Source organism: Schistocerca cancellata, chromosome 8 (genome assembly GCF_023864275.1).
Source record: "Schistocerca cancellata isolate TAMUIC-IGC-003103 chromosome 8, iqSchCanc2.1, whole genome shotgun sequence".
In the NCBI taxonomy this organism is placed as follows: domain Eukaryota; kingdom Metazoa; phylum Arthropoda; class Insecta; order Orthoptera; family Acrididae; genus Schistocerca; species Schistocerca cancellata.
Window position 1 is genome coordinate 568,845,040 of NC_064633.1, and position 72,089 is coordinate 568,917,128.

A 72,089-nucleotide genomic window follows, 5' to 3' on the forward strand; every position below is an offset into this window, starting at 1 on the left:
GCAATTCTCTCTCGCATGTTGTGTGTAACCAGGCAATTGCCCCTGCGTGACGACACATTCCGGTACATGCTCAATCCTCTTACCTCTTGGCTAACCTACTGCATCTGGCTCTCGACGTAGGCAATGAAACTTTGACAATATTCCACGTTTCCAACTCTTTACTATTCCGCGACTCTACAATACTCGTATTTGGTTGCTCCAAATCCCATCAAAATGTGTTTATGCTATTCGAGACACAGACTCTTGTAATCACACCACTTTATCTGATTCTGTATTATTTAGCCTCAGTTATGTCCACAGTGTTTAACAATGATACAATCTCTTTCTTCTTTCTTAACTTATGAAACACTCTTTGATTAATGGACATGAACGTCTAGCAACAACGTTTGGAAGAAACAGTATAAAAATTTCTAGCACGCATTTCATTTCGAACACAGCAATGGATTAAAACACTTACGTTTGTGACACGTTTACATAACACGAATCTCTAGTAGCCATAAAGAAAAGATCATAAAGCAGTAATAGTGTCATAAAGTGAGTCGTTGAAGTTGTTCACAATTCTTAATTGTCAATGTCAAAGACTTATAAGGCAAAGCGAAAACGCAATAGAAAAGACGATCAAGCATAAAATCCGTTGGTTTAAATAAGGGATACAGGTGGAATATCCCAGAATCGCTGCATAGTCTCTTGCTTCCTTCTTTTTTTTTGCGCATGAAGAGCAAGACGATTCTATGAAAACTAGAGAGCGAAGTTGCAGATACAGAAATGCAGGAAATTCCAAGTATAGCGAAATCACGTCGCATGCGCGCCACTTGGGAAATAAGATTGCTGGAGCACCTGAGTAATTCATTTCAACGTCCCTCTGCCTGCAGGAATTATATGGCATATCAGTGCCGCACCGCTGTGCAATGGACAAGATAGAAACAAACGAATGGCACGGTAAATAATTATTTCCAATTTTGCTCGTGCTCAACACGCAGTGATAGTAACTGTTCAGATCTATCACGTATTAAATACCAACCAGCTTGGTTCAAACGACATAAAACCACATTCTAATTTTTCACAGCACCCAATAATCCCACCACAAATTCTTTAAAGAATCGAACCCCCTAGTATGAAACAGACTCAAAATTTTGATTACTTTACAGGTGAGTTAACCCTTAACTCACGAGGTGACTCTTCTGAAACATATACTACGAGGTTGGGTCTCTGGGACCCTTGAGTTTAGCCCGAATTTTGAGGTGCAAATCATTTGAAATTTTTAATTTTTAGTTATGTTATAATTATTTTCACAATTATTTGAGTGTTCATTAAATTATCTTTGTTAATTTAATTGCATTTAATAATTCCTGCAGATTTTACTTTTATCACACAAAATTAAAAATTTTTGTGCGGTTTTTTTTAAATAGTTCGTATAAACGATCTGTAAGACAACTGACTTTAGCCCTCTGAAAAATTGTAGCATATCTGTAGCAAGTAAATGTTGACAGAAAACTAAATTCCACGGTTTAAATTGCACATAAAAATTATACTCTATGGGTATAAAAAGAAATCGCAAAACTGGCGTTCAGTGCTGTGATCTGTATTTTTCTTCATCGTCACTCAGGACACATTTGATTTTAATTAACACTTTAACTACTTTATTGAAGAAACAGAAAGATCCCCATCACAGTTGTTCTTAAGTTCTTCCTCTGAGGGAACGTCTTGTTCGCTATGAACTGTGATCACTGGCTCCCTTAAAATATTCGCCTTTTTCGTCTGTTTATTATACTATTGACATCTCCCTCCATCCACCGAATAACATATCATCAAAATTAGGAATGTTAAAACTGACACATACTGAAGAAACCAGGTACACAGTTCATGAGGTATGGTCTAAGAGACCCGTCACGTGTGAACAACACGTATAAACAACAAACAAAGAAAGCAATAATGCAACCGACAACAAAACATTACAGGATTGGTGGTTTAAGGAGGCTAGGGGAGGCTTAGAAGCATTCTGCTAGAAATGAACTTGCAGAGGGAGATCGAAAACTTTCGCGCGGTTTGAGAGACCACACCTCGTGAGTTAAGGGTTAATGCTTTAAATAGCTAACGTTACTCATGTAAGATGTTTATAGTTGAAGACGCAGAATCCTAATTCTGTCGGTTTTATTAGTTTCAGATCAATAAATCACGGAATAAAAAAAAAGATTTAGAAAAGCTTAAAATTATGTTTAAAGTTTGTTGGAAGCCGCTAAGTGCTCTCACTATGAAATACTGTTTGAGTATAGTCTGAGCTATTTGCGCTGCTCTTTAAGTAACGCTAGTTCTCTCCACAAATCTCAATGTATATTCCATCATATATTCCGAACCGTATGTCGTAGAATGATATAATTCTGCAGGTAAAATCTGTGGTATATGTCGGCACTGTCTATAAAATGTTTTGCTAATGCAGTTAGAAGTAAGGAAGTAGTAAATTAAAACGTCGTACCAGATGCTTTTTCCCTTTCATTTATTTTTTTTTTTGAGGGGTGGGGGGGGGGGGGGAGGGGGGCAGCTTGAAGAAGTTCCGAAACGGTTTCAAATTACGTGTAAAATAGGGCAGAAGTCGCCAAGTGCTCTCATTCTAAAATACTGGATGAATTCAAAGTGGGTAATTTGCGCGGCGTGACTTACGCTGGCTTAAGACGTATAGACGATTTCTAACATAAATACTCGACTTACACGGCTTAACCTTTATTGCGAAATTATACCTCTCAACGGGCAGGTATGACAGGATTTTTAAGTTTTTAAATTCGGTCCATTATTAAACGAAACACTGAAAACCAATTTTTCCCCCATGGAAGCCGTTATATAGGCAACCAACAACTCGTAAATTGCAACGGTTTAGCTGTAGCGTAATATACATCCCATGTCGTTACTGGCTCGTTTAGTAGTCACAGATGCTCATGAAATTTTATAGACGCAACACGATTGACCGAGGCACTACGAAACGTTTTCCTGTAAAAATTTTAAAAGGATGCGTTCCATTCCAGCTTGTTCTTAGTTACCTTCATCCTGCACCACGGTTGATGTAGTTGATGTGGTTGATGGGTTTGTGGGCGCTAAACTACGAGGTTATCAGCGCCCATACGAAAATAGCAGAAACGTAGGAAGTATGTCAGAAGAAATAAAAATCTATCTGACATAGAATTGCACTCACTTTTCCTGACTGCACCCATGATCCCACAATCACACTAACACGCAAGAATGGCCGAGCGGTTAAAGGCGCTGCAGTCTGGAACCGCACGACCGCTACGGTCGCAGGTTCGAATCCTGCCTCGGGCATGGGTGTGTGTGATGTCCTTAGGTTAGTTAGGTTTAAGTAGTTCTAAGTTCTAGGGGACGTATGACCACAGCAGTTGAGTCCCATAGTGCTCAGAGCCATTTGAACCATTTGAACCACACACAAGATGGTGTTTAAATGATCAGATGTTCCAAAACGTCCAATTCCAACAAAAGTAAGACAACAAGAAAAGATAATATTAATAATTACATTCCATTCTTTATGAATAACTTTATAATGAATGTTCTTTTATGAGTTTTTCTTATGAATAAATTAAGTAATTTTCCGACTCTTATTTGTCGTGTGGCTAGAGTTGGTGGCGTCCCAATCTTTTACGTTGACTTAAATGTCAGATAGTATTTTCTTACTCCAAGTGCGGTTCACGCTCATTACACATAGCGACCCTTTACGCTACTTACAGTATAATGACCACAGTCCCAAAACGATATGTTTTATTAAGCAACGAATTCTACAGAAAATTAAAGGGACGAGACGGGAAATTACAATGAAATATTTTTGGGTGAAAAAAGAAGAAAATTGTGTTGGTTTCGGCAGAATCCATTTAGAATGACAGAAAATCTAGAACAGAATATAGCTTAAGGATAAAATAGCACAAAGGCGAATTTTATAAAGATTAGTAGAAAAGAATAGAAAAATCAAATTTATGAACGACACAGTAGGAAGAGGAGCTGTATAAAATCAATATTACTATAATGGTAAGAACAACAAAGTATAAGAAGTATTCTCGCACAGGTGAAAAAAACATTATTCCACAAAAGAGCTCTACTGATATCAGATGCTGGTACAGAAAGGAGGATGAAGATCCTGAAAGTGTACATGAGGAGTTTAGCTTTGTGTTGAAATCCAGAAGAGAAAGAAGTGGAAGCAACTGAAATGTTATCACGAATGTTTAAAAACTAAGTTGACACGCGGTGGCAGAGCGGTTCTAGGTGCTTCAGTCCGGAACCGCGCGACTGCTACGGTCCCAGGTTCGAATCCTGCCTTGGGCATAGGTGTGTGTGATGTCCTTAGGTTAGTTAGGCTTAAGTAGTTCTAAGTTGTAGGGGACTGATGACCTCAGATGGTAAGTACCATAGTGCTCAGAGCCATTTTCAGATAAGTTGACAGTCGAAGTTTGGAATGAGAAAGCAACAACACGAGTAGGTTAGGGTAGAAGTCTATGGAAGGCACTTACGAGATAAAGGAGCAAGTTAATATAACTTACGGTGTGGCATACATGAATATTTAAGATCCCTCTGGAAGTAGCAGTGGAAGAAAAGAGTATGAGAAAATTCTGATACTATGTTAAGTAGATTATATAAAATGAAGGATTTAGAAGTTACGTAGAGCTGAAAACATTGCCACACTGTAGCACGATACGGAAAAGAGCATCAAAGCAATCGGGAAAATATTTCACTTAAGAGAAGACTGTTAGAGGCGCCACCAGTCTTTTGTATTCCATTTCACCGAAATTGAAGTTTACATGAGATCCACATAACAGCTTCTCTCGCCTCGTATTCCGAACATCAGCTCTTTGAGGGATTATTGCGGTCTTAGTGAGGACGTAACTGCCTACTTGTGTTCATTACCGACTTGAATCCAGTCTAATATTTTGGAGTTAGCAGGTTCCCATCTTATGTGTGGATTGCCACACGGTAATCGTCTTGTTGCTCAACGTTTGTATCGGAAGAAATTGCGACTGAATGGACCCCGACAGGAGGACGTTTGTAGCAACGGATCGTGGTCTCAGGGACTCTTAAAACTTACTGCTTGAACAGAGGTAATTCTACATACAAGTGATTCTACATGCAACTGACAAACGTAGAGTCAACGTAAGACAAGTAGCTACAACGAATAACACGATTGTCAGGCAAGTGTTTCGTGATAACCCGCTGTTCTTATCACGACTGAAATTGTGGATGGCACGTATCCCAGCACTATCAGGGTGGCCAGCTAGCGGTTCTTCTCCGTCTGGTTCAGGTCTGTGAAGCTTAATAGACTTCATGTGACCTCCCTCATCAGCATGAAGCTGGGGCATGGGTGTTATCCCGCTCACCTACACCGGATGAAAATCGTCGCTTCTCGCCACTGTGATTAGGACGCGACGGCGGCGGCGCATCTGAACCATATCATACTGGCATGTACCATGTACTCTGCCACAAGGGGGTGTTGTGCAAGAAATATGTTGCGAGGGAGTACCCCCCATCCCTACAAGTGTGAGTGCTTTACTCCACCGGTTTGATATATATAGCTATTATTTGCTCGCGAGCTATTTAAAAGACTTCGGTATCCAGCTTTGACCGATGAGTTGTGTGGACCTTGTCCTCCCATTGACTCAGTGCGGTTCGAAAACAGGGACGTCTGTTTGTGTTTTTATCTTTGTACACGACGTCGATGTCCAGCCTTTAATTATAATTAACTTTCTATACCTGGGATCCACAGTCATGTAGAACTTTATAAAAGACATCATATTTATGCCAGTGACTGTAACAGTTACTGTTACAGTCAGTGGCGTAAATATGATGTCTTTTAACATCAAGTTTCGCAGGACCAAATTGAGGAGCAAATCTCCGACGTCATGGAACATGTCAGTACGTGAAATTACAACAGAAAAGTAATAAAAGATAAAAATAAAATATTTATGAACCCAAAAAGTGAAGCCATAAGTTTCAGTAAACACAGTCAACTATATGACTTAAGAATCAGCTTAATTTTTATTTATTTATTTATTTATTGTTCCGTGGGATCACATTAAGGAGAAGTCTCCATGGTCATGGAACGAGTCAATACATAAAATTATAACACGATAGTGGAAACAGATAAAATGAAACATAAGAAACATATCAGGCAACAATTCGTAAGTTTAAATGAAGAAAATCAACAATGTAACACTGGAATTTGCTTAATTTTTCAGCTCTTCCAAAAGCTCCTCGACAGAATAGAAGGAGTGAGCCATGAGGAAACGCTTCAGTTTAGACTTAAAAGTGTATGGGCTACTGCTAAGATTTTTGAGTTCTTGTGGTACCTTATTGAAAATGGATGCAGCAGAATACTGCACTCCTTTCTGCACAAGAGCAAGGAAGTGCATTCCACATGCAGATTTGATTTATGCCTAGTATTAGCTGAGTGAAAGCTGCTAACTCTTGGGAATAAGCTAATATTGCTAACAACAAACGACATTAAAGAGAATATATACTGTGAGGGCAATGTCAGAATTCCCGGACTATTGAATAGGGGTCGACAAGAGTTTCTCGAACTTACACCACACATAGCTCCAACAGCCCGTTTTTAAGCCAAAAATACCCTTTTTGAATCAGAAGAATTGCCCCAAAAAATAATACCATATGACATAAGCGTATGAAAATATGCGAAGTAGACTACTTTTCGTGTTGAACTGTCACTTATTTCAGATACTGGTCTAATGGTAAATAAAGCAGCATTTAGTTTCTGAACAAGATCCTGAACATGGGCTTTCCATAACAGCTTACTATATATCCGAACGCCTAGGAACTTGAACTGATCCGTCTCGCTTATAATATGCCCATTCTGTCTGATCAAAATATCGGTTCTTGTTTAACTGTGAGTTAGAAACTGTAAAAACTGAGTCTTACTGTGATTTATCATCAAATTATTTTCCACAAGCCACGAACTTATTTCATGAACTACATTATTTGATACTGTTTCAATATTACACACAAGATCCTTCACTACCAAGCTGGTGTCATCAGCAAACTGAAATATTTTTGAATCACCTGTAATACTAGAAGGCATATCATTTATATAAATAAGAAACAGCAGTGGCCCCAGCACCGACCCTTGGGGAACGTCCCACTTAACAGTGCCCCATTGGGACTGAACATCACTACCACTCTCAATATTCCGGAGAATTACCTTCTGCTTTCTGTTATTAAAGTAAGAGGGAACCAATTGTAAGCTACTCCCCTTACTCCATAATGGTCCAACTTCTGCAGTAATATTTTGTGGTCAACACAGTCAAAAGCCTTCGTTAAATCAAAGAAAACACCTAACGTTCGCAGCCTTTTATTTAATCCGTCCAAAACCTCACAGAGAAAAGAGAATATAGCATTTTCAGTTGTTAAGCCATTTCTAAAACCAAACTGTACATTTGACAGCAAATTATGTGAATTTAAATGCTTCGATAACCTTGCATATACAACCCTCTCGGTAACTTTAGCAAACACCGATGGCATAGAAATAGGTCTATAATTGTCAAAATTATCCCTGTCTCCCTTTTCATAAAGTGGCTTCACTACCGCGTACTTTAATCGGTCAGGAAACCGACCACTCCTAAAGGAAAAGTTACAGATACGGCTAAGCACTGGGCTAACATACATAAAACAATACTTCAGTATTCTGCTATCCATGAGAGTTCTTGGTCTTTAGTGATTTAATTATTAATTCAATCTTGTCAGTATCATGGAGGAGCATTTCAGGTAACAGTCTCGGAACACTTTTTTCTACGAGCGCTATATGATTCCCTGTTGGGATTAGGTTTCTATTTAGTTGACCTGCTATATTCAGAAAGCGATTATTAAATACTGTACATATATGCGACTTATCAATAACACGGACATTCCCACTACGCACTGATTCAATGTCCTCGACCTGTCTCTGCAGACCAGCCACTTCCTTTACGACTGACCATATGGTTTTAATTTTATCCTGAGACTTAGCTATTCTATCTGCATACCACATACTTTTTGCCTTCCTAATAACTTTTTAAGCATCGTATAATACTGTTTGTAATGGGCTGCTGCATTTAGATTGTGACTGTTTCTAACGTTTCGATATAACTGCCACTTTCTTCTACAAGATATTCTTATCCCTTTAGTCAGCCACCCAGGCTGCCTGTTGGTGCTAGTACCCTCTTTTGAACGTTCTAACGGAAAGCAACTTTCAAAGAGCACGAGAAAAGTCTTGAGGAAAGCATTATATTTATCGTCTACTGTATCAGCACTATAAGCATCTTGCTACTCCTGTTCCTTGATAAGGTTTACAAAGGTCTCTACAGCAACTGGATCAGCTTTCCTAAAAAGTTGATAACTATATTTAGCATGTATTGCAGCACAAAAATCTTTTAGAGTTAAAATTTGTGCATCATGGTCTTCATCTTTTCACCTTTTTGCTAACAGAATGCCCTTGTAGTAATGAGGAATGAACAAAAATATTGTCTATGGTTGTTCTACTTTTCCCTTGCACTCTCGTTGGAAAGAATACGGTTTGCATAAGATTACATGAATTAAGAAGGTCTACCAGCATCCTTTTCCTTGCACAATCACTTATACAATTAATATTGAAGTACCACATATAACTGACTTTTGTATTTCCTATAAAGTGAAGCAAGAACTTCCTCTAGCTTTAGCAAAAATGTTGCGAAATCGGAGTCTGGGGATCTATAAATAACAACAGTAAGAAGTTTAGCTCCACTAAATTTAACCACACCTGCACAACATTCAAACACCTTTTCAGTGCAGTAGTTTGAAACATCAATTTACTCAAATGGGATACCGTTTCTCACATACATGGCTACTCCCCCACACCGCAAAGAGCTCCTAGAAAAGCTGCCAGCCAATCTGTAGTCTGGTAAAGGAAGCCTCTGAATTATCTCCTTATTTCAGATATACCAATAATTTCAGAGTCAACATCTATAAGCAGTTCACTAACTTTATCTCTAATAACTTGTATATTTTGATGAAATATACTAATTCCCTCATTAATCGGATACCTAAGCTTTGTCGGAAGTGGTTTCTTTGTTAGAGAGACTTCCCTTAAGCAGGAATGCAAGCCATGAACTTACGTCATGAACTACACTATTTGAAAGCGAGCCCCTCCCGTCGGAGGTTCGAGTCCTCCCTTGGGGATGGATCTGTGTGTTGTTCTTAGCACAAGTTAGTTTAAGTAGTGTGTAAGTCCAGGGACAGATGACCACAGCAGTTTGGTCCCTTAGTCATTCACACACATTTTTTGAAACCGAGCCAATGTTACACACAACAGCCTTACTTACTTGTAATGCTATCTGGCACATCATTTACGTAAATAAGGAACATGAGTGGCCCCAACATTGATCCCTGGGGCGCCCCCCCCCCCCCCCCCATTTGACTATACCCCAATCAGACTCCACATCACAGCCATTCTCAACACTGTGAATAATGACCTTTTCCTGTCTGCTGTTAAAGTAAGAGGTGAACCAATTGTAAGCTACTCCCCTTATTCCGTACTGGTCCAACTTCTGGAGCAATATTTTTTGATCAACACAATCAAACTCCTTAGTTAAATCAAAATATACGCCAGCGTTCGAAACCTTTTATTTAACCCATCAAGTAGCTCACAGAGAAAAGAGAATATACCATTTTCAGTCGTTAAACGACTTCTAAAGCCGAAATATACATTAGACAGCAAATTATGCGATATAAAATGATCAATTATACTTAGATACACAGCCTTTTAAATAGCTTTAGCAAACACTGATGGCACACAAACAGGTCTAAAGTTGTCTACATACCAGTTTCTCCCTTTCTATAAAGCAGCAGTACTACTGAGTACTTTAATCGTTCAGGATACTGACCACTCCTAAAGGGAAAATTATGAATATGGCTAAATACAGGGTTATCATGTGCAGCAGACTACTTTAATATTCTGCTAGGCACTCCATCATATCCACGAGAGTCCTCAGTCTTCTATGATTTCATTATTGACTCAATCTCCCCCTTTTCTGTATTACAGAGGAGTATTTAGACATCAATCTCGGAAAGGCATTTGCCAAGAGAGTTATATGATTCCCTGTAGAAACTAAATTTTGATTTAATTTATCAGAAATGCTCAAAAAATGATTGTTAAATACTGCACATATATCTGATTTATCAGTAACATAAATATTTTTACTACGAACTGACTTTATATCGTCTACCATGTGCTGCTGACCAGACACTTCCTTCTCAACTGACCATATGGATTTTTTCCTGTGAATTAGCTATTCTATTTGCGCACCACATACTCTTTGTCTTCCTAATAACATTTTAAGTACCTTACAATACTGTTTGCGATGGGCAACTGTAGCTTGATTGTGACTACTTCTAACATTTTGAAATAATTCCTGCTCTGTTCTACATGATATCTTTATCCCACCAGTCAGCCACCCAGGCTGCCGTTCACTGCTAGTACCCAGTTTGGAGCGTTCTAATGGAAAACAGCTCTCAAAGGGCATGAGAAATGTGTTAAGGAAAGCATTACATTTGTCATCTATGTTACCGGCACTATAAACGTCCTGCCACTCTTGTTCCTTGGCGAGTCTTAAAGAACTCTCTGTCGCCTTGTATTAACTTTCCTACATAGTTTGTGATCATATACGACATTTGTTTGATTACAGAAGCCTTTTCGTGTTAAAATTTGTGCATCATTGTCTGAAGGGCCATTCACCCTTTTACTAACAGAGCGCCCATCTAGCAATGAAGAACGAATAAAAATATTGTCTATGGCTGTGTTCCTGTACGCCTGCAACGTAGTTGGAAAAAACACAGTCTGCATCAAATCATATGAATTTAGGAGACCTAACAACATCCTTTTTCGTCCACAACCATAAACAAAATTTATATTGAAGTCACCACATGTAACTGATTTCTGGTACTTCCTATAAAGTGAATCAAGAACCCGCTCTAACTCGTGTAGAAATGCTCTGAAGCCAGAATTAAGGGACCTATAAACACCAAAAATTAGTAGTTTAGTTTCATTAAATTCAACTGCCCCTCCACAACATTCAAATATCTATTCATTGCAGTGCCATGATACGTCTATGGACCCAAATGATATGAAACTTCCTGGCAGATTAAAACTGTGTGCCGGACCGAGAGTCGAACTCGGGACCTTTGCCTTTCGCGGGCAAGTGCTCTACCAACTTTTTTTTGCTTTTAATCTCTTTTTGTTCATTATAGTTCGTTTGCAATTGTTCGTGGCGGATGTCCACAGACGCCCTTTGAAACTCGTTATTGATCCATTCACTCAGTTTTTTTTTTTATTACAGAGGGCAGCTAGCCCTCTGACCGAACACGCTGATCTACCGTGACGGCACAAACTGAGCTACCCAAGCACGACTCACGCCCCGTCCTCACAGCTTTACTTCTGCCAGTACCTCTACAGTACATCTATAAGCAGTTTACTAACTTTATATCTAATACCTCTTACATTTTGATGAAATATGCTAATTCCTTCTCTACTTGGAAACATGACGTCCTCTGAAGGTGACTTCGTTTAAGCAGGTATACCTATTAGCTGACTTCAATCTAAAAAAAAAATGCAGCTCTAACACCAACTACTACAGGAATTGTTCCATGAGTGATTGAGTGATTCCCCCCCCCCCCCCTTCTACATTGTCACCTATAAGCTTTGCCAGCCTCTCCTTCCTACACTTATTGAGGTGCAGGCTGTGCCCAGTTAAACCCGACCTCCTGACAGACTCAACTGGCACCACTGCAATGTGATCCATTCCCTTTGCCGTCAGTGCCTTATCCAGCCCCAAGTTAACACGCCTAACAACCGCATTAAGATGAGGCCGATCATGACGCTGAAACAGTTGCAAGAAATGCACATTAGTGCCACCAGTTTGAGTAGCTATCTTTACCAGGTCACCACCTACATCATATTCCCCATCCCTATCAAGACTGTTCCCTGCTCCACCCTCTATCACTACCTGATCCTCCTCCATAAAATTCCTACATAACTCCCCTATGCTGTCAGTCTCCTGAGCCAACCCTGAACTAGGCTTAACAATGCTAGTGACCGGGTACTCACTCCCTAGCACTTCCTACGACTGCTGGCCCACACCTCTACCGTGTGAACTACCTAGCAGCAGAACCTTTTCGTTTCTAGATACTGGCAGAAGTAAAGCTGTGAGTACCGGGCGTGAGGCGTGCTTCGGTAGCTCAGATGGTAGAGCACTTGCCCGCGAAAGGCAAAGGTCCCGAGTTCGAGTCTCGGTCGGGCACACAGTTTTAATCTGCCAGGAAGTTTCCTTTTCGTTTCTGTTAAACTTTGCAACTGACCTAGGCCTCCTAATTTCTGAGGACTGCTGCATGTTTCCTACAGCTACAAGAGGCTTCTCTCCACTCAACTCTGACAGTTGGTCAAATCTATTGGATCTACGCAAAGTATAACTGTCTGAATACCTCCACCTCCTAGTTGCCTTTTGCCAAATGCCAGTTCCCATTCCCCAGCACCCTTCACCCTCCTCAATCTATCTAGATCCTCCTTTGCGTATTGTAACTGCACCTGAAGGGCACAGATCTTACGCTTCTGCTCCTCTATCAACTTATTTCTACTACAGATTCTGAATTCCCAGGAGAGGATCTCACTAGAATGCCAACTAGCTTCCCCACAGCACCCTCCAAAATGAAAATACTTTGTACAAATCCCACACCATAACCTACTACTCACAAACCTACGACAGAGCCCAAGCTTTCAACTCATAGTAAAATTTACAGTTACTGAAAAAAGCTAAACGTCTACGTTACCTAAGTTCAGTTAGACCAACAGAACTATTTATAGAACTAACAACAACGGTCTGTAAATTCTCTCTCTACTAAGAAAGCAACAACTTTACTAAACCACAACTAATACCAATATCAACATAACGTCACAAAATATATTAGCTAAAACCAAAAATTCAAGCAGCCACTGGAATACTCAACTAAGTTAAAACAGTGAATCAAAATTTTACTGAAATGTTTCACTAGAAACAATAAGAAACGTCAGCTGAAAGCTAAAGCACGAATTTTGTAAACGACTTCAATGCGCAGAAAACTCCAGAAAACACCGCGAGCGAACGTTCCCAAAACTGTATTAAATCGTTATTTCACCACAAACAGCAGGAAACACCGTTGAAAACGATTAAATTTAATAACTATATAACAGTGCATGAACAACTTTGTCAGTACTTACCTTCATAATCGCTACAGCTGCAACCGCTCGCCACGAAATGTACAATACTGAGGCGTGAGACTCGAGTGAACGACGTAAGCACACTCCCGAACAACAAACCACTCGAGTCAACAACACAGAAAGAAACACTGATATTAATGAAAATCCACTAACAAGTCACTTTTACAGCAAATATTAACACAAACAAACTTTAAAGTAATTAGCTGAAGACTAAAACTTTATAAAATATTGATGAGCAATATAACAGCAGTCCAGAACGCGTGACATCACACTAAAGATCAAAGTCACTTGTTCCTGGTTAGGAACTCGTAAAAGCCACAAAACCTGTCACTGCCCTGTTGCTACGTTTGTGTCTGACTCGGCCGGCTGCGGCTACGTGACTGTGAGGACGTCACTCTCATGTGGGATCTGCCCGATTCGAAACTTGAGTCGTAGGTTTGTCAATTTAATTTATATTATGAACTTACCTTTGTACTTCAGACTCTTATTACTGTTATACTGTGAAAACTGCACTAATGTTAACTTAGCACTGTTGTAACCGCTGCTGGCTGTATAGTGTTCGTCTTTTAGAGTTTAGGAGCTTACGTTCGTACATCGAACTGTTTCTATTGTTCTACTGTGGAAATTGCAATTACGTTAACATGGCTCCTTTGTAAACACTGTTCTGTATGATTTTGCTGCCCAAAGCCAAAAATCAATAAATAAAAATAAAGAAATGTTCTGTTACCAAAACATTTAGAGCGACTGCAGGCCCTAGCAGCGGCTGATTTATGCGAACAGTGTTGTGACCGCTCTCAAATGCCCCATGTCAGATCTAGTACTATTCGAACACCCTAGCTCACACCTTTGAATAAGAGCGAATAGCGACGGGACGCGCCATCTTATTCCAGAACTATTGAGCGAACCTACTGACCTTGTAATCGAGAGGCAGGTGATTCCTAACCCGGAAATACCTGTGGTTGTTTCCCAAGACGTGCTTGTTCTTTGAGCCGTAGTAATATTTGTAGCCGCGTCCGCCGCTACAGTTCCGTGGTCAGCACGACGGACTGCTCTGCGAAGGAGCACGGGTTCGATTCCCGGATGGGTCGGATATTTTCTCTGCTCAGGGACAGGGTGCCGTGTTGTCCCAGTCATCATTGTCTCATCCCCAGCGATACGCGAGTCGCCGAAGTGGCGTCAACTAAAAAGACTTGCACAAGGCGATTGGTCTACCCGACGGGAGGCCCTACCCACACGACATTTCCATTTTCCAGTAGTAGTAGTAGTTCTATTCGTCTGTAGATCTCTTTTGCAACAATATTAGACAATGTTGTGGTATTACAATGCAAGGCCAACAGAAAAAATACAGACATTTACAGAGTGGGATATTTGTCTAGGATGATAAGGATGAAACCAGTGGTCTGCCGTAGCCTTTTAGTTGGAACCATCCCGGTGCCGCCTGAAGTAATTTAGTGGCACCATGGAAATCCTAAATAAGAATCAGTTGAAACCTAAATGCATAGTGGAGCCTTCACCCTACAGCATGCAAGGACATTCTGTTTCAAACAGCTCTAACCCGTTCATTCGATTTGCCCCCAGCATACAATACTGTTTTACAAATTGGTTGCGTATTAAATAACGGAAAAAGATAATGCTACATTGTTCATTCATTTCTCATTCACATCCTCCGCATACTGTGTACATACGTTGTTGCATAACGCTACACACACTAACAGCTGATTTCAGGATCATTTTGTTTCGAATACGGTGCAGAAATTCCTCTGGGAAGCCCTTACACTTCTTCCACACATTTTTCATCCCTCCCATGCTATTCCCATATTAATGGAACCCTGAAGAAAGGTATTCGTGGTCGTTGGTTTGCTTTTGACGGAATGGTGCACATCAGGGTACAACAAAGGTTTCGTAGACCACCGTAAACATTTTTCAGTGAAGGCATTGACCGTCCTGTCTCACAATCGAGTAAATGTATTAACAGTTACAGCCATTACTTTTGAAACAGTAAAGAGTTTGCTGACTTTTTCTCATCTGTCTAATTTCCATTTTACTGCCCTTTATATTTACATTTTATAACTCACTTTCTACGGATCCTCATAGTACATTAGCTTTGGTAAACACAGGACCAGAACGTACCACTGTGCCACATAAGTTTTCTCAGAGAGCATAAGATGAATGATTGGCCTTAATAGCACACGGGGCCAAGTGGAGATGTTCCCGTATGTGGCGTGAGCCACACCGGGCACTAGGATTCACCTCTTCCATAGGCGAAAGCAAACACTGTAACAACTTGCTGGTGATATCTCTATGCGCAATACTATTTGTAGTTACTATTTCCAATAAACACTGAAGAGTCAAAGAAATTTGTACACCTGTGTAATATCGTGTAGAGCCCCCGCATGCACGCACGCAGGAATTCTGGACATGTGGGGTGCCGCATTGTCCTGCTCGGATTGTCCAAGTCCATCGGAATGCACAATGGACATGAACAGATGCAGGTAACCAGACAGGATACTTACGCACGTGTCACCTATCAGAGTCGTATCTACACATATCAGGAGTCCCATATCATTCCAGCTGCACACGCCGACACCATTACAGAGCCTTCATCAGCTTGAACAGTCCCCTGCTGACATGGAGGGTCCATGGATTTATGAGGTTGTCTCCATACCCGTACACGTCCATCTGCTAGATACAATTTGAAACGAGACTCGTGTGACCAGGCAAGACGTTTGCAGTCATCAACAATCCATTGTCGGTGTTGCCGGGCCCAGGCGGGGCGTAAAGCTTCGTGTCGTGTAATCATCAAGAGTACAGAAGTGGGCCTTCGGCTCAGAAAGCCCATAACGTTGAATGGTTGGCACCCTGGCACTTGTTGATGGCCCTGCATTGAAATCTGCAGCAATTTGTGGAAGGGTTGCACTTCTGTCACATTGAACGATTTTCTTCAGTCGTCGTTGATCGCGTTCTTGTAGGAGCTTTCCGCGGCCGCAGCGATGTCGGAGATTTGATGTTTTACCGGATTCCTGATATTCACGGTACACTCGTAAAATGGTCGTACGGGAAAATCCCGACTTCATCGCTAGCTTGGAGATGTTGGGTCCCATCGCTCGTGCGCCGACTGCAACACAATTTTCAGAGTCACTCAACTCTTGAGAAACAGCCATTGTAGCATCAGTAATCAATCTAAAAACTGCGCCAGACACTACTTGTCTCATATAGGCGTTGACGTCCGCAGCGCCTGTTCGCGTATGTCTGCATTTGAATACCCGTGCCTATACCAGTTTCTTTGGCGCTTCATCGTATAAATTAGAAAACTTGTAAAGCACTGTGTAGTGTGTTACGTCACATAGCTTTTATGTAGGCCAATTTCGTTCCGATTGATAATATTTTTTTTTCTGTAGATCGTATACAGCGATGAGTACACCACAGCCTCTGCCTGTTGATTAGTTACTTATTAATAGGTTTGTTTTTATCGGGACTGATGACCTTAGCAGTTAAGTCCCATAAGATTTCACACACTTTTTTTTTGTTTTTATCATAAAAGTTAGGGATGCTAATGCTTGTTAGAAATCAGCAAAAAATTTGTCCTAATGCTGATTATCGTCTTGCTTAGACAAGCAGCGATTATGTTTAATAGAGCACTCACCTCAGTTCACTGCATCTTTTTATTTTTCGCTATCACTGAAATGAAGTATGCACTTTGTAAGTATGTTCAGTTAAGCCCTGCTTATGCAACAAAGAAAACACAAAACAAACACTTCGTAGTTTTATATTAAATTGTTCCTAATGTAAAATTATGAACATTCATGTATCACGTATCATAATTATTATAAAAAGTGTAGACAGAAATATGGAAAGACTACAACATATTACTGCGCGTAATACGTGCAGGAAAAGCTTTGGCATTCAAAGCGGCTTTCAGTCGTATCGGAATATATAAATACAAGTCCTGTATGGTTTCCCCCATGAACCATGGACCTTGCCGTTGGTGGGGAGGCTTGCGTGCCTCAACGATACAGATAGCCGTACCGTAGGTGCAACCACAACGGAGGGGTATCTGTTGAGAGGCCAGACAAACGTGTGGTTCCTGACGAGGGGCAGCAGCCTTTTCAGTGGTGCAGGGGCAACAGTCTGGATGATTGACTGATCTGGCCTTGTAACATTAACCAAATCGGCCTTGCTGTTGGGGTACTGCGAACGGCTGAAAGCAAGGGGAAACTACAGCCGTAATTTTTCCCGATGGCATGCAGCTTTACTGTATGGTTGAATGATGATGGTGTCCTCTTGGGTAAAATATTCCGGAGGTAAAATAGTCCCCCATTAGGATCTCCGGGCGGGAACTACTCAAGAGGACGTCGATATCATGAGAAAAAAAAACTGGCATTCTACGGATCGGAGCGTGGAATGTCAGATCCCTTAATCGAGCAGGTAGGTTAGAAAATTTAAAAAGGGAAATGGGTAGGTTAAAGTTAGATATAGTGGGAATTAGTGAAGTTCGGTGGCAGGAGGAACAAGACTTTTGGTCAGGTGAATACAGAGTTGTAAATACAAAATCAAATAGGGGTAATGCAGGAGTAGGTTTAATAATGAATAAAAAATAGGAGTGCGGGTAAGCTACTACCAACAGCATAGTGAACGTATTATAGTGGCCAAGATAGACACGAAGCCCATGCCTACTACAGTAGTACAAGTTTATATGCCAACTAGCTCTGCAGATGACGAAGAAATTGAAGAAATGTTTGATGAGATAAAAGAAATTATTCAGGTAGTGAAGGGAGACGAAAATTTAATAGTCATGGGTGACTGGAATTCGACAGTAGGAAAAGGGAGAGAAGGAAACATAGTAGGTGAATCCGGATTGGAGCTAAGAAATGAAAGAGAAAGCCGTCTGTTAGAATTTTGCACAGAGCATAACTTAATCATAGCTAACACTTGGTTCAAGAATCATAAAAGAAGGTTGTATACATGGAAGAATCCTGGAGATACTAAACGGTATCAGATAGATTATATAATGGTAAGACAGAGATTTAGGAACCAGGTTTTAAATTGTAGAATATTTCCAGGGGCAGATGTGGACTCTGACCACAATCTGTTGGTTATGAACTATAGATTAAAACAGAAGAAATTGCAAAAAGGTGGGAATTTAAGGAGATGGGACCTGGATAAACTGACTAAACCAGAGGTTGTACAGAGTTTAAGGGAGAGCATAAGGGAACAATTGATAGGAATGGGGGAAAGAAATACAGTAGAAGACGAATGGGTAGCTTTGAGGGATGAAGTAGTGAAGGCAGCAGAGGATCAAGTAGGTAAAAAGACGAGGTCTAATAGAAATCCTTGGGTAACAGGAGAAATATTGAATTTAATTGATGAAAGGAGAAAATAGAAAAATGCAGTAAACGAAGCAGGCAAAAAGGAATACAAACGTCTCAAAAATGAGATCGACAGGAAGTGCAAAATGGCTAAGCGGGCATGGCTAGAGGGCAAATGTAAGGATGTGGAGGCTTATCTCACTAGGGGTAAGATAGATACAGCCTACAGGGAAATTAAAGAGACCTTTGGAGAAAAGAGAGCCAATTGTATGAATATCAAGAGAACAGATGGAAACCCAGTTCTAAGCAAAGAGGGGAAAGCAGAAAGGTGGAAGGAGTATATAGAGGGTGTATACAAGGGCGATGTACTTGAGGACAATATTATGGAAATGGAAGAGGATGTAGATGAAGATGAAATGGGAGATAAGATACTGCGTGAAGAGTTTGACAGAGTACTGAAAGACCTGAGTCGAAACAAGGAACCGGGAGTAGACAACATTCCATTAGAACTACTGACGGCCTTGGGAGAGCCAGTCCTGACAAAACTTTACCATCTGGTGAGCAAGATGTACGAGACAGGCGAAAAAATACCCTCAGACTTCAAGAAGAATATAATAATTCCAATCCCAAAGAAAGCAGGTGTTGACAGATGTGAAAATTACCGAAATATCAGTTTAATAAGTCACAGCTGCAAAATACTAACACGAATTCTTTACAGACGAATGGAAAAACTGGTAGAAGGCGACCTCGGGGAAGATCAGTTTGGATTCCGTAGAAATGCTGAAACACGTGAGGCAATACTGACCTTACGACTTATCTTAGAAGAAAGATTAAGGAAAGGCAAACATACGTTTCTAGCATTTGTAGACTTAGAGAAAGCTTTTGACAATGTTGACTGGAATACTCTCTTTCAAATTCTAAAGGTAGCAGAGGTAAAATACAGGGAGCGAAAGGCTATTTACAATTTGTACAGAAACCAGATGGCAGTTATAAAAGTCGAGGGGCATGAAAGGGAAGCAGTGGTTGGGAAGGGAGTGAGACAGGGTTGTAGCCTCTCCCCGATGTTATTCAATCTGTATATTGAGCAAGCAGCAAAGGAAACAAAAGAAAAATTTGGAGTAGGTATTAAAATCCATGGAGAAGAAATAAAAACTTAGAGGTTCGCCGATGACATTGTAATTTTGTCAGAGACAGCAAAGGACTTGGAAGAGCAGTTGAATGGAATGGACAGTGTCTTGAAAGGAGGATATAAGATGAACGCCAACAAAAGCAAAACAAGGATAATGGAATGTAGTCGAATTAAATCGGGTGATGCTGAGGGAATTAGATTAGGAAATGAGACACTTAAAGTAGTAAAGGAGTTTTGCTATTTGGGGAGCAAAATAACTGATGATGGTCGAAGTAGAGAGGATATAAAATGTAAACTGGCAATGACAAGGAAAGCGTTTCTGAAGAAGAGAAATTTGTTAACATCGAGTATAGGTTTAAGTGTCAGGAAGTCGTTTCTGAAAGTATTTGTATGGAGTGTAGCCATGTATGGAAGTGAAACATGGACAATAAATAATTTGGACAAGAAGAAAATAGAAGCTTTCTAAATGTGGTGCTACAGAAGAATGTTGAAGATTCGGTGGGTAGATCACATAACTAATGAGGAGGTATTGAATAGGATTGGGGAGAAGAGAAGTTTGTGGCACAACTTGACTAGAAGAAGGGATCGGTTGGTAGGACAAGTCCTGAGGCATCAAGGGATCACCAATTTAGCATTGGAGGGCAGCGTGGAGGGTAAAAATCGTAGAGGGAGACCAAGAGATGAATACACTAAGCAGATTCAGAAGGATGTAGGTTGCAGTAGGTACTGGGAGATGAAGGAGCTTGCACAGGATAGATTAGCATGGAGAGCTGCATCAAACCAAGTCTTAGGACTGAAGACCACAACAACATGGTTTCCAAATGGATGTTATACCATTCTCCTGCAAAATAGTGGCAACAGGTAACGATTATGAAGGTTGATGCCGGCCGCTGGTGGCCGAGCGGTTCTAGGCGCTTCAGTCTGGAACCGCGCGACCGATACGGTCGCAGGTCCGAATCCTGCCTCGGGCATGGATGTGTGTGATGTCCTTAGGTTAGTTAGATTTAGGTAGTTCTAAGTTCTAGGGGACTGATGACCTGAGATGTTAAGTCCCATAGTGCTCAGAGACATTTGAGGGTTGATTGCTATCACGCACACTTCCAAATTAGACCACAAAGGCTTATTGACACTGAGATCTTGTGGCTGTGGCGACCGTGGGAGGTGCAACAGTTCGTCCTCTCGCTCTCAAAACCAGTCCCGGACGATGCGAGCCCAGTGCAGGGGAGGGCTGTCGCCTCAGGATCCCTGTCATCATCACTGGGGAACAAACTGTACCGTGGGACGCACATTATCAGCCAAAATGGTCACATATTCATTATTAGTAATGCGACCTTTCAGAGTAACCGTGTTGCCCTTGGAATACCCTGGATATGGCTGACCCCGCCGTGTTTCATTCTTGGGACGTGGGCATTGTAAAACAATCATCCGACCTAATGAAATTCTTCCACAGCTTAATAGTGCCGGTTTTATGGCTTCGGCGCCGTGTTTTCCTGTTACGAACGTTTGCATCACTGATGAATGGTTTTAGAATTCCAGTTCGCTCTGCTTCTGGAGTTCCTTTGGTGGTGACAGTGTTCGCGAGTGCGTCATTCAGTTATGCAGCGACTTTTGCAGCTGTCGTCTCCTTATTGTCGTCACGACATTTCTTAACGTCCGTCTGTCCGGATCATTCAACACCCATTTACGTCCACGTTGTGACTCAGCGGATGATGTTTTTCCTCTTTCCCTGTAGACGATGTAAACCTCCGATACGGTGTCTCTTGAAACACCAAACACTTGGGCTCACTTAATTACTAAGGCGCCCACCATAAGAGCACCCACAATTAGTCCACGTTAGAAGACACTTAGCTGCGATATAATGACTCATAGTCACACAGAACGCTGTTCTCACGACGACTCACATTTGCAACGTATTAAGGACTTTCTGCAAGTGCTATTCGTGGTCAAATACAACACCGCAACCTACAGGATTGGCTAGCAACAGCATTTACGTTCAAGAACGCATTTTTCGCCATGTTTAGATGTTTTTGTCCAACCCCTGTACATCGCGGTGTAACACGTAGGTGGAAAAGTCCGCAGTAGTACATCCCAAATACCGTATTACCACTAATGTTCAGGTACATAGTCTGCTGAAATATCTTGAAATCATATGTCATACTTCAAAATGGCACTGCAAATTATTTTCACAGTAATGTGGAATCTTCACCGTTTTAGATTTGCCCTTCGAGCAAACTAAGAATGACGATGATATTTCGTAACCACTGCCTGCCCAAAAGCAATTTGTGCAGGACATCGAACTAGGTCTTGCTTAGACTGTAATAATAGTGTCTAAAAAAGAAGACTCTTTGCCCATTTTGTGCATAACATAGTCTGGAGTTACAATAACTTGGAACTAGTTATAAAACACTAGCTTACTTATAGCCTATACATTACGGAGCACAATTGTTACGTTGTAATAACTGTCTCACAGTTTAAACAACGTTAGAGAAATCTGTAAGGTTATTTTGGCATAATTTGTAACCCTAGGAGGAAAATTGAAATTACAGGGCCACTGTTCAAAAAATTGTGCAACATACACTTTTTCAAGTACTTGTTAGACTTTAACTTATTTTGTTAGAACGAAATATTTAATTAGCACAGGTCATGCAATGTTTGAATCACTAGAGTTAGAGCAAAATGTCCACTTCTCCCTAAAGTTTGGGAAATCTTGACACTTGATTTTACGTGACAGACAATATGGGAAACAAAACCAAACAAATAACAATAAAACTTAATAATATGAACTTTTGCAAAACAGACAATCAATTGTAGTCACCTAGTTAAATTATAAAATCGATATAAATCATACGAAGTGATTATGAATAATTTTTGCATGTATAATTCAACACACGTCTCATGGATCCATTTGTACTAGATCCATTTGTACTACTGGCCAACACATTTACCCACTTCTGTCCAGCAGTATCATCATAATAAAAACTACCATATTCACCACGGTAGCTACCTTTGTCCTTGAGATCTGCAGACGATCATGCTACATTCTTCCCTGAACGTCGCTCTGATTCCTGTGCGGATGCTTTCTCCCGAAGTTGTCTTCGGTGATTTTCGGATGTGAGAACGACAGATTCTTGTTTTCTAGACACGTTTCTTTCAGAAACAGTATTTTGTACATCTGCACTGGATGACATTTCCTCATATAACGACTGACTAGGTAATGGCCGGAAGGAGTCATTATCCACAGCGATGACATCTCCTACTCTATGTTGAACAATATCGTGTGCTATAGTGACCAACTCATATTCAAGGACACTGTCAGCCAATACATCTGGATTATATGGGTAGATCCCACATTTGCTAAGCCCTCTCGCTAGGTTGCCTGTGGTTGTTGACTTGGTCCAAGCTTGTTTGAGTATATAGCTCAAATCTTCTTTTGTGATGTCCTTTCCCGGGTCATGCTGGACGAAGTTTCGGCTCGCATCGTTGTAATAGTGTTTCAGGCTTTGAAATACGGTACGACGTTTATGTATGCTGTGCGGAAGAAGATACAGCATCTCAATCCCTAACTGTGATGCCTTATTCAACACGGTGGGTTCTTTCTAATGGGAAGCGTGACTATTCAAAACAAGTAAAACGTTCCCTTGAGTTTTGTTTTTGTTGAGCTGGTCCAGAAAGGAAGAAAATACCTAACTGATCATGTATCCAAATTCGGACATCTGAATCGATTATCCATTTGGCAACCCACTCGAACGTGAGGGATGCTGTCTAACGCCCTTCATGATTACAAAAGGTGCAAGCGGAATCCCCGTCGCACTGCTGCAAACCATTACAGTAACACTAGAACCCTTTCACCCGTAACAACATAATAAATGTCCTTCTTTCCTCTCGGAGAAATGACATTTCCCGTTTTGAAAATGATCTGAAGTCCAGTTTCATCCCCATTGAAAATTCTTCCTGGATATTCCCATAATCAAAGCGTATCGTACATAGTTCGGATATTTCTAAAAATTTCTTCGCTTCTTCGTTACTGAGTTCCATTGAGTGACAATAAGATAGCCTCTGAGCTTTTCTCACACTAAAATTTGGATACATTTCTAGAAAAGAATAAACCCAAACACATCCTGCCATTTATTCAGAACAATTTATATGACTGATGCTCGTTTCTTTCATCATATTCGAAAGAGATTTATCTAACGTGAGTCACAGTTAACCCAAATCGTTTGGCATCCAGCAGTAACGAAACCCCTACGAGTTCGTCCTCTCCATTCACGTTGTGTCGATTAGACTCGTTGCCATTCAGAACTCTTTAACGCAACGTCTTTCTCGACACCAAGAATCATTTGGTATCAGTTTCAAGGCGCATTTTGCTGTCTCTCACTTCTTGAATAGCGACTACTATAACCTCCAACCTCACGTCACTTCAAAGCAGGAAATCCGAAATTTTGGGAGAAGTCGACGTTTCGGCACCACTTCATGCGAGAGTGACGAAATCTGACCGAGCTATGCAACTGAATAAGAGATAGCATTGTAATCAGGCAATGAGTCGCAGAACTTTCCTCTTCCGAAACAAGAAAGCTAACAACACGCTTTCAACGATGCAACCGTTAGAAATCATTCATTGTCAAACATATCTACAAAATACAATGTTATTTTCATCGTTATTCTTATAACTGGAGTGTTGTAGCATATGATGTACGCACCGGATTTTCTTCCGAGGCTTCTTTTCGTCGTTTAAACTCGAAAACCGAACAATACACATACGTTAAAACGAGATGTCCCACTACTGAGGAATGTACTTCTAGTCTTTTCTGATGCAGTGCACTGCCTTCTAAATAAGCGTTATGTTAAAAGTGTCGAGATCTCCCAGCCCACGAGATATCCCAAAATTACCTTAAGTAAGAGCAGATGCATTATATTTGCAGATAAATAGTACTTATCTTGCAAAGTTGGTGTTAGTGTCAGGGCTGGTTCCTTTTTTCCTGTATAACCTACCGAAACGATTTTGTCCAGGACCGTTAAAATGTCAATTTGTTGGATCTTTACATTGCTTTTAACCATTTCATCGTTTACTTGCATGTTCTTGAAACACAGTTTATCATTAAAAATGGTTCAAATGGCTCTAAGCACTATGGGAATTAACAGCTGAGTTCATCAGTCCCCTAAACTTGGAACTACTTAAACCTAACTAACCTAAGGACATCACACACACCCATGCCCGAGGCAGGATTCGAATCTGCGTCCGTAGCAGCAGCGCGGTTCTGGATTGAAGCGCCTAGAACCGCTCGGCCACCGCGGCTGGCTATCATTACATATTCGACACTTTTCAGATATACGTTATGCAACTTGCTTGAGCTATAAGAGAACATAATCGATGAGAAAACAATGTGTACCAAAATCAATAGATTCTAGACCCACTCTTTTACTATCTGAGCCGACTCTGACGCTATCTGAAGCTGTTCTAGAATGCTTGATGCCAAATATACATTATATGTTATAGAGTCCAGCTTCCAGTACCTTGCAGAACAGCATGTAGTCCCAATCAGCATTAACATAACTGTCTCATTTGAAATTCTTTTGCAGATTTAATTTACATAATATTTTCTGAAAATAATTATTTAAGTGAAGATTGATAGGCCTAATGATTAATAAAAAGAGTTGCAAATTTTGACAATATGAAAAAAAGACACTTCCTGTGATTTTATAAAATCGATTTCATTATTGATTATAAAATTGGAAAAATTGTAAATGAAGATAGAAATTTTGTTTGCGCGAAAACTGAAGCAAAACAGTATTATGTTCTCTGCAAATTTGATTTTAGATCATTTGAGTTGACAGTTATGAGTACTAATTTTCATAGTATAAGATCGATATTACGAAACATATTATATGAATAACTAATATACATTATTGGAAAAAAAATTTTCATCATTAAATATGTTCAGAGGTATCTTCAGATGAGAAATATACAATTTAAGTAAGAAAATTAACCCAAGTCTGGCGGCAATTTATACGGAATCGAGCATTTCGGTTAAAATACAAAAGTTCCAAGGAGGTAAGGTTCATTACATAGCACATATGTAACATCGAAAATTTCGGTTAAAATACAAAAGTTCCAAGGAGGTAAGGTTCATTACATAGCACATATATAACATATATCATGACTTCTTTTGCAATAAAATTTTGAGCAGAAAATTTTCGTTAAGAGTTATGAAACAAGACATTTCATATTTATTTTGTAAGATTGACGATGGTTTAGTGTGGATTTAAATTTTTTTCCCTTTGAGTGCTGCATGGTTGAACAGAAAAGAATAAAAGCTATGCTCATTAACAGTTTAAAGCATTTTAATCTAATGAGCATATTTTGTACATCTAACTATAATGCTGCAGAAGCTTTACAGTCCATGAAAAACAAGAGTCTACTAGTATTCAGTCACAAATGTGGAGTGACAATTTGAAAACTCATCATTCGTAATGAGAGCTCGTATTATCCATGTGGCATCATGTGCCGTGAAAGTTGGCGGTGGAATTACAATTTTCCACCCGACGCCGAGAGCAGGCATACGGGATGCGGCGGACCCCGTAAAGCACGCTTGTTGAGCCACACCTCGAACGTCTCCGGATTACGGGCGCCCTGCGCAGCCGCAGTATATCGTGGCAGACAAGAACCCACTCGGACTCAGAGCCTCATCTCTATGCAGACGCCGAATAGTCGCAGTTTCAATGCCTTCGCTAGTGCTTTAGTTCAGTGAGCCTCATCCTTGCTGATTAGAGAGAGATGGACTTTATTTCTTAGTGCATTATTTGTAATGGGTCTAGTACAGGGGCGGGCAGGAATCCTGCACGTGTGCGGTGCACTTGCGCGCGTGCAGTTATGAGGTGTTCTGCGTGCTCACAGGGGCAAGCTGGCCACCCGCTTATCTCCCCTCCCCCACAAACCTTCTTTCCGCACCTTCCTGTGCAATGCATTTTGTTTCCTGGCCTGCTTTATTGAATGAAGGAATTCGATTAGTAGGAGTGCTTGAAAGATAACATGGTTTGAAAGAGTACCTATTACCTACGATACGTTTTATTTAATTATCACAGGTGGAGTGGAACAAAATTTCTACATACAGACAAACGCAAACAGTTACTTAAATTTTCATCTCTGATGTTTGCTCTTAACGGACACTTACTAATTCAGCAAATGGTTTTCCAGCTCTCGCTATATTAAGCGCAATCTTATAACTGTACGTACCGTTGGGCTATTATTGTTGTCGTCCTGAAAAACTGAAAACAGTGGTCCATAAAATGTTAAATCAGTTGGATGAAAGACATGGGGAAAGGAAGTCGCAGATCTCTCGTGACAACAGCAACTACGACAGATTCATCTAGTATCGTCAGATCGCTCTTCTTAAGCTCAGTCAATTCCCCATCCGCTCAGAATCCGACAATAAATTGTACTCGTCCTTCTGAAAATTGTTATAATGGCCTTCAATACCAAACTACCGCTGACCAGCGAGGATACTGCCACATATTAAACATTTCGAATTTTCACATTTTTGCACAAAGAAAAAATGATTCTCCCATTACTTTTTAAAAGATAGCAAATCTTCACTTCTCCGTTTCCTTGTTTCACTCTGCATTTTCCGGTTCTTGAAATACAACGTTCACTACGTAGTGGTCGCTACGCATCAACGTCCGCAGCTTAGCCTGGCACTACACTGCCGCAACCTGCCGGCCGTCGCCACAGCCCCGGTCGACGCCTGCACGCGAGCAGCACACGTGCAGCGCTGTGCGCTCATGAGCCGCGTGCAACGTTTGCCCGACCCTGGTCTAGTAGGATTTCTGCACTTAACTTAGGACCCACTTAGCAACTAATAAATACACGAAACTCTCCGTTGCCAAATTTACCTTTATTGTAATTTTAATTAACGTGGAAGCCATAAAAACCCAAACATGGAGGTAAAATGTACGCATCTAAAGGCTACTTAAAAAGGAATCGGTTCTAGGCGCTACAGTCTGGAACCGCGCGACAGCTACGGTCGCAGGTTCGAATCCTGCCTCGGGCATTGATGTGTGTGATGTCCTTAGGTTAGTTAGGTTTAAGTAGTTCTAAGTTCTAGGGGACTGATGACCTCAGAAGTTAAGTTCCATAGTGCTCAGAGCCATTTGAACCATTTGAATACAAAACTCGAAATATGACAGGAATAATGATTGAAGCCACTGACAATGCTAGGGCTGCCACACAGAGGAGACAATAGCAATTTACAGCGGCACACAACTGACCTTACATCTCCAATTTAGTATAGTCAGAATAAATAATTTTGTGTTTAATAATTACTTACAGTATCATGACAACCTCCGAATAACCCTTATTACCCATGGTAGGTGCTGATATCGAAAGGCACCTTTAGTAATACAGAGGTCGAATGTATTCACTTATTGGAAGGGTTTCAACTTTACATCCCTTTTCACATAGCTCTCTGTTTATACACTTCTATAACTTCTGCAACTAAAGAAGGGCATATAAATGCACATATAACTGACACAGATTTAAGCAGAATAAAACAGTACTTTAGTATGGCGCAGATAGCTTCATTTGCTTTACACGTGGGATATCTTCACCATTCAGTAATTCCGAAATATATTTAACAACGCGTGAGAGCTAGACGTCGCAATAGTATCACCTATTTACTTCACATAATTTTCTGCACAGAGACAAGGCAGACTAAACGTTTTGAGATGCAACAGCGGCGAGCATCACACATTTTCCCCGTCACGCCGTAGACACATCTCAATTTCAATGGCCATTAACAAGAGCCTATACATGCCCTCGCAGCAGAAAAGTCCCAAAACACAACAGTGCACCACCGCGATACCAAACCCGAGGTCCCATCAAGTCGCAGGCGGGATCTCTCGCTGGCCCTGGCCATAGCGTCGTGCCACAGGCCTCACGGTAAACGTCAACAAGCCACCTCCGACCCTCGAATATCCACTCCGCTGTCTCTTTTCTCTCTCCCATCAACCACTCGACCACCGGCCTGAATCGCGCAAGGCAAAGATGGTGACACTATAATCAATGGCAACGATGCCATTATAAGTGCAAGAATACTGGCGCCAGCCGCGCCACGGCTCAGAGTCTTCGTAAACATGGAGAAATACAAGATAAGTACATCTTCTGTTTATAAAACTTCCTGGCAGATTAAAACTGTGTGCCCGACCGTGACTCGAACTCGGGACCTTTGCCTTTTGCGGGCAAGTGCTCTACCATCTGAGCTACCGAAGCACGACTCACGCCCGATACTCACAGCTTTACTTCAGCCAGTATCTCGTCTCCTACCTTCCAAACTTTACAGAAGCTCTCCTGCGAACCTTGCAGAACTAGCACTTCTGAAAGAATGGATACTGTGGAGACATGGCTTAGCCACAGCCTGGGGGATGTTTCCAGAATGAAATTTTCACTCTGCAGCGGAGTGTGCGCTGATATGAAACTTCCTGGCAGATTAAAACTGTGTGCCCGACCGTGACTCGAACTCGGGACCTTTGCCTTTCGCGGGCAACTACTCTACCATCTGAGATACCGAAGCACGACTCACGCCCGGTACTCACAGTTTTACTTCTGCCAGTATCTCGTCTCCTACCTTCCAAACTTTACCGAAGCTCTCCTGCGAATACTGGCAGAAGTAAAGCTGTGAGTACCGTGCGTGAGTCGTGCTTCGGTAGCTCAGATGGTAGAGCACTTGCCCGCGAAAGGCAAAGGTCCCGATTTCGAGTCTCGGTCGGTCACACAGTTTTAATCTGCCAGGAAGTCTCATATCAGCGCACACTCCACTGCAGAGTCAAAATTTCATTCTGGTATCTTCTGTTCACTTTGTTAACGTGTTTGCTAATCGCTTCTGCTCCTATCCAGCATCCCTACAACGAAAGTTGTCGCACCACTATGTAGCCCATCTCTCTTTTGACCGTTGTGTGCGAAGTCATACACAACAATCTAATCTTCTGTCAAAGAGCGCACACTATCTACTCTGGAATCCAGCGGCAGACCTCTGCAGGTAGTGATTGGGCGGCAAGAGGCAGTGTGTTGACACAGCACGAACGCTGAGCGGTTGTCGCATCCGGGCCGAGGTGCTCTGCTGGGGTAAGGGACAGGAACGTCGGAAAGGAGCAGCAGGGGCTGGCAGAAAGGAGAGAGGAAGGACTGGGAAAGGAGGCGAAGCGAAGGAAGGAACCGAAGCGGAGGCGCCGAGACGCGTCGCGGAGGAGTGTGCGGCGGGCGCCGAGACGGCACGGTACGCGGCGCCAGCGCCGGGCGTCGGAGCGCAGAGCAGGCTAATTAAGACAAACGCCGCGCACCGAATAAAGCAATCTGGCGGGCGCGAGTGGGGGCGGCGCGGGGGCGGCGCGGCTCGCCCTGGAGTGGGGAACACAAATATTGGCACAGCGGGGCGCCGGCGGCGGCCGACGAGTCGCCTGATAAACCAATAACCGCGGCGATACACGGCCGGCGCGACAAGAGGGCCGGGCCGGCCTCATTCGATTAGCCGGTAATTAACAGCCAGATGGCGCGGCGTAGCCGGGACCACAATAGCGCCGCTGGGCGGGCCCTCGGCGGCTTCCGGCCACGTGGCTGAGGCGGTTATTGCTCCCCCGCCAGCACCACTGAGAGCACCACTTGGACAGAGATTCCCCCTGGGGAAATATTAAAAGAAATCATTACAACAGGGCTGCGTCGAACGGTTTCCGTAATCGTGCAACTGAAAGCTGAAAACTGCTTCACCTCTGAGCATAGAGTAGGAATATCCGAGGATACTAGAAAATCCCTACTTAGCAATCATACACAGGGTGTTTCAAAAATGACCGGTATATTTGAAACGGCAATAAAAACTAAACGAGCAGCGATAGAAATACACCGTTTGTTGCAATATGCTTGGGACAACAGTACATTTTCAGGCGGACAAACTTTCGAAATTACAGTAGTTACAATTTTCAACAACAGATGGCGCTGCAAGTGATGTGAAAGATATAGAAGACAACGCAGTCTGTGGGTGCGCCATTCTGTACGTCGTCTTTCTGCTGTAAGCGTGTGCTGTTCACAACGTGCAAGTGTGCTGTAGACAACATGGTTTATTCCTTAGAACAGAGGATTTTTCTGGTGTTGGAATTCCACCGCCTAGAACACAGTGTTGTTGCAACAAGACGAAGTTTTCAACGGAGGTTTAATGTAACCAAAGGACCGAAAAGCGATACAATAAAGGATCTGTTTGAAAAATTTCAACGGACTGGGAACGTGACGGATGAACGTGCTGGAAAGGTAGGGCGACCGCGTATGGTAACCACAGAGGGCAACGCGCAGCTAGTGCAGCAGGTGATCCAACAGCGGCCTCGGGTTTCCGTTCGCCGTGTTGCAGCTGCGGTCCAAATGACGCCAACGTCCACGTATCGTCTCATGCGCCAGAGTTTACACCTCTATCCGTACCAAATTCAAACGCGGCAACCCCTCAGCGCCGCTACCATTGCTGCAGGAGAGACATTCGCTAACGATATAGTGCACAGGATTGATGACGGCGATACGCATGTGGGCAGCATTTGGTTTACTGACGAAGCTTATTTTTACCTGGATGGCTTCGTCAATAAACAGAACTGGCGCATATGGGGAACCGAAAAGCCCCATGTTGCAGTCCCATCGCCCCTGCATCCTCAAAAAGTACTGGTCTGGGCCGCCATTTCTTCCAAAGGAATCATTGGCCCATTTTTCAGATCCGAAACGATTACTGCATCACGCTATCTGGACATTCTTCGTGAATTTGTGGCGGTACAAACTGCCTTAGACGACACTGCGAACACCTCGTGGTTTATGCAAGATGGTGCCCGGCCACATCGCACGGCCGACGTCTTTAATTTCCTGAATGAATATTTCGATGATCGTGTGATTGCTTTGGGCTATCCGAAACATACAGGAGGCGGCGTGGATTGGCCTCCCTATTCGCCAGACATGAACCCCTGTGACTTCTTTCTGTGGGGACACTTGAAAGACCAGGTGTACCGCCAGAATCCAGAAACAATTGAACAGCTGAAGAAGTACATCTCATCTGCATATGAAGCCATTCCGCCAGACACGTTGTCAAAGGTTTCGGGTAATTTCATTCAGAGACTACGCCATATTGTTGCTACGCATGGTGGATATGTGGAAAATATCGTACTATAGAGTTTCCCAGACCGCAGCGCCATCTTTTGTTGAAAATTGTAACTACTGTAATTTCGAAAGTTTGTCTGCCTGAAAATGTACTGTTGTCCCAAGCATATTGCAACAAACGCTGTATTTCTATCGCTGCTCGTTTAGTTTTTATTGCCGTTTCAAATATACCGGTCATTTCTGAAACACCCTGTACAACCGCTCGCTCACCGATAGATCTGTACCTACAGATCGGAAAATTGCGCAGGTCGCACCAGTGTTTAAGACGGGTAGTAGGAGTAATCCATCGAACTACAGACCTATATCATTGACGTCGGTTTGCAGTAGGGTTTGACGATATACTGTATTGAAACATTATGAATCACCTCGAAGGGAACGATCTATTGATACGTAATCAGCATGGTTTCAGAAAACATTGTTCTTGTGCAACGCAGCTAGCTCTTTATTCGCACGGAGTAATGGTTTCTATCGGCAGGGGATCTCAAGTTGATTCCGTATTTCTAGATATCCGGAAAGCTTTTGACACTGTTCCTCACAAGCGACTTCTAATCAAGCTGTGGGCCTATGGGGTATCGTCTCAGTTGTGCGACTGGATTCGTGATTTCCTGTCAGGAAGGTCGCAGTTCGTAGTAATAGACGGCAAATCATCGAGTAAAACTGAAGTGATATCAGGTGTTCCCCAGGGAAGCGTCCTGGGACCTCTGCTGTTCCTGATCTATATAAATGACCTGGGTGACAATCTGAGCAGTTCTCTTAGGTTGTTCGCAGATGATTCTGTAATTTACCGTCTAGTAAGGTCATCCGAAGACCAGTATCAGTTGCAAAGCGATTTAGAAAAGATTGTTGTATGGTGGTATTTCAACATTAATAAGAAGCCCCCTGTGTAGACTTCCCCATCAGCGCCAGTAATCTTCCTATTTCATTTCACCGGAAATTTTACAGGGTGGCGCGAAAGTCATTGGAAACCGAGCACTGATTTAAACAAAAAATTCAATTTATGTTTCATTACAAATACAAACAATGCTTACAATTACTATTTATGTTCAAACTGTTTTCCGTCTTCATTGACACATCTTGGAACTCTTTTTGGAACACTGTTAAACCCTCTGTGGCACAGAATGGTATCACTGTCCAAATCATGAAATGTGTCGTGTTTGCAGTTCATCAACAGTCTTAGGCTTTTGAGAATAAACAGGTTTCCATAGGAAAAAATCCATGGTTGTGATATCTAGTGAAACTACAGGCATGTCAGTCTCTGTCATCCGACCAATCACTTCTTGTTGAAAGTAAATTTCTTGAAAGTTTTCAGCACACAAGTCATGATGCAATGTTATTCTGAAGCATATACAGTTACCTCCTGTCAGCGTTCCATCAAAAAATATATTCCAAGTACTCCAAATGATGATATTACCCACCAAACAGTCACGTCAGGTTGATGTACAGGTTGTTCTAAGAAAAGATTTTGATTGCAGCCTACCAGTAAGTGCAGTCTTGTCTCTTTGCTTGTTCGCTTAACTGCGTCGGCCAGCAGAGCGGCGCGGCGGGGGAAGGCCAGTGTCCCGGACTCGAACCACGGACTCCCGCTTGCCAGTCTTCGGCTGTCAGGTCTTCATCCCAGCTCACAGGTGACTGCTGATGTGAGGCGGTCTCCTTCCCGTCCTCACGAGTCACCCGGGTACGTAAAGATCAGACTTCAAATACCTTTTAACTTCTGTCTTCTGGCGCCGAGGCTGCTGCTTGCTATTCCATTACAGCGGCGGACTTGGTGCGTCTGTGCATGATGTAGTCTCTTTTTGCATGACGGTCTTCAGCACCGAAACTAACTTAAAACAACTGTTACGCTTCTTCACTTCTTCGTCTTCTTCGTCGCTCGTCTCCGTCTTCGTCTCCGTCTTCGCCTTCGTCTTCCTCTCGTCTTCATCTGTCGGGCCCACTGCGTCTCGCGTATTTATTCACTTCAGTTTACTGGAGGTGAACGACTTCACGGCCATTGCCTCTTCTGTCACGTTGAAAAGATTCTCGAAGGTTCTTCTTAGCGTCGGTCATTGGCTCTTGGGATGTAGGCGAGGGCCTTTGCTCACATGCGACAACTGAGAAACACGTGAGCCGGTCGGGCGATGCCCTGACGGCTAAATCGACAGCGCCCGCTTATGTGGAACTTGCTGACTTCACGGTCATTGTCTCTTCTGTTCTCCTGTTTTGCCCGCTGAATGCCAAGGTTCTTCTTAACGTCGGTCATTGGCTCTTGGGATGTAGGCGAGGGCCTTTGCTCACATGCGACAACTGAGAAACACGTGAGCCGGTCGGGCGATGCCCTGACGGCTAAATCGACAGCGCCCCCTTATGTGGAACTTGCTGACTTCACGGTCATTGTCTCTTCTGTTCTCCTGTTTTGCCCGCTGAATGCCAGTATGTAACTCTCTAAACTAAACCAAGTTTTTCATTTATATTCTAATTTCTACTTCACTTTGATTTCACTAATTTATTTACTTAAATACCACTCAACATAACAGAAAATTGGCCTCTTCGGACCACACAGTTCTATTGAATAGATTAGGATAATGTGTATGTTGGTCAAGTATCAATTCACAAAACAGAAGACGTCGATCTGGATCATCTTCAGGTAACCCATGTCGTAAACGTGGAATGTATAGACTGTGCTGTTTTCTAGACACCAGAGTGGGATTGGGTTGGGTTGTTTGGGGAAGGAGACCAGACCGTGAGGTCATCGGTCTCATTGGATTAGGGAACGACGGGGAAGGAAGTGAGCAGTGCCCTTTCAAAGGAACCATCCCGGCATTTGCCTGTAGCGATTTAGGGAAATCACGGAAGACCTAAGTCAGGATGGCCGGTCGCTGAACCGTCGTCCTCCCGAATGCGGGTCCAATGTGCTAGCCACTGCGCCACCTCACTCGGTGTGGAATGTATAGCTTAAACATCTGTTTGCGTAAAATTGTTTGCACTGACCTTCGTGATAAATCCAGCTCAGCTGCTACTCGTCTGGTTGATTTTACCGCACTTTTGGTCGTAGCTAAACATACCCACATATTATGTTCCTCAGTTATCACTGTTGTGATGTCATATCTTAATTGTCTTCCCCGTTCATTAACAATTGCAGCAGAACCACATTTATAAAATGTTTATAACGCGAAAATCCTTTCTGCCTTGTAGAAAACTTCTTGTGCTACCATATTTGTGTCCTATTGCCGCCCCATCAAGCAAGTGCGCAATTAATAATCGTGTAATCATGCACCTTTAAGGAACGACAGTGGTAAAACCACCTTTTCTGCTATCTGCAATATTTTCAGTTACAACTTTCCTAATATATACCTTTCGAGCTACGAGCACTAGTTATCTTCGCTACTGTGAAACTTCTACTGCAAGCAATGTGCTGCTATGAACGACCTACAGAGCGCAAGAAACAGTGAGAAAACATTTTTTCACTGTGAAACAGCAGTGCTTCTAAGGTAACAAGCTTGCTGTTGCATCCGACCTGCACTTGTGAGCCATCACCTAAGGACGTGTTCAGTATAAACGCAGTAAGGCATGCTTCTTTCCAGCCTGCATTCAAGACGGCGGTTCAAATGCGCGTCCGGCCATCTAGAATTAGGTTTTCCTTGAATTCCCTAAATCACTCCAGGAAAATGTCTGGATAGCTCCTCTGAAAAGGACACGGCCGATTTTCCTCCCCATCCTTTCGTAATCCGACCATGTGCTCACTTTCTAGTGACATCGTTGTCGACGGGACGTTAAAATATCAGGGTTGCCCAGAAAATAATGCACCGCATTTTTTTCCAAACAATTCTTTATTGAGTATAATGAGAATTACACACACGAAAGAATGGTGTTTTATCTTCACATCCTATTTTTCCAGATAGTCTCCATCTCATTGTATGGCCTTCCTCCAGTGCGAAACAAGGGCATGTCTGTTCTCTTGTGCTGCTGGCGGAGCCAGTGCTTCACTGCGTCAATCACCTCGTGGTCGCCCTCAAAATGTCTCCCACGAATGGCATCCTTTAACATGCCTGCCCTCGCGAATGACAACATAGCTCGCTGCAACGTGTCACGCGTAACAGCCGTGAATGGTCTCCCCGACCGCTGCAAATCTAGGACCTCCGCTGAACCGCCTTCTGATGACCTCACCCTCCGTGCTCGGCGACTAACTGTACTTTTGTCGACAGCAGATACTCCAAACACTTCGCGCAAGGGTTTGTGAATATTCCCCACAGTTTCTTTCTCTGCAGTGAGAAATTCAATGACGGCACGTTGCTTGTAATGTACATCACCTACAGACGCCATTTTGAAACTGTCATGCAGCTACGCTATCTGTCGGAAGAGACGGAAACTTGGTGTGAGCACTCAGGAGACTTCAAATAATATATACACTACGTTGCGCATACGTAGCATTGTTTCCAGCTGAGAAAAAAAGAATGCGGTGCATTACTTTCTGGGCAACCCTTGTATAGTCTTTATTCCTACTGTCCTGTGTATTTGAAAATCATGCAGGTTTTTAAAGATGCCCTGGCAGGCATTGATGATGTATTCCTGTAGTATTCGTACCCGTTAATGGACTTTGTATACACCAAAGATTTCAAGTGTTCCCAAAACCAAAACTCCGAGGGATTAATAGAGGGGAACGAGATGGCTATCGTGCTGTACCTCTGCGACCAATCCATTGCCTGTTAAATGCCGTTAAATGTCTTTTGGGATGTTAAACGCGGCGCCTTGTTTGTCTTAAATTACTTTTCCTTGGGAAATGGGGAAAGATTCCTCAACAAATAAATTTAGTGAACAGGCTATAGATATTTAATTCAAACTGTCTATCACTTATTCAGGATAAGGCAACCAGCTTCCATCACATCAAGTGCAATTTTGTTCATGACCTGCAGTGAGCAATGGCATTTCCCTTATACGGAAGGCAAGAATCTGATTTAGTTATCAGCAGTTCCGTAAGTTCAATGGTCGCAACGGGTCTGCGAGAGCAAAATGGCCCGAGCAAAGAAAAGCGCGAGATCTACACGACCTCACGGAGACTAACTAAGCAAAGCAATTATTGATTAGTTAATTTGCTGATCATAAGGGTTAACAAGGAGTTACTTGCTGCTCTGTTGTGGGAGGAGAGTTTCATTGAGTTGATGAATGCAGACAGACGTTAATATGACATCTTTATTACAAAAAGAGCGTAAGCGAGAACATGCATAAAAACAAAGAAAATAATGTAGTTATGTACGCTTATACAGATACTACGAGTGTAAGTCAATTATTATCCACAAAGTACTCATAAAATTTTATTCTAATCAAATAGGAAACCTACATCATTTTTCGACATAGTTTCCTTGCGTTTCAACGCACTTGGTCCATCGTTGTACAAGCTTCCTGTTACCCTCATAAAAGAAGGATCTCGGTTGAGCTGCGAGCCAGTAATGCACCGCTTCTTTCACTGCTTCGTCCGAGGCAAATCGACGGCCTCTTAATGCCTGTTTGGGTGGACCAAACAAGTGATAGTCTGAAGGGGCAAGATTGGGACTATATGGAGGATGATCCAGTACTTCAAATTTGAGTTTCTGGAGCTTTTCAGCAGTATGGGCAGCAGTATGCAGGCGGGCATTGTCGTGCAACAACACAACACCTTTTGACAGCAATCCTCGGCGTTTGCTTCGAACTGCAGGCTTTATTGTTGTGCCGCTTTCCCCATAACGTTCCAGTACTGGACCTTGTGCGTCCCAAAAAACCGTAAGCATCAGTTCTTCTGCGGACGGTTGAATCTTGAACTTTTTCTTGCACTGCGAATTTGGATGTTTCCATTCCATACTCTGCCGTTTACTTTCCGGCTCATAATGATGGATCCATGTTTCGTCACCATAATTATCCTGTCTAAGAAGTTGTCCCCTTCGTTACCGTAGCGATCCAAATGTTTTTTGCAGATGTCCAAGCGCGTTTGTTTATGCAACTGTGTGAGTTGTTTTGGGACCCATCTTGCACAAACTTTATGAAACCCAAGTCTGTTGTGGATGATTTCGTAGGCAGAACCGTGACTAATTTGCAGACAATGTTCTACTTCGTCAACAGTTAATCATCTCTGTAAGAGAATCATTTCACGTGAACGCTCAATGGTTTCTTCATTTGCCGCGGTGAACGGTCGTCCGGCACCTTCATCGTGCGTAGCACATTTTTCAATGCATTCGCAGACACTCAGTTGCGTCAAAACACTGTTCCCGTACTGTACCGAAAGTCTTCGATGAAGTTCGGCACCTGATACGACTTCCGACCACAAAAAACAGATCACTGAACGTTGCTCTTCTTGGGTGCAAATAGACAACTGAGCAGCTATGATTAACAGCAAGGCAGCGATGACGAAAACTTAACTAGCAGCTTGAAAATTGCCGAGATATAACAACAAATAAACAAAGCAAGCGTCATCAACGTAAAACGATAGTACTGCCAAAATAAACAAAAATACAACTAAATTGAAGATAATAATTGACTTTCCGTCGCACTGAACATAATTTTTGGGGAGGAAGGAAAGATCGATTCAGCAGTCTGCCCTCTCCACAATGGCGAAGAAAGAGAAGTGGCGGGAAGAGAAATAAGTGTTCTAATCGTTGTGACTAAAAGAATACGGTGCCATTTTTACAAGAGAGTGGAATTTCTAACATGCACTCACCACTACCATAGACTAAACAGAGTAAGGGATAAATACCAGAATAAGAAAGTAACTCAAGTGAATGTCTGTCATAGCAACATTGGTTTAAGCGAAGAAAATAAAATCACTACAAGGCTATGAAGTTGCTATGGGGTCAGCAGTCCGCAAGACCAAGCGCTGGTGACGTGATCGCTTATTCTAGCACCATGAGTCCATTTCCCGAAACTACAATCTAGAAACTTAAATCCACACACGGATCACAAGAAAAAGACTAAAGAAGAGATGCTGAAGGCGATGCTGCAACTTTGAAGACTAGAATCCTTACCCTGATATGGTCCATAGCTGGCCCCGCGCTCGTAACGGACAAAAGTCAGACTCAAAGTCCAGCATTACTCACGAATTATCGAATTTACGAAACAAAATTTACGAGAAACGAAAAGGAAATAGTGCCTGTACTAACGAATACCTAGTGCTCTAAGCGCATTATAAGCAACTAAGTTGGCATCACTGAGTACCCCCATGCTTACCGACATCAGCAACGCGACGTCAGGCTTCCACCAGCGAGCAGGAACACGTCAGAACTGACCGGGGTTTCACGCCTCCCAAGAATAGCTGGGAGTGTTGAGTCGCGAGAGTTGGTGCGCTCCAAAGTCGGACAATCAGAGACCACGGGAATGCCGCGAAACACGATGCCGTTATGGCTAGCCGCTCGAATACCGGAAAATGGCTCGTGATTCGTTAGAGATAGAAGGAGTAAGGTCGGGACTATATGGAGGATGATCCAGTACTTCAAATTTGAGGTTCTGGAGCGTTTCAGCAGTATGGGCGGTAGTATGCGGACGGGCATTGTCATGCAACAACACAACACCTTGGGCTAGCCTCCCATACCAGCGGGCCCGGGTTCGATTCCCGGCCGGGTTGGAGATTAGAGCAAAGTAAACATAATGTAATGACGTTGTGTCAAGGGGGAAAGAAACATTACAAACTGAAAAATGGGGAAGGAAGTTACAGGTGTTGCTGTGTCAATCGAGACGACACGCAGCCGCACAGAGAGGACGCCTAAACGGCAAGACCAGACTCTCGAGAGGCGCAAAATCGTTATGTCTATATGCCACAGAGGACGCACATAGCACGAGCTGTATTATACCTCCGCCTTACGACACGCAAACAAATCCGAAGTGAACGTGACTCCGGCAAACGGGCATATACAGTAAACAGACTCACGGCTCCATTCCGACAGAGGGTATCGATAGTTAGTTCGTATGAACACCTTGTCTGAAGATCGCATCAGAACGCACCTACAGTCGCCGTCTCCAAGAGCCCAGTTTTTGTACTAGTTATATGAGTCGTAATTCACTGGATTCAGGAACTGACTAGTATACACAGATGGAAAAAAAATGGAAATAAGCGTTTGGCGTCACTGGCCGGGAGGCCCCTTGCGGCGCGGTCCGGCCGCCACGGGGCAGGTCTTATTACATTCGACGCCACATTGGGAGACCAGCGCGCCGAATAGGGATGAAATGATGACAAAGACAGCACAACACCCAGTCCCTCAGTGGAGAAAATCCCCGACCCAGCCGGAAATTGAACCCGTGCCCGTAGGGCGGCAATCCGTCACGATGACCACTCAGCTCTCGCGGTGGACATGCACAGTTAAGAGCAAGTGAACTTTCAACGACATTGTCATGCGTCATCTTCACACATAAGACACTTAATGTGTATTTTCTTTCTATAAATTACCGCAAATTGTTGCTAATTTGTCTTGCCTTAGTTTTCGCAGTAGTGTTCCAAACGCATTTGGCCCTATGACGAGGTTGTATGGTTGTTGCGTGCAATCAGGCCACCTGAATAACGGCTAAAACTTTCGCTGGTAGAGGGTTCTCTTTCTGCTAATTTTATGTCTGACAGTAGAAGTATTTGGTAAATACAACAAGTACAGATAGACAAGGGCGATAAATACACTCCTGGAAATTGAAATAAGAACACCGTGAATTCATTGTCCCAGGAAGGGGAAACTTTATTGACACATTCCTGGGGTCAGATACATCACATGATCACACTGACAGAACCACAGGCACATAGACACAGGCAACAGAGCATGCACAACGTCGGCACTAGTACAATGTATATCCACCTTTCGCAGCAATGCAGGCTGCTATTCTCCCATGGAGACGATCGTAGAGATGCTGGATGTAGTCCTGTGGAACGGCTTGCCATGCCATTTCCACCTGGCGCCTCAGTTGGACCAGCGTTCGTGCTGGACGTGCAGACCGCGTGAGACGACGCTTCATCCAGTCCCAAACATGCTCAATGGGGGACAGATATGGAGATCTTGCTGGCCAGGGTAGTTGACTTACACCTTCTAGAGCACGTTGGGTGGCACGGGATACATGCGGACGTGCATTGTCCTGTTGGAACAGCAAGTTCCCTTGCCGGTCTAGGAATGGTAGAACGATGGGTTCGATGACGGTTTGGATGTACCGTGCACTATTCAGTGTCCCCTCGACGATCACCAGTGGTGTACGGCCAGTGTAGGAGATCGCTCCCCACACCATGATGCCGGGTGTTGGCCCTGTGTGCCTCGGTCGTATGCAGTCCTGATTGTGGCGCTCACCTGCACGGCGCCAAACACGCATACGACCATCATTGGCACCAAGGCAGAAGCGACTCTCATCGCTGAAGACGACACGTCTCCATTCGTCCCTCCATTCACGCCTGTCGCGACACCACTGGAGGCGGGCTGCACGATGTTGGGGCGTGAGCGGAAGACGGCCTAACGGTGTGCGGGACCGTAGCCCAGCTTCATGGAGACGGTTGCGAATGGTCCTCGCCGATACCGCAGGAGCAACAGTGTCCCTAATTTGCTGGGAAGTGGCGGTGCGGTCCCCTACGGCACTGCGTAGGATCCTACGGTCTTGGCGTGCATCCGTGCGTCGCTGCGGTCCGGTCCCTGGTCGACGGGCACGTGCACCTTCCGCCGACCACTGGCGACAACATCGATGTACTGTGGAGACCTCACGCCCCACGTGTTGAGCAATTCGGCGGTACGTCCACCCGGCCCCCCGCATGCCCACTATACGCCCTCGCTCAAAGTCCGTCAACTGCACATACGGTTCACGTCCACGCTGTCGCGGCATGCTACCAGTGTTAAAGACTGCGATGGAGCTCCGTATGCCACGGCAAACTGGCTGACACTGACGGCGGCGGTGCACAAATGCTGCGCAGCTAGCGCCATTCGACGGCCAACACCGCGGTTCCTGGTGTGTCCGCTGTGCCGTGTGTGTGATCATTGCTTGTACAGCCCTCTCGCAGTGTCCGGAGCAAGTATGGTGGGTCTGACACACCGGTGTCAATGTGTTCTTTTTTCCATTTCCAGGAGTGTAGATAGAGGTGTTACAATTTGATATACTGTTAGTATCGTGTGGTTAATTTATGTGAGTGTATGATTATACTAGAACATGAGTTCATTTTAATTCAAGCAGTAGAAACTGGCGATATGAGCAACGCTGTAAAACTCGTGGGAATCTCTCTCTCTCTCTCCCTCTCTCCCTCTCTCTCTCTCTCTCTCTCTCTCTCTCTCTCTCTCTCTCTCTCTCTGTCTCTGTTGATTAATGCAATTATTACATTGTCTGCATTCACAATAATAGTACAGGAGTGTTTAAAACTATATGCAAACTTGATACCTCAAAGTAAGGGTACTTTCTATGGTTCCAGTACAAAACCGCTACAGTATATTATTTTGAGCTTGTATTTGCGCTCTTGTCTTATCTCTGCGTTGAAAACTGGAGATCCTTTAGCGGTTTTCCCCGACACTCGTATCGATTCGCTGACACCGTGAAATAATAAAAAAAATTAACAGATATATAAAAAAACGATGCTGCCTTCACTCATTCTGGGTTCTGCATTAAATGGCAATTTGCTGACTTGTTAATGTTGTTACGTGACACTAAAATAAGCAACGTGAATTCTAGTGTGTCCATGTACATAATTTATGAAAGTGTTGCGAATATTCTTCAAATTAATTAAGAAGTAATGAATTCTGTTTTACTAACATACGAAGGAGAAAGAATAGTTAACGTTATAATATATTCTTTCAGAATTTTGTGGTGTGTTGCGTATTATAATTCTACCTTACATATTTACTTTCGACGCTCATTAATTATCATTTTATTTGAGCGACATAGCTCCCTGCATTTCCAATACGAAGTCCGTGCCAGCGACTAACAGCAGTTTTATTTACTAGTAAAGTCAGATTTATTGTATATGTATGCCACATAGGACGAAGAGCGTGCAGTGCCGCACACTTTGTTCGGTTAATGCATACGTACGCTATACCGCACGTCACTCAAAATGCTATGGAAATAAAATGAGCTCGTCTTTGTCAAAGCCGTGAGACTCAATTCAACTTCAAGTCACACATTTTATCTAGTTTTCGAATAGTAGCGATGAGCTTCTGTTCACTAAATATCAGAAGACAGTGTTTATCTGTACTTTTACTGCAAGTAACAAAGTAGGTGTACACAGTAAATATAAGTGCAGCGACGGAGCAGCATACACTACGTCCCATGCGGACAGAAACAGTGGGGAAAACCGTCCTGGCCGAGTCCGTTAACAAGCAAGTTCGTCGTAAGAAATCACTGAACAGTGCTTATCGGCAAGCGGAACCTTCACGGAGCGAGAACGATGCAAGAGATCCCAGTGCGTGCTGCCGGCGTGCGGGCATCACAACTGGGCCGGCGGCTGCGCTGGTAGCAAGCCCTGCAGGCGCTCCCGCTTCGGTCTCTGGCCGGCGGCGCGCAATGCGAACTCTGCGGGGGTGGCGGTGGAGGCGTAGGTGGAGACGTCGCTACAGGCACCGCTACCTGGGCCAATCTTCACAGCTTGCTATAATCATATGACCTTGCTCCACTTGTTTATCACGTGATAAGCAGGACTGTGCTCAGATAAGGATCTTCAGTTCGTAAGAATTGTTAGTAATGTTGTAGTTTGAGGTTTCTTTGAAAAAAATTTCATGAGAATGGGGTTGACGTATTTTTCCAGCAGGCAAACTACGATTAAGAGAGATGTAAAACAATGTTTCGTAAATGTATTAGGAAAACAGGTAACTTCTGCAATGTTTGCAGCCAAATGAGATTTAACTCGAGAAAGTCTTCAACTACATTTTCTATACACATACGTATATTCAAATATCAGAGACATTCTGATAGGAATTGACTGTACGAATTGCCAGTAGAAAGCTTATTGCACTTTTAAAGTTATTCCTGAATTATTAAGATGGCAGTTCTATTACTCCAATTACGGGCGTGTAGTCTTACACTTTTAGTTATCAGATCGAAAAAATAGCGATATATAATTATTTTTTTATTTATTTGCATCCAGTTCATAATCTTTTCATAGATTTTGCAAAAACATATGATTCAGTATTGCAATCAAAATTGTACAGAATTATTTTGGAACTTGGAATACCAGAGAAGTATGTTAGACTTATAGAAGTGAGTTTGCAAAACACAAAAGGCAGAGTACGCGTGGGGGAATTGGAGTCAGAGGAATTTGTAATAAAGAACGGACTTAAGCAGAGAGACGCCCTGTCTCCGCTAATTTTTAATTTAGTCCTAGAATATATTGTACGAATGGCAGCAGGTAATTCAGAGGGCGTGGAGTTAAATGGAAATATTAACATATTAGGGTATGCAGATGATCTAAACATCATTAGCGATAGGAAAGAATCAGTAACAACAAATGCGAATGCGTTAATCAAGGCTAGTGAAGATGTAGCTCTAACGATAAGTGAATACAAGACTAAATACATGGTTACTACTAGAGTACCAATAGCAGTAGATCAGGAAATGTTAAGAGTTGGAGACATGCAGTTCGAAAAATTGAACACATTTAAGTATCTAGGCGTGGACATCACTTCGAGAAAATGAACTGAAGAAGAGATTACTGGCGGGAAATGTGTGCTACTTCTCACTAAATACATTACTTTCATTATGGATATTGTCTAGGAATTTAAAGATTAGAATATACAAAACTATTATTCTACCAGTTATGCTGTATGGGTGTGAGACTTGGTCTCTCACTGCGCAAAATGAAAAGCCGTTTCGAGTATTTGAAAACAAAATTTTGAGGAAAATAAAGGGATGACATCACCGGAGAGTGGCAAAAATTGCATAATGAAGAGGTTCACGAACTCTACTCAAGCCCTGACATAATCAGTATTATTAAAGCACGTAGGCTGCGATGGGCGGGTCACGTAGATCGAATGGGTGAGGGGCCGGCCGCGGTGGTCTCGCGGTTCTAGGCGCGCAGTCCGGAACCGCGCGACTGCTACGGCCGCAGGTTCGAATTCTGCCTCGGGCATGGATGTGTGTGATGTCCTTAGGTTAGTTAGGTTTAAGTAGTGCTAAGTTCTAGGGGACTGATGACCACAGCTGTTAAGTCCCAAAGTGCTCAGAGCCATTTGAACCATTTTTTTGAATGGATGAGGGCAGGGCAGCGCGCAGAGTACTGGTAGGGCACTTAGAGGGAAAACGTCCTGTGGGGAGACCGAGGCGTAGATGGGAGGACAATGTGAAGGCTGATTTGAGGAGCCTAGGTATTGAAGGTGAATGGAAGGAAATAGCCCAAGGCAGGGACAGATGGCGAAAATACGTTGATGCGGTAATGGACTCTTGAGTCCGGTATGACCAGTGAGTGTGTGTATTTATTATCATGTATACATGTGACATCAAGCCACATATTGAAATCCCAGTGTCCCCATATCGTAGTACACCGCTAGGGGACCCAAAGGAAATGGTTCCTCCCATCCATAAAGTGGAGCACGTATGAAAGGCAGTGAAAAGTCTCAAATATCACATCGAAAAAATATTTTTACATAATCTGTTCTCTGCTTTTTTCTGGTAAATGTCTACAAGACTGTTACACTGGAAATTCCCTTGCATTAGTATCGTAGTACGGTGCCAGAAGAACCAAGCAAAATGGCGCTGTTCATGTTCAATTCATAAATATTTTCAACATATCGCGGCCCTGTCAGCAACTGAATAAATATTAATTTAAAAAACCAACAGCCTCTGTTGCAAAGTTTACCTAGATTTACCTATGTTTCAGTCCGGATAACCTTCCTCAGAATAAAAGTAACTACCGTTTTTCCATAGTGGACATCGTCAAGCTAAAACTACAAATCCATAAATTATCGTCAGACTGCAAAAACTTACCTGAAACTGCCTCGGCCCTAATTCACAACCGCGATGCGGCAGCCACGAGTGCTGTACTGTCCACTATGGACAAACGGTAGCTACTTTTATTCCGAAGAAGGTTGGGTTATCCCGACTGACACCTAGGTAAATCTAGGTAAACTTTGCAACTGAGGCTGTTGCTTTTTAGAATTAAAATCATCTTCAGTTCAACTGAAGAATGGAAACTGGAAAACGTACTGGGTGCCTATTTTTCACAAAACGAGTATTCAATGCTAGTGTGTTATCGATACTCTTTTTTTTAGTTGACCTAGGTGGCAAACCATGGTTAAAGTGTTTCATACGTGCGTCAATAGATAGTGTATGGTCTATGTGCCTGTAACTGCTTCGCTCGCGGGTTCCCACCGTTTCTAGTGACCTCGTCGCCGATGGGCAACTAAACTGGAATTTTCCTTCTTTCGAGTTATCCTGGAGTGCTTTGAAGAGAACAGGGAAGTTTCAGTGAGTGGGCACACCTTTTTGAACTGCGATAGAGATTTTGCAATTACAGAGAAACAAAGAACGGTAACCAGAAGCTTTGCTCCGCAAGATTCGCACAAGACTGTTGAGTAAGCAAAGGTACACGCCCGTACCATGTTATTCCGACGTGTACAACTGCTTTTAAGGATTCTGCTGCAACAATGTTGTCAGTTCTGGCGTTTATAATCTACGGATGCAGTATGATCAAAGTTTTTCATCCTCATCCATCTCAAATAGCTATTAAAGATTCTTACTCGGGGACAGAAGATAGAAAACTGTCAATATATTCAAAAGAGGAAAGTCCACGGGAGACGCATGCCATGTCCTAGTTCATCTCAAAGACCACCCTTGTTTATCAGTTGCCATTTCTTCCTCAACAGCACAGGGAGTCGAACAGTACACTTTGCAATATCTGATCCCAAGAACGATTTTGTGTACCAAACAGAGATGAATGCTCAGAGATTTTTTCTTGAATTTAGTTTTGTTATTGTCATATAATAAATTTAAAAGTTACTACATATATGTTTCTTGTCGACTACAGTCCTACTAGTTAAAACATTAACATCTTATTTCCATACGTGTATTATTACAAATAAAACGTAATGCCTCTGTGTTAATGCAACTTGAAACAGTAACTTTCCTACTGGCACCGCCATCTGTGGAATTTTGAAAGCGTTTGTATATAGTATTTAGCAGATTTTACAGGTTTTGAAAGGAAGATGTTTTATACGTCTCGTTAGTTCTTTTTTAAAAAAAAAGAAAAAAAGCGCTCCTTGATACGGGTATTTTTGAAACTGTACTTACACCTCTGTGTTGGTCTCAGATAGCATCCGCTTCCACCTATACCACATTCATAGCTTTACGTGCCATCAAATTAATTAGATTCAAGTTATAGAAGCAGCTCAGTAACTACGTTATTATTAAGTGCGACTACGAACAACTGGGATAAAATTGACTTCATCCGTGAGAATCAACTGGAGGAGGAGGAGGAGGAAAGTGGCGTTACAGAAGATGTGACTTTAAATTTCCTTATTGCTTGTTAGTCATTGACTCTTTCTCAGTTTCAGAATCTCAGTTAGACGTGGTGCACATTAACACTTTGGGGATTCATGAAGTAGGAAATAAGGTGATGCAATGTGGGATGTATTTTGAACAGAACGAGATTCTAGCATCACAACATGCATTTCTCAAACAAGCTAGCATCAAAGAGCATCTGTCTACTAATCATACTTTTATAGGCTCAAGCTGTATGTTCGACAGACATCTCGATTCTATATTAAACCTTTCTAAAAAGGATCCTACAGTTAACACTTACGTTATGTAAATCGTTAAGACAATTGAGGATACATAAACTATCTCAGCCTGACTTTAGGAAATGGGAAGTACGTAATACAGAGAGCAGAGAGCACTCCAATCACTTAAATATGCAGAAGTCCAGCAACACTTACTCCACAACTTACTATTATTCAAGTGATCAGAGAGTCATCGAGAGTGTGGAGGATTTACGTTAGGTATGGAGAGGGGTCCCCACAATCAACATGCAAAAAGAGATAATAATACTGAAATCAGCAACTGAAAGAATTTTTCCACACAAGTTGGTGCTCATTTTGCTTTATATACCGTATAACGTGAATAGGCACACAGATACGAGAAACATGATGTTCTGAACGGCAGATAGATAGTCATGTCTTGTACAGGTATTCGTTTGGCTCTAGGTTTTATGATCTACAGTTTGAGTTATACCATTTAACCATAACAACTACCTTTAAAGAAGGTGAAGAAATTAACGGTCAAATGCTTTCCCACGAGACACAAAGACACTTCACAATATTCGAAAATCACGACTCACAAATCAACACGCGGATTACTGAAAAATGAAATTTCATTATCAACAAATATGTTAAGGATACTTCAACACTGTAGGGAAAAAGCACAGATCTGATGGGTATACTATCAGAACAAAAGGTGTTATTTCAAGTTCACACAAACACCCGTAAGTATGCGGAAGTTTAAAGGTAAAAGAGACCGCGATACAGAAGTAAATGAAACTGACCATCACCGAAAATTAAACTTAAGTATCATTAATACCTTTGTCCAGAAGGCGCCTTGTTCGTCCTGTCCAACCCACGACCAATGGTGGAAGATATTACCATCAGAGCAGCGGCAGAATACCCACTGCATTCCTGTGGTGTACTAGCATGACTATCGCTCTGTCAATGACCAACCACCTGCGAAGTTAGAGTAGTAATGCGATCCCACATTCCCATTAAGTCTGGCCATACAGGACGCATCTTCAAAATATTCTCACACTCGCAGTGATTCACAAGTGCATTTACAGGAAACAGTGAAAATAAATCGGGTTCTGCGGTGGTGATTAAACAAACAAAACCGCTCCTCTTTTTTCAGAGACTGTGTGTTGCTGTGACAGAGTGAAATTTCAAATGGGCTAAACCCTATCAGCATCTGAAAGCACCATACACGCTTAACATTCGTGAAACATATTTAGTGGACCAGTTACAGTTGCTTTCGTTGTCTTCAGAGTATGACTGCTGTCTCCGAATTTTCATGTACAAAGAAATCTGAAACTTTCCAGGATTGTAAATGTTCGATGGATCTCTGACAACGAAATAATAAATTCCATCTTTTCCCGTGAGCCACAATCTCCAGTTAAATATAAAACATGTCTACTCTTTACAAAGGGCTTGACACAATTCTCTGTTACTACTACTCTTCCCAACAAGGAAAAAAGAAGAGTGATTACATTTGTGGGCAAAGAATCTAATTATATAGTTCGCAGGAAAAAATACAGTATTTGAAATATACATTCTTTTCGTAAAGATTAAAAAAATTATTGGAAATTTTCTAAATAACTGTATAAAATTTACGGTTATGTTTCCATTCACATGGAGTGTAAGCAGTAATGCGCAAAATATGACATTTACGTAAAAACAATTCTGTATGAGGTTATCGTCTTACAGATGAAAAGATCGGCATCCAGAGGTATCAAAGAGTTCATAGTGTGCATTAGGCTTTTTTATATCACACACTAACATCAACAGAGGATACAACGTTCGGTTGGCGTAGCATGTGGCTCAATGTGTCCCATGTATTAACGAGCATCTGATTTAGAAATAGTTGTAGTGTTTGGGAGAGAGAGAGAGAAAGAGCCGGGGGGGGGGGGGGGGAAGGGGACCTCCTGCAGCAACTGTTAATGAATTACTTCGGCGCTTCAGGAGACGAAGATCTTGTCAGACCTCGTCAGTCGGCACAGTACTCGAGTGCACGATGGACATACAGTACGTTATGAGCATATGTTGAAGCTTTTCTTACACGTACGTAAGTCATGCTTTTAAATAATTCCGTTAATATGTTTGTATACTTGCGAATTATTTAAAAACAACCATTTCAAATGAATAGGTAGCGTACTAAGAACTTCTAGGCGTAAGAAGTTACAGTTACGTCAACTTTTGTTTTGTGTAAGTCTATAAATAGTCTAGACAATAGTGTCTCGCCGTCTTTTTGTCTCAGCTCATCTAGTCTCCGTTGTCTGAGAGCTTATGACTTTTAATTTCAAAAATATATAATGTGAAAATATTCAAAACTTTAATTTCGGAAGTATCTTCCCCCTTATCTGAACGTAATTATCTTTGTGAAAGGGAAAAGTTCTGTTATTAAAAAGAAGTAATAATTCTTTTCAAGTGAATTCAGGGAATTGAGACAGGGAGTTTCAGTGGATGGGAATTAATTCAGAACTGAAACTGCGAGAAGTTTAATTATTTTTGATCGCAGCGCAGCGCAGCGCTCCACATTTTTCATCAGATCGAACGATAGTTAACATAGGCATAGGATCTTTGACTGCCAGCATTAATGAGCACTGATATTATAATAACTCTCAAAAACCCTTTTGACCTGAATTTAACTTACTTGGAAGAGTTTAAAATTAATTTGGACAGGACATACTTAAAGATCATCGTCTCTGTTCATTGATTAAAAGTTAAACTGACAAAAGTATTACGATATTTGCAGTTTCACTATGAATCCTGTTTTAGAACAAAATTTAAAGTCAGTAAATTGTGGCGCCTTCTCACAAAGAAAATTAGCAATTACCACACCCTGAGATCAGAAAAAAACAATATTAACAACGACTAACCACTACCAACTAGTCAAGAAATACCAAGATTACGAGAGCTGCCAGAAATGGGCCGACCACGGGGCACGAACAAAGGACTAGACAGAATTTGGAAATTTGAGTAAGTTCCTATGGGACCAAACTGCTGAGGTCATCGGACCCTAGGCTTAACACTACGTAATCTAACTTAAACTAACTTACACTAAGGACAACACACACACACCCATGCCCAATGGAGGACTCGAACCCTCGACCTGGGTAGCCGCGCGAACCGCGGCGAGGCGCCCCAGACGGCGCGGTTACCCCTCGCGGCAAAGACAAGAATTGGAGACCACAGTTATCAGATTCACCTGGGAACCAAATAAAAAAGCGAACAGTTTGGTAATTAGTGCCAATTGAGACTTTATTGTCTTATCGATTTCTGAGCAGTAATTGTGAAAGTCTGATTAATTAAACTGTGTAGTGTTATAATTGTGACTGTGACTAATCTGTTGTTTTCTGTTACATGTACCTGTTTTATTGGTTGAACCTCAGTGAGAGAGAAATTTTTAGCACTGAGGCCTTGTCTGAGCATTGATGTACCCTAGCAGAGCTACTCAAGTCTACAAAAAGGAAACACGTTGGTATTTGCGATCTTGCCTTTTCATGGCGCTTTATGCTTGATGAGTAATAGAGCAGTAATTAGTTTGGTTAACTAAGTCAAGATAATTTGTAGTTTGCAGTGGTATATAGTTCGTGTGATTTCATCAGTTAGGGTACATTTAACTGCATAGGGAGTTTCATTTACTGGGAGCATCTGTAGAAACTATTGTCTGTTTAAGACGGTCCCATTAGGGTTGTAACGTTATCGTGTTTTTATCGTCAATGATAAGAACACGTAAGGGAATGATAGCGTCAGAGAGATTGATTAATCTTGGGTCACTGGAAAATTTAACCGATTTAGAAGACGTAGAGATAAAAAATATTCCAATGCCGGCAATCAGTTATTGAACACAACGAAGCATGTCCTGAAGCGGTTTTCCATCAAGCGTAGAATCTATGTAAGACTGGAAGAGGAGCCACTTGGAAAGTGACTTCTGACCCATTTACTGTGATTTTAATGAGATTTTATGAGCGAGGTAAGGAAAGGGAGAAGGAAGGCGGAAAGGGATAAGCAATTAATTCCTTGAGGAAATGGAAAAAAAGCGAGACAGAAAATTAGCAGAAACGTATAAGCGACGGGAGGAAGAAGGAAAAGGACGAGACAGAGAAGGATAGAAAGATTTTCTATGATTTGGAACAAATTCATACCAAACTGGACGAAGTTAACCGTAAATATGAGATTTTGCCTGATCTGGTCGCTCGATGGAAGTTAGACTTTGGAAGTTTCCGTGGAAAGGAGACCAAGATCAAAAATCCTGTAGCTCTTTGAATAATTAATAAAATATGCTACAAACGTTTAATTAATGCTAAAAGATATTAAAAATATATTTTCTCTGTGTAGATAAATCTGTAAATTAAGGAGAAAAGGTCATAATTTAATACAAAAAGTATGTTTTTTACTGTTCATACAAAGAATGTTCCAGAGAAATATTTACATATCGAAACTTTATAAAAGACACTCTGGAAATCAAGTTGAAGGCAGTCGCCGTAGTTTGTTTTGACAGCATAAAAGCAGGAGCTGCGCTCCTTTTCTTTCTTTCTCCTTTGTTATTGATCGCTGCCTCATAAAATGTAAGTGTCGCTCTCGTATCTGTAGCTTTTGGTGAAATAATTATGTTAATTTAGTGGGAACAGCCGTGTTTGAATCAAGAAACCTACTTTCCTCTTCCATTAATGCCACATCTCAATTTATTACGTCGCATTTTAAAACTTGTTCATGCTGCAGCGAAGGAGAGTTACCGACGAATTGTTTGGTGGCCATAGCCGAACGCTACTAGTGTTCAATCAGCATTTACTTTATCAAACTTTTATTTCAGCGTCCCTGAGATCTCCTTTACCGATCTTTTCTATCAGTATCCGGGAATGTAATTATGCAATCAGCGCAATTTTGAGATCAGTCACTGGTCTCCGAACAATGCCGTTGGTCAGCTTTCTCATCTCTCTGATGGGAATCTGACGCTGGATGGCGGAATGCAAATCAATGAATAAGCAAGTAAAGATTTTCTATGCACTGTTTTACTACACTCCTGGAAATGGAAAAAAGAACACATTGACACCGGTGTGTCAGACCCACCATACTTGATCCGGACACTGCGAGAGGGCTGTACAAGCAATGATCACACGCACGGCACAGCGGACACACCAGGAACCGCAGTGTTGGCCGTCGAATGGCGCTAGCTGCGCAGCATTTGTGCACCGCCGCCGACAGTGTCAGCCAGTTTGCCGTGGCATACGGAGCTCCATCGCAGTCTTTAACACTGGTAGCATGCCGCGACAGCGTGGACGTGAACCGTATGTGCAGTTGACGGACTTTGAGCGAGGGCGTATAGTGGGCATGCGGGAGGCCGGGTGGACGTACCGCCGAATTGCTCAACACGTGGGGCGTGAGGTCTCCACAGTACATCGATGTTGTCGCCAGTGGTCGGCGGAAGGTGCACGTGCCCGTCGACCTGGGAGCGGACCGCAGCGACGCACGGATGCACGCCAAGACCGTAGGATCCTTCGCAGTGCCGTAGGGGACCGCTCCGCCACTTCCCAGCAAATTAGGGACACTGTTGCTCCTGGGGTATCGGCGAGGACCATTCGCAACCGTCTCCATGAAGCTGGGCTACGGTCCCGCACACCGTTAGGCCGTCTTCCGCTCACGCCCCAACATCGTGCAGCCCGCCTCCAGTGATGTCGCGACAGGCGTGAATGGAGGGACGAATGGAGACGTGTCGTCTTCAGCGATGAGAGTCGCTTCTGCCTTGGTGCCAATGATGGTCGTATGCGTGTTTGGCGCCGTGCAGGTGAGCGCCACAATCAGGACTGCATACGACCGAGGCACACAGGGCCAACACCCGGCATCATGGTGTGGGGAGCGATCTCCTACACTGGCCGTACACCACTGGTGATCGTCGAGGGGACACTGAATAGTGCACGGTACATCCAAACCGTCATCGAACCCATCGTTCTACCATTCCTAGACCGGCAAGGGAACTTGCTGTTCCAACAGGACAATGCACGTCCGCGTGTATCCCGTGCCACCCAACGTGCTCTAGAAGGTGTAAGTCAACTACCCTGGCCAGCAAGATCTCCGGATCTGTCCCCCATTGAGCATGTTTGGGACTGGATGAAGCGTCGTCTCACGCGGTCTGCACGTCCAGCACGAACGCTGGTCCAACTGAGGCGCCAGGTGGAAATGGCATGGCAAGCCGTTCCACAGGACTACATCCAGCATCTCTACGATCGTCTCCATGGGAGAATAGCAGCCTGCATTGCTGCGAAAGGTGGATATACACTGTACTAGTGCCGACATTGTGCATGCTCTGTTGCCTGTGTCTATGTGCCTGTGGTTCTGTCAGTGTGATCATGTGATGTATCTGACCCCAGGAATGTGTCAATAAAGTTTCCCCTTCCTGGGACAATGAATTCACGGTGTTCTTATTTCAATTTCCAGGAGTGTATTTCGGAAGCTTTGCCACCAGCAGATGTGATTAAAGGTTTTATAGTATTACTAAATGTTTAACAATCAGTAAATGTCTTTTGGGGAGTTAAACTAATTTTAATCAGGAATATTTAAAGAAGATATCAGAAATTAACGTCCGCACTCAATATTTCAAATTAACTCAATCGCCTCCAAAAAATCATAATATAATATTTTAGTATAAGTACTATTATAATCAATTACACAAAAAATCGAAAATTTGGAAGTAGACAACCAAAAACACATGGGTGAATATTTGGTTAAAAAATGTAAGATGTGGGAACAGGATATGTCCGAATGGATGGAAGCCAAAAATACCGACTTTAGTACAAAGTCACTTGAGATAAACTTGCACCAATTCAAACAGTAAATAAAAATTCAAATACCAGGACGCAGGAAATTATGGAATAAATGAAGGCTCAGTTCAAGCAAATAAAACATAAGGTCATACTTTAACTCCCGAAATGGCAACGTCAGATTAGTCTTATTTTTACCACACATGAAAACAATGTTCCTGTTGGAACCAACAAAGAACAGAGCGAGTTTACAAATCGATACAAATTATCTGAAAATGATACACTTATTTTTAGATATGGCAATGAAAACACAACAATGTCCATACCGTATTCCGAAAGCAATGACGATCCAAGAAGTAGTTGTCCTACTTTATCATTACAGTAACTTGAGCCAAGTATAATCAAAAACCGGCAATTCCAGACATACTCTTCAGTAAAAGATGTTCCGCACTCAGTAATGTTCATCAAAAGTTTTAGGAATATTTTTTTTACGATACTGGAATGATAGCATAAAGTCCAGTTCGTTGTCTCTCACTTAATCGAAGTCGTGGAATTATGCAGTACCTATGAAGATTTCTAACGTAGATTTATCGCCAAATTCTGGTCCACTAGCAAACAAGAAGAGCTGAGGAATGGGGGCTATATTGTCCCGAGTATTACAGTCGCAAACTAAGATGGCTAGCGAAAATATTTTGAGCGCTACATGTATAAGACCCGTATTGAGATGAACCGATTTCATCCGGAGAAGTACTCAGAATTTTCAAAGTTACATTACCGATCAATATCGGGGGAAAAACTTAGCTATGTATCTCACACCGATGTCGGAAATTTCTTATCAATCTTAGATTCCCTTGATCTGGTTAAAGAGGACCTCAAACAACAGAATGTAAACGGAAATAATCAAAACCATAATGGTAATTCTAAAGATTATCACTATAACTACAATAATAATAATAATAACAGCAATAATGGTTTCTATTCATATTGGAATAGCCAAAATTACAAGAGAAACAGCAACGGTCGGGGTAATGGCAATGGAAACGGAAATGAAAATTCTATACATGATTCAGGTCCACCCGTAGACTTCAGTCCTAACTTCCGTCTGTACAACCACCAAAGCCAAAATCAGTAGAGTCAGACCAACAAAATTGCGAGAAAGGAAAGTATAATGACAATTACAACGCTTGTAATTACAATAATGATAACTGAACTATGACTCCTCAGTGGCATTATAATAATAATACATTTTGTTGGTAGCTTTCTGCTGCTGCTGTTGCAACTGAACAGCATTTGCAAGTCTCACTTCAGATGAACAGTCATGTAAATAATCCTACGAAAGACTTACCAGGAACATTGAATATCACCAGTCTTTTCCTCCCGACACTAGTCGCAGAAGAAAGGGAGGCAAATGTGAAAACCGAACTGTAATGTTGAGATACACTGATGACGAGAAAATCCAGGACGAATTAAGTAAAGAATATGTAGAATGTAAATCAGGTAACGGCAAAATGATACAAGTAATTTTTAAGGCATCAATTAATGATATACCTACTGATATAAATATAGATACTGGGGATAATACTTCCTTTATGAGTTACAATTTATGCAAACAAATCAGAGTGAAGAATAAGATCCCGGCTTCCCCTTTTCAGATGTGTAACGTTACTGGAAAGCTTTTTTTGGGGGGGGGGGGGAGGGGGGCAGCCACAGACTGTAAAATTTCAAATACAGGTCGACTTTACGATCTAGAAGGAAGTACTAAAAAGCACGTTCTTGGTATTAAATAAATTTTCGGTCTCATACATTTGGGATTGGGGGTGCCTGTGTCAGAGGAGAACTATAATGGACACCGAGGCAGGAATATTAGTATTAGAAAGTAACAATATAAAGCAGGACCTGTTGAAGCTGAATTAAAGTAGCTGGATCTATGTATCTGACGACCTGATGGACGAACAACAAAGAGAACTGTGCCATCTGTTAAAAAATTATGTTAAGATAGGTATGTGATGAAAAGCCAAGCATTATTCAGGATTATGTGCACAATACGGAGATGTTTCCTAATAAAGCATTTTGTCGATCGTCTTATTCAGTCCATCGGTCAACGTAAGAAGGAAAGTATACAGAAATTCATAAGATGTACTGGTACATAATTGAACTACCCACTTCTGTCTATTCTAGTCCGCTGTTCACTGTAGCCAAGCCAGATGGAAGTATCGACTTAGTTCTGGATGCACGGGACATTAATGAAATTATTGCACGTGTCTGTATGCCACCAGAGAATTTAGAAGAATTGTTGCAAAATTCTGTGGAACGAAGTATTTAACCTCCATGAACTTAAGATCATCATACTGCAGATAGACTTAGACAAAGAATCCAGGAAGTACAGAGACTTCATCTCCTTTGGCCGAAGTTATAGTTTGAAGTGATGCCATTTGGTTTGAATGCGAGAAAAGGCATTTTCATAGCAGCGCTGGACACAGTATTACGACCAGAACTGTTTGACAAAGTGACCTTACATGTGGACGACTTGCTAATGGCCACGGAAACGTGGAAAGAGCACATTAAATCATTAGAAATAGTATTTTAAAAGTTTGCAGAGTATGGCGTTACTGCGAATCTGATGTTTGGCAAAAATCGTGCGCGTCTCATCCGGGAACAGAAGGGACTGCTGCACAAAAGCATGTGAAGCAGAGAGAAGTTGTAAAGCAACTGTTTTCCATATGGGTAGTCGCACCTTCGCAGAAGGTCCGCACGCCAGTCGATATTCATCGGCTTCAAGCGTCTGGTACTGAGAGAAAGCAGAGAATATGCTGTATCAGTGCTATGTTAATGGTCACAGTCACATCATGAGTTTCTCATTGACAAACAGATTCCAGGTCGCATGAGCTTCCATGGCGAAATGGCGAGGAGGACATGCTGCACGGAACGCCACACCATCTGCTATGCGATCTCATGAAGGTCATCCTCCATGTTCCGGGCAGGACCTCTCATCATTAGACGATACGCGTCACACGCAGGAGGAGCCCTGGTACGAGGCAAGTCTGCCTGGACGTAGCCGTACTCGATGAAAAAGTTCTTTAAGTGTGAGGGGAAAGTAGAAACATGCGTTATTGTAACGGGTTGCACTCTGGAAGGAGGAGCAAGTTCAAAAATGGCTCTGAGCACTATGGGACTTAACATCTATGGTCATCAGTCCCCTAGAACTTAGAACTACTTAAACCTAACTAACCTAAGGACAGCACACAACACCCAGCCATCACGAGACACAGAAAATCCCTGACCCCGCCGCGAATCGAACCCGGGAACCCGGGCGTGGGAAGCGAGAACGCTACCGCACGACCACGAGATGCGGGCGGAGGAGCAAGTTCATCAATCAGGGCTCCCGACAAATCCCGCTTCGGCTATCCGTGCACGCTCACCGTTCTACCCAAAATTCTCAACCTGTCACACATAGTACATGTTTTTGATGTCGTAAAGCACTCTCGGCCTTCCAAGAGGCCTTCTTCCACAAGAACTGTTCTCCATAGATTTTTCTTCCTTCTGGAGCTCAAAGTGCGTTCAAATCCTACTAAGTCTCTCAAACTTAATTCTGGACAAATTATCAGGTGTGATAAGAGTTTTCCATCTGTAAATCTTTGAATTTCTCGAATGAAATATGCGTGTAGCCAACTGCTTGAAGGTAATCTGGGATAGCTTACTAGATAATTTTTTTGAATTAGAAGATTCTCTTTCTTTCTGGTCAGGGCTTGGCTCTTGGGAGACCGCTAGCACACCTCACGTTCAGTAAGTGGCCATGTTGCTGGCCAAGCAAAGCTCCCACAGGTGGGGACTGTTGACGAGCAGACACCCAGCGAACCTCGAATGCAGCCCTCGACCAGTTATGTGTTTGAGAATGATCAGGTGAGGTTGCGGAAGTGGAGTGCTTGTTCCAGAACACACGTTCTCTATGCGACAGTCTCCAGGCCTGACAACGTGCCCTCTCCAGCACTCTCCATTCCTGCTACCCAACTCCGCAGTAATGACCCCTGCAGACAGTTGGCGTCCTCCCCTGCTGCACCTTCTGTTATTCTTCATCCTGAAATGCACCCGGCCATTTACCTAACACCAAGAAGCTCTCACTGGTTGTCCACTCCTCAACCCGACTTCTACAATGCCGTACACAAGTCTGCTTTCTAATATGTCCAGTACTGCGGAATAACATACAGTGGCTGTTTGTATTCTTCGTCATTGTTAATATGTAGTTATCAAAGTTACAAGATAAATGAACTGAGTTGCTGTATCTATTTCCGCTCCACCAATTTTAATGGGTTGGTCCTCTTTTGTTTTCTAGTCCTGCTGTTACGCAAATTTGTGATGAATGAACTAATTTCTTGCTCATTTTGTCGTAACATTACGATGTAGTCTGCATATTCCAGATGCCATTATGAGGTTGAAATGTTATGGTGCCCACATCTCGTGGTCGTGCGGTAGCGTTCTCGCTTCCCACGCCCTGGTTCCCGGGTTCGATTCCCGGCGGGGTCAGGGATTTTCTCTGCCTCGTGATGGCTGGGTGTTGTGTGCCGTCCTTAGGTTAGTTAGGTTTAAGTAGTTCTAAGTTCTAGGGGACTGATGACCATAGATGTTAAGTTCCATAGTGCTCAGAGCCATTTTAAATGCTATGGTGACAAAGCATTTCCTTGTTTGACTCTCTAAATAACATGAAAGAATGCATACATCTTTACAAGCTGCATTAATCTGCCTATATTCCATATTCTTCCCTAGTCACCCGTAGAGTATTAATACTACCAAATGATTTCTTGAAGTCTATGAAAAGCATGTATACATCCTGAGCACATTATAATTCCTTTTCAAGCAGGATTCGTAAACTGAAAACATTATCCACTCTCGACATATTTCTTCTAAACCCAGCTTGTACATCATCAAAATTGCCTACCAGATAGGCGTGTAATATTGATAAAATTATGTATGTAAGTATTGTGTGTGAAGAGTTGAGTAACGACATTCCTCTGTAGTTGTTTCTCATCAATTCATCTCCCTCCTTTTATATATTGGATGAATTCTGTTCTTCTGTTATATGCTCTTCTTTCCAAATATTGAAAATCAAATTACGAACTTTTATCGGCATAGTTAGATTCCTTATTTTCCAGATATCGCCTGATATCGAGTCACTGCCAGCAGCTTTAAAATACGCGACAACGGCATAGCGACGTGCAGATACACAACTGGCGGCAGTAGCGCGTACACAAGGCATAAGAGAGCAGTGCGCTGGCGCAGCTGCCGTTTGTGCTCAGGTCATTCAAGTGAAAAGATTACCCACTGTAACACGGCCAAGAGTACAGATGGGTTGGGTGGGGGTCCCTTAAACTGTTTGTCGTTCCTAGACCGTGCGCCCTGTCCACACCACGTACCTGATAATCCCGCGGCGGTCTTACTGTTCTGCTCCACACTGCTACTGGCTTGCCTGAAATTATCTATCGAAATATGCAAGCGGGTTTAGGGGAGCCGCTCAACTTTAAAACACAACACTGCTCTACGTCTGGTATGAACAACTACACTCCTGGAAATGGAAAAAAGAACACATTGACACCGGTGTGTCAGACCCACCATACTTGCTCCGGACACTGCGAGAGGGCTGTACAAGCAATGATCACACGCACGGCACAGCGGACACACCAGGAACCGCGGTGGTGGCCGTCGAATGGCGCTAGCTGCGCACCATTTGTGCACCGCCGCCGTCAGTGTCAGCCAGTTTGCCGTGGCATACGGAGCTCCATCGCAGTCTTTAACACTGGTAGCATGCCGCGACAGCGTGGACGTGAACCGTATGTGCAGTTGACGGACTTTGAGCGAGGGCGTATAGTGGGCATGCGGGAGGCCGGGTGGACGTACCGCCGAATTGCTCAACACGTGGGGCGTGAGGTCTCCACAGTACATCGATGTTGTCGCCAGTGGTCGGCGGAAGGTGCGCGTGCCCGTCGACCTGGGAGCGGACCGCAGCGACGCACGGATGCACGCCAAGACCGTAGGATCCTACGCAGTGCCGTAGGGGACCGCACCGCCACTTCCCAGTAAATTAGGGACACTGTTGCTCCTGGGGTATCGGCGAGGACCATTCGCAACCGTCTCCATGAAGCTGGGCTACGGACCCCAACTCCGCTAGGCCGTCTTCCGCTCACGCCCCAACATCGTGCAGCCCGCCTCCAGTGGTGTCGCGACAGGCGTGAATGGAGGGACGAATGGAGACGTGTCGTCTTCAGCGATGAGAGTCGCTTCTGCCTTGGTGCCAATGATGGTCGTATGCGTGTTTGGCGCCGTGCAGGTGAGCGCCACAATCAGGACTGCATACGACCGAGGCACACAGGGCCAACACGCGGCATCATGGTGTGGGGAGCGATCTCCTACACTGGCCGTACACCACTGGTGATCGTCGAGGGGACACTGAATAGTGCACGGTACATCCAAACCGTCATCGAACCCATCGTTCTACCATTCCTAGACCGGCAAGGGAACTTGCTGTTCCAACAGGACAATGCACGTCCGCATGTATCCCGTGCCACCCAACGTGCTCTAGAAGGTGTAAGTCAACTACCCTGGCCAACAAGATCTCCGGATCTGTCCCCCATTGAGCATGTTTGGGACTGAATGAAGCGTCGTCTCACGCGGTCTGCACGTCCAGCAGAACGCGGTCCAACTGAGGCGCCAGGTGGAAATGGCATGGCAAGCCGTTCCACAGGACTACATCCAGCATCTCTACGATCGTCTCCATGGGAGAATAGCAGCCTGCATTGCTGCGAAAGGTGGATATACACTGTACTAGTGCCGACATTGTTCGTGCTCTGTTGCCTGTGTCTATGTGCCTGTGGTTCTGTCAGTGTGATCATGTGATGTATCTGACCCCAGGAATGTGTCAATAAAGTTTCCCCTTCCTGGGACAATGAATTCACGGTGTTCTTATTTCAATTTCCAGGAGTGTATATTCTGAGACGATAAAAGAAAATCGCAGGTTGCACTGTTTACATTCTAATTCGTAAGTGTTTATCCCAATTAATGGATGATTATCTGTCCACAAAAATCACTAGGACGGGCTTACGCCCAACTGAACACGGCGCGGATGATTGTTGATGATGCGAAAGCCGAATGATTGCACGAAAGTTCTTACGCTCGTCACGCATACATAGATATGTGGTACCAGTCCTCCTTGACACTAGTAATGATGTAGAACTGTTCGTAAAGTTAGTTTTTCAGTTCTCACTTGTACGAGCGTGCGCGAAACCGTCGCGGCGCGGCTAATTGTTGATGATGCGGAACGCGATGACCGAACGCACGTTCTCACGCTCGCAACAAGACACTGGCACTTGAGTGCATTCTTTTCTGGTAACTAATTTCTTTCTGATTACATTAGTTCATTCTGAGAGACCGAACACGGCGCGTATGATTGACACTGTACAGTACGACACGCAACGAGAGGATGCACAAAAATGTTATCAGCAGCACTGCTCATTTTTAAATTACTTCTTGACGCACTTTCCTCTAAATCATTTGCTTATTTTATCACTATTTTAGCACTTGTAGCAACACTTCAATTTCCATACTAACAATGCCTCTCACATGCAGAGCTACACACAACACAACAGTTCTCTGTCCCGTGCTCGACTCTACAGACGCGGCTGCCCGCAAAGATACTCCACAACTAAGCCAGCGATATGACAATACGCTTACAACACGTGATTATAGCTGCACGACGGAAATGAAGTTGAAGCTAGACGCAGGGGACGTTCCTTTTCTGTAATCATTAGGGAATTCACTATTCAGAGATCCACAGTGTGAAGAGCGTGCCGAGAGTATTAACTTAACGACAGAGAACAGCGACTTTTGCGTAGCGTTGTCAGTGCTAGCAGACAAGCAACATCGGCTAGAAAACTGCAAAAATCAATGTTGGACTTACGACGAACATATCCGTGAGGGCAGTGCGGCGAAATTTCGCGTTAACTGGTTATGGCAGCAGAAGACGGACGCGAGTGTCTTTGCTAACAGTACAGCATCGCATGCAGCGCCTCTCCTGAGCTCGTGACCATATAGGTTCGCCCTTAAAACGAGTGGAAAACAGAGGCCTGGTCAAATGAATTCCGATATCTGTTGGTAAGAGCTGGTTGGGTTCGAGTGTGGCTCAGACCACACGAAGCCATGGACCCAAGAACTCAACAAGACTCTGTGCAAGCTGCTGGTGGCTCCATAATGGTGCAGAGACTATGTCTGCATGGAACAGACTGTGACCACTGGCCCAACTGAATCAGTCATCGATTGGGAATCGCTGTGTTCGGCTACTTGGAGTTCATTTGCAACCATGTGTAACGCCGGAAATGCATATCCTCCTATTTCCATCTATTGTACTATAATTTTTTTTCCTTATTTTTGTTACCGTATTGTAGCTTACCTGTGACTGCAGCTCAGCTTGGTACGTACTAAATTTTACTATTGTTCAGAATCATTTAATTCAAGTTCAAAGTTAAATCTCTTATTTCTAAATTGCGTAGATTCAAGTAGCTTTTGAAATGATTGTTGAGGTAGTCCAAGACTAACCGTGTTTTACTGAATTTCGATGTACTTCAGAAAGAAAGCTCACTATTAACTTCAGTCACTAAATTAACTTTCGATTTTCCGGTTTTATTAATTCTTTTGCTAAATTAAGTCAGAGTGTAGCGAAATTTATTATTTCTGACAAACTTTCAGTTTTCACACTACACGTGTCAACCTTCAGTTGCCACGCTTCTAGTGCTAATTATATGTGTAATAACCTTTCTTTTTCAGTTACTATAGTAATTGTCCTTAGGACTGGCGACCGTAATTTACCCCAAATCTCAAATACCTAATTACCGCTAGTTAATTATCAACGTAACGGGCGCACATTTACTTTCTTTATTAACGTTACCCCTTTTCAAAATTAATTTCCACCAGTTTCATTAGCACTTTTCCTTTCATTTAGATGTAACCCTTTCCTCCCTCTTTAGCGACAGATTAACTTCGGTGACGATTGCTTTTCCCAAATTTCCATTAGGTACACGCGGTTTAATTTTTCACTGTCATTAAGGTCGATAAGTGAGGGGGAGGTTACACATGCATGGACGACATGTTCCCAAAGAACAATGGGGCTTTTGTGGATGACAATGCGCCACGTTACTGGGCTACAATTGTTAGAGATTGGCTTGAAGAGCATTCTGGACAGTTTGGGCGAATGGTTTGGCAGCCTAGATCACCCGACCTGAATCCAATCGAATATTTATTAGACATAATCTAGAGGTCAATTTGTGCACAAAACCGAGCACCGGCAACACATTCGCAGTTACGGACGGCTATAGAGGAGGCAAGGCTCAGTATTTCAGCAGGGAACTTCCAACGACTAGTTGAGTCCAGACAACGTCGAGATGCTGCACTACGCCAGGTAAGGCCGGCCGGAGTGGCCGTGCGTTTCTAGGCGCTACAGTCTGGAACCGCGTGACCGCTACGGTCGCAGGTTCGAATCCTGCCTCGGGCATGGATGTGTGTGATGTCCTTAGGTTAGTTAGGTTTAAGTAGTTCTAAGGTATAGGGGACTGATGACCACAGCAGTTAAGTCCCATAGTGCACAGAACCATTTTTTTACGCCAGGTAAAAGGAGATCCGACACGATATTATGAGGTATCCCATGACTTTTCTCAACTGAGTGTTTGTGTTTTTAGTTACTGTACTGCCGCGCAGGGTAGCCGCTCGGTGTGTGGAGCCTTGTCACGGTCCAGCGAGTCCTCCCTCGCGCATGGGTGCGAGTGTTGTCGTTAGCGTAAGTTAGTTTAAGTTAGGCTCAGGGACCGATGATCTCAGCAATTTGCTCCCATAAGTCCTTACCACAAATTTCCAATTTCCAGTTACTGTACTCGTTCTTACACTTCTTCTAGAGATGGTTTCTCAACGAGTGTTTCAGAGTTTTGAAACTCCGTATTACTGATGTCCGGATCACTGTAAGCATTATTGTTTTGTAGCGCTTCGAAATGGCATTTTCATCTGTGTTTAATATGTGTAGATTCCGTTACCACATTCCTATTTGCATCTTTCATGTAGTTGCAAGAGTAATTCATCATCATCATCATCATCATCATTTAAGACTGATTATGCCTTTCAGCAATCAGTCTGGAGCATAGTCACCCTTATAAAATTCCTCCATGATCCCCTATTCAGTGCTAACTATGGTGCCTCTTCTGATGTTAAGCCTATTACTTCAAAATCATTCTTAACCGAATCCAGGTACCTTCTACTAGGTCTGCCCCGACTCCTCCTACCCTCTACTGCTGAACCCATGAGTCTCTTGGGTAACCTTGCTTCTTCCATGCGTGTAACATGACCCCACCATCTAAGCCTGTTCGCCCTGACTGCTACATCTATAGAGTTCATTCCCACTTTTTCTTTGATTTCCTCATTGTGGACACCCTCCTGCCATTGTTCCCATCTACTAGTACCTGCAATCATTCTAGCTACTTTCATATCCGTAACCTCAACCTTGTTGATAAGGTAATATGAATCCACCCAGCTTTCGCTCCCATACAACAAAGTTGGTCGAAAGATTGAACGGTGCACAGATAACTTAGTCTTGGTACTGACTTCCTTCTTGCAGAAGAGAGTGGATCGTAGCTGAGCGCTCACTACATTAGCTTTGCTACACCTCGCTTCCAGTTCTTTCACTACGTTGCTATCCTGTGAGAATATGCATCCTAAGTACTTGAAACCGTCCACCTGTTCTAACTTTGTTCCTCCTATTTGGCACTCAATCCGTTTATATCTCTTTCCCACTGACATTACTATCGTTTTGGAGATGCTAATCTTCATACCATAGTCCTTACATTTCTGATCTGGCTCTGAAATATTACTTTGCAAACTTTCAATCGAATCTGCCATCACAACTAAGTCATCCGCATATGCAAGACTGCTTATTTTGTGTTCACATATCTTAATCTCACCCAGCCAGTCTATTGTTTTCAACATATGATCCATAAATAACATGTACAACAGTGGAGACAGGTTACAGCCTTGTCTTACTCCTGAAACTACTCTGAACCATGAACTCAATTTACCGTCAACTCTAACTGCCGCCTGACTATCCATGTAAAGACCTTTAATTGCTTGCAAAAGTTTGCCTCCTATTCCATAATCTCGTAGAACAGACAACAACTTCCTCCTAGGAACCCGGTCATATGCCTTTTCTCGATCTATAAAGCATAGATACAATTCCCTGTTCCACTCATAACACTTCTCCATTATTTGCCTAAGCTAAAGATCTGGTCCTGACAACCTCTAAGAGGCCTAAACCCACACTGATTTTCATCCAATTGGTCCTCAACTAATACTCGCACTTTCCTTTCAACAATACCTGAGAAGATTTTGCCAACAACGCTGATTAAAGAGATACCTCTGTAGTTGTTACAATCTTTTCTGTTTCCATGTTTAAAGATTGGTGTGATTACTGCTTTTGTCCAGTCTGATGGAAACTGTCCCGACTCCCAGGCCATTTCAATTATCCTGTGTAGCCATTTAAGACCTGACATTCCACTGTATTTGATGAGTTAGGACTTAATTTCATCCACCCCAGCTGCATTATTGCACTGCAATCTATTGACCATTTTCTCCACTTCCTCAAATGTGATCCTATTTCCATCATCATTCCTATCCCGTTGTACCTCGAAATCTGAAACATTACTGACCGTATTTTCACCTACACTGAGCAACTCTTCAAAATATTCCCTCCATCTGCCCAAGGAATCCACAGGATTCACCAGCAGTTTTCCTGACCTGTCCAAAATACTTGTCATTTCATTCTTACCTCCCTTTCGAAGACTGCTAATTACACTCCAGAATGGTTTCCCAGCAGCTTGACCCAAAGTCTCCAACCTGTTTCCAAAGTCTTCCCAAGATTTCTTCTTGGATGCTGCAATTATCTCTTTGACTTTGTTTCTTTCTTCAGCATAACTTTCTCTGTCTACCTGAGTTCTAGTATGTAGCCATTTTTTATACGCCTTCTTTTTCCTTTTACAGGCTGCCTTGACTGTCATTCCACCAAGCTGTTTGCTTCATCCTACCTTTACTCACTACTGTCCCAAGACATTGTTTAGCCACTTCTAGTACTGTGTGCTTGTACCTTGTCCATTCGTTTCCCATGACTGACTACATTCAACCACCTGGTAACTTTCTGAGATCACTGTTATATACTTGTGCCTGATTTCCTTTTCCTGAAGTTTCTCCACTCTTATCCTCCTACATATGGACCTGACCTCCTGCACTTTCGGTCTCACAATCCCAGTTTCACTGCAGATTAAATAATGATCAGTGTCATCAAAGAATCCCCTGAATACACGTGTGTCCCTCACAGCCTTCCTGAATTCCTGATCTGTTATTATATAGTCAATGACAGATCTGGTTCCCCTGCCTTCCCAAGTATACCGGTGAATGTTCTTATGTTTAAAAAAGGAGTTTGTGATTACTAATCCCATACTGGCACAGAAATCCAAGAGTTGTTTCCCGTTCCTGTTGGTCTCCATATCCTCTCCAAATTTACCCATAACCTTTTCATAGCCTTCTGTTCGATTTCCAATCCTGGCATTAAGATCACCCATGAGCAGAACACTGTCCTTGTCCTTTACTCTAACAACTACATCACTGAGTGCCTCATAAAAACTATCCATCTTATCTTGATCTGTCCCTTCACAATGCGAATATACTGACACAATCCTAATTTTCTTGCTAGACACTGTCAAATCTATCCACATCAGTCGTTCCTTTACATACCTAATTGCATACCTTATTGCAAACAAGAGTAATTACGGCGATTTTTTATACAGTGTTTCAAATACTCGAAAAAACTCCGGATTCTGTCCTCTTGCCATTTTCTATTTTTCGCTGACTGAATCTTCCTTTTTCTTTCTTATTAAAGCCCGACAAGCAGTTTGTTTCTGTGTAAAGATTTATTCTCGTCATTTAGATTTTTTAGGAATTTTATTATTGCTATATTTCTGTCTGTAACACCTTAGGTACCATCCTCGTTCAACAATGTGTTCTTCTCTGTTTCTTGAATCGTAAAATTTAGGGTGTCCTTTATAAGATGAATGTCAACAAATGAAACAACAGTAATGGAAAGGAGTCGAAGAAATAAGGCGATGGTGAGAGAATTAGTTTAAGGAATGAAGTACTATAAGTAGTACATCAGTTTTGCTTTTTGGGCAGCATAACAACTAGAGAAGATACAAAATGCATACTGGCAAAAGAAAGAAACACTTTGAAACTTCCCCTTAGAACAATTGTATACGAGACTGTGCTTAAACTGACATACAATATTATTTAGCGCAACGCAATCTGACTTTCAAAAATCCCTACAAAAGAATGGCCCTGACTAACATTAACCTATACCTTTCACAAATCACTTACCTCACAAAAATCTTCATTACTCGAACTACTGCAATACAGCGAGCGCCACTACTGCCAGCTAAATAAAAGATTCAAACTACGGAAGGCACTAAGTACTGATGGGCATAGTTAGCAAATGAAAGATTTTGATAGAGAACAAACAATGTATTTACCTTAACAGTCATAATATATATAGTAGTTCATAATATCCAGTATTACAAATTATGAAAACTCCGCCATCTCTCTCCCCACATCCACCACTGCTGGCGGCTCACCTCCAACTGCGCAACGCTACGCGCTGTTCACATCCAGCTGCCGCTGCCCAACACTACAATGGCAGACAACAATGCAAACTAGCCACAGACTGCACACAGCACAGCCAGTGATTTTCATATAGAGTGCTACGTAACGTTGCCAATAAGAAAACATAAACAGCCTACTTACATAAAGAAAACATAAACAGCCTACTTACAACTTTTCTGAAAAAGAGATTTGTAACATCTAAAATAAGTTTAAGTTGTACACAAAGGTAACAAAAGTCGTGGGGTACATCCTAATATCATGTCGGACCTTCTTTTACCCGGCGCAGTGCAGGAGGTCGGCGTGGCATGGACTCAACAACTCGTTGGAAGTCGCCTGTAGAAATATTGAGCCATGCTGCCTCTGTAACAGACCATAGCTGCGAAACTGTGGTGGTGCATGATTCTGAGCACGGCATGACCTCTCGATTACGTCCCATAATTGTTCGATGGGATTCATGTCGAGCGGTCTGGTTGACCAAATCATTCGCTCGAATTGTCCAGAATGTTCTTCAAACTACTAACTAACATTTGTGACCCCATGACATAGCGCATTATCATCAATAAAAATTCCATCTTTGTTTGGGACGTTGACGTCCATCAATGGCTCCAAATGGTCTCCGAGTAGCCTGACATCCAGAGGAGCTACCACAGTGCCTTGTCACAACTTGGGTCCATGTGTAAGCTGTTGTGGCCCATTACCTGTCAGCATGTCAAGAGTCAGCACTGTCTTTCCGTTGGAAGGACAACACTACTTCAAGACTTCATGGAAATCCACTACTTCTGTGTGCAATTTCTTTTACTAATGAGACTTTGTGAAAAAAAACTGTAATTACTATTATGATGAATGATCAGGACTGTTTGTTTCGTCCGCCGCTCGTGGTCTCGCGGTAGCGTTCTCGCTTCCCGAGCACGGGGTCCCAGGTTCGATTGCCGGCGGGGTCAGGGATTTTCACCTGCCTCGAGATGACTGGGTGTTTGTGTTGTCCTCATCATTTCATCATCATCCAGGACAGTGGCGAAATTGGACTGAGCAAAGATTGGGTAATAGTACGGGCGCTGATAACCAAGCAGTTGAGCGCCCCACAAACCAAACATCATCAACATCATCTCGATCAGGACTGTCTTTACGAACTGTGAGAAAATTTTAACTTTTGACCAACATTTTATCAATAAGTGTGTGCATTTGATTTCTTTGTTATTGTAATTATGAAAAATTTTATCAAATCGTTATTGGCCACTGCCCAAAACAATTTGTAAAATTTTTTGTGGATAGCATGGGGGCTATGTAAGTAGGCTGTTTATGTTTTCGTGTTGGCAACGTTACGTAGCGCTCTGTATGAAAATCACTGGCTGTGCTGTGTGCAGTCTGTGGCCAGTTTGCATTGTTGTCTGCCATTGTAGTGTTGGGCAGCGGCAGCTGAATGTGAACAGCGCGTAGCGTTGCGCAGTTGGAGGTGAGCCGCCAGCAGTGGTGGATGTGGGGAGAGAAATGGCAGAGTGTTGAAATTTGTATGATTATTAAGGTAAATACATTGTTTGTTCTCTATTAAAATCTTTCAATTGCTAACTATACCTATCAGTAGTTAGTGCCTTCCGTAGTTTGAATCTTTTATTTAGCTGGCAGTAGTGGCGCTCGCTGTATTGCAGTAGTTCGAGTAATGAAGATTTTTGTGAGGTAAGTGATTTGTGAAAGGTATAGGTTAATGTTAGTCAGGGCCATTCTTTTGTAGGGATTTTTGAAAGTCAGATTACGTTGCGCAAAAAAAAAATATTGTGTGTCAGTTTAAGCACTGTCTTGTACAATTGTTCTAAGGGGACGTTTCACATGGTTTCGTGTGGTCTGCCCCAAATTCGATCCCTACGATCAGCTCTTATCAACTGACATAGGGACTCATCAGACCAGGCCACGTTGTTGCAGTCGGCTGGTCCAACCGATGTGGTCATGAGCGCAAGAGAGGCGCTGCATGCGCTATCGTGCTGTTAGCAAAGGCACTCGCGTCGGTCGTTTGCTGCCGTCGCCCGTTAATGCCCAGTTCCGCAGCGCTGTCCTAACGGATACGTTCATCTTGAGTCCCACGTCTGTGTCTGCTGTTATTTCACGCAGTGTTGCTTGTCTGTTAGTACTGACAGCTCTACGCAAACGCTGCTGTTCCCTGTCATTAATTGAAGGCTGTCGGCCTCTGCATTGCCCATTGTGAGAGGTACTGGCTGAAATTTGGTATTCTCGGCGCGGTGTTGACACTGTGGATCTCGGAATATTGAATTCCCTAAAGATTTCCGAAACAGAATGTCTCCTGCGTCTAGCTCGGACTACCATTCCGCGTTCAAAGTCTGATAATTCCCGTAGGGCGGCCATAGCCTCCTCGGAAATCTTTTCACATGAATCATCTGAGTATACTGAGAGCTCCACCAACTCAGTGGGCTTTTATATGTTGAGTATGCGATACTTGGTTGGTTTGGGGAAGGAGACCAGACAGCGTGGTCATCGGTCTCATCGGATTAGGGAAGGAAGTCGGCCGTGCCCTTTCAGAGGAACCATCCCGGCATTTGCCTGGAGTGATTTAGGGAAATCACGGAAAACCTAAATCAGGATGGCTGGACGCGGGATTGAACCGTCGTCCTCCCGAATGAGAGTCCAGTGTCTAACCACTGCGCCACCCCGCTCGGTCAGTATGCGATACTACCGGGATCTATAAACGTGCATATCGCTGTCCCATCACTTATGTCACCTCAGTGTATTTTCTGAAGGTATATGTCTGGGGTGTATAGCATTGTACGGAAGCGAAAACTTGGATGAGAAACATTTCTGACAATAAAAAAGTACAATCTCTTGAATAAGTAATGAGAAGACATTGAATCCATCAGAGAAAAATTAAGTTATGGCACAACTTGACTAAAAGAAGAAATCTGTTTATGGGACACACAATGAGGCATCAGGGAATCGGTAGTTCGGTAATGGAAGGAAGTGTAGGTGGGGTGTGAGGGGGTTAAAAACTGTAGAGGAGGGCCAAATCAAAAGCAGAGTAAGCAGGTTCAAATGGATTTATGTTGCAGCAGTTATCCAGAAACGAAGAGGACTGCATAGTATAGGTGTACTATACACTAGCGCGAAGTGCTGCATCAAACCAGACGTCGGACTAAACACCCCAACAGGCTTATGATTTACATTATACATTTTCGTCCTTACGTTGATCTCGTCGTATTCACTTTGCCTCAGATGGTCACGCTAAATGAAGACAGTGATTTTGTAGAGGGGGCCTCGGATTTTGTTAGGTGCCTTCCTTGTGAGATGCGTAATAGTCTGAGGCTTAGCGCCTTGCATCGCGCCTGCAGAAGTCAGAAGATAACATGTAGCTTCATACAGACGATGAGTCACCGTTCAACTACGACAGGCGTAAGATTACGATCGACCAGACTTGTTAGTTCCAGGTAGTAGCGGCTGTGACCGATAGGTGTCAGCGTCATACACACTATGAAATCCTAAGTAGTAAAAACAACGTAGTTTGGAAATAGAAACTTCAGTGAGTATTACTTCTTTTATTCAAAATATCCACGGGTGTCCTGCCGATGTATAGTGTCCAACGGGCACAATATTTCGGCGCTCGTACATGTCGCCATCATCAGGTAAACTGACGGACTGACCTCCTGTGAACGTGCCGGCACGGAGATCCGTACGCTATGGCTGCTCAGAGGGAACTGGGTTCGGTCGCGTGTGGAATGTCGGATGGGTTCTGGACCCCTAATTTGTTTCGAAGGACCGGGGCTGATTGAAGCCCATACCTTCTGTCTGAGATGTGGGGATTGGAATGATGGGTTTGGAGTGCGTCATGATTGGTGTTTCGTGATAAAGTGGTAGGATGATAAGCGATGTGTTTGATAATGAAATGAGTAGTGTTTCATGATTGAATGTTAGTCGGATTGTTTGTTTTTAGACGTGAAACTGACGTGTGAGCGTCATTTTCGGGTATTTTGCTGTGGGGTTGTCGGGAATGATTCCTAAGCTTCTGATGGTTGGATGATTGGAAATGGAGGCTGCGGCAAAGAATTTTTCGGATTTTGTTTTGATGAGTTGTGAGATGGGCTCGATGTTTGCCAATAGGTACAGATGTCTGTTTG